Genomic DNA, 70,986 nt, shown 5'->3' on the forward strand with positions numbered 1-70,986 from the left:
CATCGATGTAAAGTGATACCACATTGTTGATTTAATTTGCAATTCTTTAGTTACTAATCAGAGCATTTCTTCGTATGCTTGTTAGAATTTGGGGCTTCTTGGGGGGCCTGGGGGCTCAGTCGGTTAAGTGTCAGACTTCGGCTCAGGTCATAATCTCATGGTTTGTGGGTTCGAGCCCCTCATCGGGTTCTGTGCTGACAGGTCGGAGCCTGGAGCCTGCTTGGAGTTCTCTCTCTCTCCCTCTCTCTCTGCCCCTCCCCCATTCTCACTCTCTCTCTCTGTCCTTTGACTATTTTTTGATTGGGATTCCCGGTTGTTATTGTTGGTGGTGTTAGTGTTGGTGTTTGTAGATTTACAGCTGATCATATATATCCTAGGCTATCAGTCCCTAATTAATTTTAAATGTTGTGCATTTCTGCCTTATGTCATTTGTCACCTTTGTCCGGGTTGTCCTTCATTGAACAGAAATCCTCAACGTGACATACTCAAAGTCCATCTTTCCCCACAGTTCATTCAAACCATAGCTTGTACTCTGGAGGTCTTGCATAGGAAGTCCTTCCATGGCCACAAGATAATCTCCTATAACTTCATTATGTTTCTGTTTTTCTTCCGCATTTAGGTCTTTGATGCATCTGCAGTTGGACTTTGCTGTACCACTAGTTGGGCATCTAATTTGTTCCTTCTCCCTGTAATGACCCAGTTTCCCCAACACCTAAATAATCCTTCCTTTCCCCACTGAAATACGGTGCCCCCTTTAGTGTTTATGAAGTTCCCACAGACACGTGCGTCTGTGTTTAAGCCCCCTCTTTGCTTCTTTGGTGCAGCATTCCAACTTTGTTCATGGGACAGTGGCTTTGCAGTATGTCAATATGTGATGGAATGGGATATCTCTCTTTGCTCCTTTTTTTCTCAGTTGATTTTGCTATTCACAGACCTTTATTCTACAAAATGAGTTCACCGAATCCTTCAAAAAAGCCCAACTGGAATTGAGATTGAGACTGAGTTGGATTTATGGATTAATTTGGAGAAGTTTGACATCTTTTAAGTATTATGTCACCCCATCAAAAGCATGAAATGGCTACTTGGGGGGGGGGTTTAAATCTTTTAACGATTAATTTTTTTTTCCCACAGAGGTCATGTGCTTTCTTTATAGGTTACTTTCAAGACACTTCATGGCTTTCTTGTTCTTGTATAGGATAAATTTTTTATTGCCATTATGTTTTCTGCTTATTGTTCACATAGAAAAATCTACTGACTTTTTTTTTAAGTTCTTTTGCATTCAGTAACCTTGCCGAGCTTTCTTATTGGTTCCAATAATTTATTGATTCTGGGTTGTTTGTTTGTTTTATGTGTCTATAACTTTCTTTCCTTGGACTGCTCTCATCTAATTTAGGGATCAAGATTACACTGATAATCTGATAAAACTAATTAAATGGTTTCTTTTGTTCTTCTCCTTCTTTTGAAATAACTTGTATAAGATGAGAGTTTTTCTCTGTCTTGAAAGCTTGATAGAATTCACTTGTAAAACCATCTGGGCCTCGACCTTTTTGTAACAAAGAGACCTAGATTACTATTTCAGTAACTTTAAAATGTATAGTGTTCGATTCAAGACCAATTACTTCTTCCTGAGTAAATGTTTGCTCTTTTATTCTTCCAAAGATTTGCCTTGGTTTTCAAATGTGTTACCTTTCAGCTTTTCCTAATACTTAAAAATCCTGTTGGCATTTTTCTCGTATCGGTAGGTGTTTTCCTCAGTTTTAATCTGTATTTGATTATTTGTATTGAGTTACCTATCGTAATCGAACTTTTTGAAGAAACAATCTTTTGTTTCATTAATTTTTTTTTTTCTGTTGCTATGGTTGTTTCCTCGACTTCACTGATTCTTGTCATTAAAGATTGACTCTAACGATGAGTCTCTGTAACACTTCTACCACCTTTTGGTTACACAAAGAATATTCAGTTTCCCAGCACTACGTTTTGACTATTGCAAGATATTATTTTTAGGCACTCTGAGTTTTCTCTTCTCAAAATAAATCATCCCCAGGAGTTCTTTCTTTTTTTTTTTTTAAATTTTTTTTTTTAACATTTATTTATTTTTGAGACAGAGAGAGACAGAGCATGAACGGGGGAGGGGCAGAGAGAGAGGCAGACACAGAATCGGAAGCAGGCTCCAGGCTCTGAGCCATCAGCCCAGAGCCCGACGCGGGGCTCGAACTCACGGACCGCGAGATCGTGACCCGAGCTGAAGTCGGACGCTTAACCGACTGAGCCCCCCAGGCGCCCCCCCAGGAGTTCTTTCAACTGCCCTCACGCGGGACTATCTCTGGTCCCCAGGCCTCTTTCCTCTGGGCTTTTCCAATCTGCCAGTGATTCTCGTAAATGGCAGGGCTCAGGATACAGGACACGTCTCCAAAAGTGGTGAAACGGAGCTGAGTGAGAAAAAACCACCTCTTTCCTTTTAAATGTTTTAGATTTAGTACTCCCACCCGAGTGGGCACTAACTCCATTAGCCAACACCTCACAGTAGGACTCACCTTGAACTCAGGGCTGACCCACACCCTGTCTCTGCATGCTAGTGACTGGTTGATTCTGACTCCTCTTCTGTTCTTGAGGAGTTGGAGGAACTGACTCATTTTAGGTGGGAGCTATTCTTTCCCCCCAACTGTTCAGTTCTCTTCATTCATAACCTCAACAAATATGTATGTAATAACTACGTACCAGACCGTGGAGATCCAGCAAGAGGACACGGCCCATCACCGCCCATTTCCCAGGGGAGTTTGCTGCTGGAATTTTTGAATGAACCCAAATCCATTCATTAATTCATCCATTTGGCAGACACAGAGTTAAACTCTACTGTTTACTGGGTGCTTCCTTCTTTCCCCTTTTGCCCATCACTTACCCTCATGCCCACCCCGCCGCCCCCAGCCGTGCGAGGAGTTGTAGAGGTGAGGGAGAGGGGATCGAGGCCAGGCCATTGGTGAGAACCTCCTTCCCTGACTGGAACCCAGAGCCACAGCCCAGCCCCAGGGTCTCCCAGCAAGATACCTCCCATTTCAGCCACGAGAGAGGACAGCCAGGATCCAAACTGGCCCTCCAGCCACATCAAAGGCACTGCTGGGCTCTGGGAAAGCAGAGAAATCCTGTCGGTTCCTCTTGGGAGAGAGAGTGCCTGAAATCTGAGATTTCTTCTCAGTGTGTCTGCCAGTCAGGCACCAGAGCTTGGGGCTGGAAGGGCCATCCCCCCATTTTACAAGGGTGGAGACTGAGGCCTCTGCCGGCCCGGCCACGGGCCCGGGGCAGGGGGCTTTGCTGGCATTCTACCACACCCCAAGTCAGTTTCATCATGGAGGTTGTGGTGGGGGCCAGGACCCAGGTGGGGTCGATGGGCCTCCTCCTTGGGCTCGGCAGCCCTGAGAAGCCAGAAAAGGGCTTCTGGAAAAGAGATCCCGGAAAGGGGCGTCACCCCAAGGGTGGGGAGGCTCGTCAGAAGGGGGAGAGGCTTATCACAAGAAGCTGCTGGGACCAGGCTCTGTGATGGCACAGGGGAGGTATGAAGAGGTGGTCAGGCTGGGCCAGAAACTAAGCTTCCCTTGGGTGGGCGATTGAATACCGAAGTGTAATACAGCGGGTTGCTTCCTGTCTAGGAGATAGTCTGCTTGGACCTGCTCCTTTCTGCTCACCTTCACAGCCCCCTTCTGGCCCAGGCCATCTGTGACTCTCCACGAGGTCCTCTTCTCGGGAGGTAGCCCACCATCCCTGCCAGCGAAGGGAACGGGGGCAGCCACACGGTCTGGGGGCTTATCAGATGTGCAGGATCTCAGGCCTCACCTCAGACCTCCTGAACCAGAATGTGTATCGTACCAAGATCCCGTGTGTGCATTTAAAATCTAGGGGCGCCTGGGTGGCTCAGTCGGTTGAGCGTCCGGCTTTGGCTCGGGTCGTGATCTCGTGGTTTGTGAGTTCGAGCCCCGCGTCGGGCTCTGTGCTGACAGCTCGGAGCCCGGAGCCTGCTTCGGATTCTGTGTCTCCCTCTCTCTCTCTCTCTGCACCTCCCCTGCTCATGCTCTGTCTCTCTGTCTCAAAAATAAATAAAACATTAAAAAATAAAATAAAATAAAATAAAATAAAATAAAATAAAATAAAATCTGGAAAGTTCTGCCATAGACTCTAAGTTCTGCCATAGACTGGCGTGTCCGTCTTAGCCACGGCACCGACATGGCAGTTTGAGAAGCACGTGTCTGGGAGCAACTTCCCCAGTGTGGCTCTGGGCCTGGCTTTTAAACCCTGCACCTCTGTTTTGTCGTCCATAAAATGGGGATGACGATAACAGTCCGTGCCTCAATAGAGCCATGTGGGGGGTTGAAGAGGTGGACACAGAGAGGGCTGGTCCATGGTTATCAGTATTTCCGGCCCACTTGGAGCATTTTCTACACCTTCCTGGTCCCCGAGGTCATAGGCTATGTTCTGGCTTTATTCAGGTGCCTGCCTTGCCTTTGGTGTTCATCGTTTCTCCTTATTTGTTGCCCAGATACCACAGTGATGTCATTGTGGGGGTGGGCGATACAATCGTGCGGAGGACTGCTCGGTGCCCCCCATCCCTTACAGCCACGCTCCTTTCCGTTAGTGTGTTAACTAATACTCTTCATTAGTCAACACATCCAGCCAGTATTTATTGAGCATCTACTATATGCCAGACTTCGCTTCAGGTGCTAGACTTAAGAGCAATGAAGAAAGACAGACAGAATCCCTGCCCCCTCCCCATCCTCATACACCTTATCATCTAATAAAGAGAGACAGATATGAAGGTAAGTAAACAAACACGCAGGGTAATTCAGTGTGGGTTCAGGGTCGCATGCTTCCCTTTTTTTTTTTTTTAATTTTTTGATGTTTATTTATTTTTAAGAGATAGAGCATGAGCAGGGGAGGGGCAGAGACAGAGGGAGACACAGAATCGGCAGGAGGCTCCAGGCTCTGAACTGTCAGCGCAGAGCCCGACGTGGGGCTTGAACTCACGACCTTGAGATCAAGAGCTGCACGCTCTACCGACTGAGCCAGCCAGGCGTCCCTGGCCTTTCTTTCTCAGTCAACTCCAGCCAGGAGGATGTCAGGCTGGATGTGGGCCAGCCATCACCACGAAGGGAGAACTTCTCAGAACATAGGAAGAACAGAGGCAAAAGCCCAGAGTCTGAGAGGCAGAGACCAAGTCCTAGAAAGACTGTAAAAGCCTCCCTCACCTGTCCCTTGACTTCTAAGTTTTCCACTGAAGACAATTTGTGCTGTTTTCCCGGTCCCTTCTCAGAGAGACGTGAGGTTCTCTCTGTTGTCACAGAAAAAAAAAATGGGGGCAGTACGTTGCAATATGGGAGACAAAGATAAGGAATTAACGCTCTCCCAGAGTAGCACTCAACCGGCGACACTCAGAAGCTGATGGGTCCATGCCCCGGCAGCCTCGCCTCTCGTGCGGGAGAGTCCTGAGTGCAGGTTCTTCCATGGCTCCCAGGGTCCCCTAGCGGGAGCCAGTTCCGATTCCTGCCGTGATAGCTGGCTTGCTAACACCGACCTCGATAGGCTTCCCTACAGGTGCTTCCTGGATCACCTCCCAGAGAAACAACACACTCTCTGTCCCTCACTTCGGGGTCTGCTTCCGAGGGAACCCTGCCTAAGACACCTCCCTCCGCCGATCGTAGGCGTCGAATGGGGGAATGCGTGGCATGGTGCTCGCGTCTAGGGGGCCCTCAATGGACGGCAGCTGATCTTCTTCACCTCTTTGCTTTTAAAGCACCTGCTACACTCCCTGCACCTTTTATCTTAAGGGACCAGGAGGAAAGCCAAGCAGCTTAGGCAGGTAAATATTTACGATAAAGTAAATATTTACGATAAAGCTTACTGATGTCAAAGATGTGTGGGTAACACACGGTTAACAATAAATACAATGGGAGTGCCTGGGTGGCTCGGTCGGTGGAGCGTCCAACTTCGGTTCAGGTCATGATCTCATGTTGCGGGAGTTCGAGCCCCGCGCTGGGCTCGCTCCTCTCAACGCTGAGCCCGCTTCGAATCCTCTGTCCCCATCTCTCTCTGTCCCTCCCTCGCGCGCTCTCTCTCTCAAAAATAAACACTAAAAAATAAAATAAAAAGTTAATATACTCTTCAACACTCTTTACTCTAGATTCCATATGACCAGGTGACTCGCAAAGAAAGCTTTCACTGTGGTGAGCTCCACTAGGCATAACCAACCAATGGTGGCAACTTAAGAATGAGGGTACTTCCCTCCCAGGAATGCTGGTTGAGGTTTTCTTTTTTTCTTTTTTTTCTTTTAACACTTTTTTTTTTTTTTTTTTTTGGAGAGACAGAGAGAGATAGCATGAGCAGGGGAGGGACAGAGAAAAAGGGAGACACAGAATCTGAAGCGGGCTCCAGGCTCAGAGCTGTCAGCCCAGAGCCCGACGTGGGGCTTGAACTCACAGACCATGAGATCATGACCTGAGCCAAAGTCAGACGCTCCATTGACTGAGCCACCCAGGAGCCCCTACACGATTTGATTTTTAATGGTGGCTCTGTTAAACGGACTGCTCGTAAAATTCCTGAAATTTAATTGGCTCTCAGGGGTCAGTGCAGGCGGGCTCCCGCACGGCACTGCCACCGGGCCTCCACGGAGAGCCTTCGGTTCCCGGGCCTCACCTATAAGGCCACCGGACGCTTTCCAGGCAAAGCCAGACGTGCTCCGGGTAGCTCTGAACTTGGAAGGCCCACCGTGGAGCCGAGTGGGGCTGGGTCTCTTCCCAGGGCAGGCGGGGCCCTCTCTCCTGCCGCCTCCGGCCAGAGCGCTCGGCTGTCAGGTGGCTGTCGAGGCTGTCCAGGTCGGGGGCAGCTACGACACCTGGGAGCCCCACACAAGCAGCTGCAGCAGACGCGCAGGCTTCTCCAAACCCGTATTCCTCCAGGGCGCAGCTGTCCGGGAGCGCGATCCTGCTTTTTGGATGGGAGGCCCGAGAAATTTACAATAAAAATCAAAAACAATTTTACATGGGGGGGGGGATCATTTCATGGGAGAGCCAAGGGCCCCAAAGTTTCTCTCTTCACAGGCTTAACTAGCAGGGCTATTATTTTTATGGCCCTCCGGAGAGATTCCTAGAGGGCTGCCTTAAAGTGACAGTCCTGGCCGCTGAGCCTGGCCGGGCCCTGGAGGGAGCCTCCTGAAAGTTCTGACATCCCAGGCCCCGAGTGCTGGCAGCCGGGGACGGAAAGACACATCTCACGGTCCATGAGGATAGGCACCTGCAGGACAGGGAGATCTGCTCCAACACAAAAGAGGCACCAACCCAGTTCCTTGTTCAACACGCAGGCAGCACGGGCGGTGTGTGATCCACTATTCCAAACACTTTACGGGCACGACGTTTAAACCTCGTGGGCCAGGTACCATGAAGCCCATTTTACAGATGAGTCCACGGAGGCCTCAGAAGGGTAAGGGATCGAATTTGAACTCGGGCAGTGGGGTTCTGGGGTCCACGCTCCTGGCTGCGGGGTCGCTCGCGAAGGCGGCCAAGAGGCAGAGTCGTTGGGCGCCTCCCTGTGGCTCAGTTAGGCTGGTGTGGGAGGCGTGAGCGTGGAGACGCGAGAGCGCGAGCGGGGACCACGCTTCACGTACGTACGCGCGCACACCCACATTGGCACGTATACGTGCGTGCAGCCATGTCTGTGTGCGCGTAACCGCGAGCACACGCGGGCGCACACTCGTGCGCACACACGCACAGCCACGTATGCGCGCACACGAGCTGTCTTTACTCCGAGGGCCGTGGCAGGTGCTTGGAACGGGAGAGCGTCAGCAGCCGATTTGTGCTTTGGAAGCTCGTTCTAGCCAGGGGGCCTGTGGGGAGGTCACTTCTCCGAGCCTCAACTTCCTCCTCCGGGAAACGAAGGACTCGTTTCTCCTGCGATGAACGTGAAAGTTCCTTGTAAGCCACAAACCTGACGGTACGTGAGCCATGTTTTCAGAAGCCCGCGTCCTTGTCGAGAGAGTAAATTGTGGAAGTTACACAACGTGGCTCTGCGCACCTTGTGTCCGCGTGAGGGTGGTGGTGATGTGTGCGTGCGCGCCTGTGGGTGTGTATCAGGAGTATGTGTAGCAAAGGAGGAAACAGGACGGGTAAGAAAAATGTGCGGGGTCACCCAGCAAGTTTACGACTGAGCTACGATCTGAATCCAGGCCTGTCTGACTGCGATCCTTGTGTTTCCTGCCTGATGCCTCAAGGCTCGGGAAACACCCAAAAGTCAAGGTTACAGAATATTTTTCCCCAGGCCGCTTGTCTCCTCTGACCATTTGACATCCCCATCCCAGCGGCAGCGCCAGCGGGCACTTCCAGGAGGCCTCGCGGGACAGCTCTACACGCCGTTAACCACAGGCGACCCTTGTCAACCCCAAAAGTATTGATGTGTATTCTTCATAGCCTGGCAAGCTGTAATGTGCCTTCGTCTGTCCCTCCCTCTTTCCTGACTTTCCTAGTCCTACGAGCGAGGCTGCACCGCCGTCCCCCCCGTAGGAGGAGCCTCTGGACATAGGAACAAGGGGGGGCGGGTTTGCGAGGCTTGCACATTGGATCAGACCTGGGCTCGACTGCGGGCCTCATCATTTCCTACCTGTCAAGTGGGCACAAAGGAACAATTGTTAACACTAGGTCACCTCTGAGACACACGGAGCCCCGTTCTGGATCAGAAGATGGGCACGATGAGTGCTGAGGAGGGGGCGAGCGTAGGCGAACAGCCCTCCGGGGCGGGAACGGTGTAGGTGGGAGAGTTGCGCAAAACGGAGCGATTGGCCTGTCTCTGGCCTCCCGAGAGAGGGTCCCAGCTGTTACGGAGAGCTGCCAGGGCCACAAAAGAGACCTCTGAGTCCACAGGTCCTGATGCGTGGAGGGCAACAGAGCATGGAGAGAACAGGGGCCACAGACGCAGGAAGGTCGCGGAGTTGCAAAGACACGGGCTTGAGTCCCGAGCTGTTAACCCGTTTCCCGAGCCGCCTCGCCACATTCACACCGCCTCTCTGAGCCCCGGTTCCCTCTTCCCTGAAGGGGAGATGATTACACCCACCTCTCAGCTCGCGTGGCGGTTGCAGGCTGTGTTAGGAAAAGGCCAGGCACCGAGCAGACGTTTGAGAAGGAGCAGCCCCCCAGGGGAGGCGGGTGGGGGGGGGGAGCGGGTTATTGTCGTTTGGACATTTCCCGTCACTGAGGCAGGGAACCCACACAGCAGGGCCTCGGGAAAACTCCAGACTGCCTGCGGGGAGGAAAAGCTTCCAGCACCTCCTTTCCAGCCGGCACTTGGGGCTTCACTTACCTCTCCGAAAATTAAATTAAACCCTAACAGTAGTACCATTGTGGCTTCTGCATCGCTGGCCTTGCCAGAGAATCGTCTTTAATATCCACCGCTGACAGGATGGAATTAGCTGCATTGTGTTTTTCTTTTTTTTTTTGTTTGGGTTTTTATTTCTCGCTGTAACTTTCATCCCCCCCCACCCCACCGCCCCCCCCCCCCCAGGGGTGTAAGCTGGTGTTTAATCGCATCCTGAGAGCACCGGGCAGCTCTTCAGTAGGACCGGGGGGGGGGGGGAGGCCTTGGCCCCCCAAGCCGACCAAGGTGAGTGCTCCGTGAGCGGAGGCAGAGGGAGTTTCTGTTGGTCTCCCCCGCATCCGAGTCGGCCAACACAGGTTCTCCAGGCACAAGAGAATCAGTGAAGAATTATGGTTAAGCCTCCTGGTCATTATCCTCATTAGAGGTAACCGGAGCCCGGCTGGCCCGAACGCAGCTCTAAACCCCACTAAGACGGGACACACTCGGGAAGAATACGCTGTGTGTAATTTAATAATCCTGGAAACAAGTCCGCATTCTTTTTTGTCTCTGGCCCAGAGGAGAGGTAATTCCCGACGCAGCCAGGGAAGCAGAACCGTGCAGACTCGAGAGAAAGGCCTAGATGGGGTGGACAAGAAGGACTTGGGATTTGGAAGCGGTGCCCTTTCTCCTAGGTGGAATCGCGACATCCCGTTCCTCCGTGCCCCCCCGGCAAGGCCTCCGCGAGCCCTTCAGAACCTTCCAGAACCTTCGCGTGCATCAGAGAACGCAGGCCCGGCCCGCGACACTTGTGTGGCAAGTGGGGAGGCGGCCGGCTCTCAGCCCCACTCTGCCTGCTTCAGAGAATGCCTGTGTAGATGGCCCCTGCCCCCATCGCCCCCTGACACACCGATGGCACCTCACGGTTCACAGAGCACTTTCGCATCCTTCCCCTTTCGGATTCTCCCACAGTCCCGTGGGCGAGGCCAAGGGGCGAGGCCTCGGGAAGAAACAACTCTGCAAACACCTTGACCTCAGACGTCCAGCCTCCAGAAGGTGAGGAAATCAACGTCTGCTGTTGAAGCCACCCATCTGTGGGATCTGTTATGGCAGCTCAAGCAGACGAATGAAGGCTGTGCTAGGCCTCCCTGCCTCCATGGAGTCTGCTCTGTTAAGCTGGCCTTCATTTCCTTTGTTGGCTCCCTGCCCCCCTTTCTGCCCTGGCCAGCACTTGACATCCCCCTCTTGGGACCGAGACCTGACCTGTGGGGGGCAGCAGTGGGTGGGGCACAACAGGCCCCCAAACCACGGTTACCCATTGAGGCACCTGTATGATAGAGCTTGAGGCTTCTTAAGCCAAGGGGATTTTTAGGGTGTCCTTTCTCACTAACTTGTGGCTTCATTCTCATTTATGCTGGGTCATCTGCATGTGTTCCAAGAGTGCTAGAAATCTCTACACCTTGGGGCGCCTGGGTGGCTCAGTCGGTTGAGCATCCAACTTCGTCTCGGGTCACGGTCTCGCAGTCTGTGAGTTCGAGCCCCGCGTCGGGGTCTGTGCTGACGGCTCGGAGCCTCGAGCCTGCTTCGGATTCTGTGTCTCCCTCTCTCTCTCTCTGCCCCTCCCCCGCTCATGCTCTGTCTCTTTCACTCTCAAAAATGAGTAAATGTTAAAAAAAATGTCTGAAACATTAAAAAAAAAAAAGAAATCTCTATACCTGGAAACATGACTTCTGGAAGAACTCTTGGTAAATTTCATTCTTAGCATCACATATAGGTATGTGGGGATAGTACGTACAAAAACACATGTGGATATGCTCCATGGTTGATTTTCTGGTACCAAGTTATCTGTTAAAAATTACATATTTTTGGGGGCGCCTGGATGGCTCCGTCGGTTAAGCGTCCGACTTCGGCTCAGGTCATGATCTCGAGGTTTGTGAGTTCGAGCCCCACACGGGGCTCTGTGCTGACAGCTCGGAGCCTGGAGCCTGCTTCAGATTCTGTGTCTCTCCATCTCTCGGCCCCTCCCCTGCTCATGCTCTGCGTCTCTCTGTCTCTCAATAATAAATAAACGTTAATTTAAAAAATTAAAAAAAAATTACATATTTTTGTATTCGTATTCATATTTCGTATTTTCACCATACGAATAAACTTCTATGTTAAAAAAATTATTTTTACTGTTTATTTATTTTTGAAAGAGAGAGAGACAGAGTACGAGCGGTAGAGAGAGAGGGAGACACAGAATCCGAAGCAGGCTCCAGGCTCTGACCTGTCAGCACAGAGACCGACGCGGGGCTCGAACCCACGAACCGTGAGACCATGGCCTGAGCCCAAGTTGAAGTCAGACGCCCAACCAACTGAGCCACCCAGGTGCCCCTAAACCTCTAGGTTTTATGTCCCAGCCTGTTTGCCCTCAGCATATGAAAGTACCAAAATAAAGACATGTTCCCCCCAGTTTTCTCTTCTAAAACTCCGTTGACACATCATTAAAAGAGGTGAAATTACTATGATATTCATCACGTTTTGACCTTGATATTTTCAGCGTTCTCCTTTAAGGTGTTTTGAAGCTTGCATGTTAGACCCTTGAAGGAGGCAGAAATCTTCGAGACCAACAAACTACTTTCCAGCAACCACTTTTCCTGCAGCTGCGTCTGCCTGTCCCCCCTGTCCACACAGGGTGTGTCAGTCCATAGACGTGAGCACAGAGTGAGGAGTATACAGCAGGTACTTAATAAAGGCTGGTACTTCTCCCCCCCCTCCCCGCCCCCCCCCCCCCAGGCTATGTCCAGCTTGTTGGCTCCTGGCCCACCTGGGCGAATCTACAGGAGTCACCAAGTGGCAGCCTGTCACGTGGAAGCAGGGGGTGGTCTTGACTCAATGCCCCTTGCCCCGCCCTCCAGCATCCCATTCGAACCTGGGAGGGTGGGCACTCTGGCCGGGAACGTCCATGAAGCCTCCTGGTGCAGAGGTGGCGGGGGCAGCTGTCCCAGCCTGAAGCCACAGCAAAACCCAAAGGGCTCTGGTCCAACTGGGGGTCAACCTGGGCCGGCCTCGGCTGCTCGTGACTTCACAGGGTGTGGTCACTGGGACCCCCAGCAAACAAGAACGCGGCCCACAGGCAGGGCAGGGCAGGGCAGGGAGAGTCCCGTCCAAGAGAAGTAGCCAGGGGCTCCCGTTGAGACATTTATGACTTGGGGCTGGGATGGCAGGGCCGAGGGGTGAGCGGGCACAGCCTAGAAGGGCAGGGAAGGCTTTGCAGAGGGGTCACATTTTCAAATGAACTTGGCGGCGGACGAGAGCCCGTAGGTAGGGAATCAGCCGTGCCCTTCACGCTGTTTCAGCATCTTGGTGCGTGCCCTTAACCTGACTCTCCACGCACTGACTCTGTGACCTTGGCTCCGTGACCTTGGCCGAGTCTCCCCGCTGAGAGAGGCAGGAAAAGCCAAGCGAGGTTCCTATCGGCTCCCGGGACCGCCGTGGCAACAGCGTGAGTGGGTTGGCTGGCCTTTGCGGAGGTCGCCGCGGGGGCAGGTCGTGCGGGGAACCAGCAGGATGGAGGACCACCCTCCCCAAAAGTGAAAGCAAGAACCGAGGAGAAAGTGGCTGTCCCTGGGGAGAAGCCCGCCTTCCCCAGCAGCCGGCCAGGAATGTGCTGACGGGGTCTGAACCCTGTCCCCAGCGGTGCCAGGGCCCTTTGGTCCCGTTCTTTAATAAAAAGAGCATAAAAAGAGCGTCTGTCTCGTAGACCAGAGCGCCCTTCCTTCCCGCGTGGGCCCTGGCCGTACCTGAGCTGGATAAACAACGCTCCGGCCTCAGACTATTGAATTAGGCCGCTCCTGGCGTTGCTGTCGTTGGCAGAGCAACTCCTCTGTGATTGTTATCAGCTATAATCAAATCTGGAGGGTGGCTGGAATGCTAATACCTTCCCCAGCAGCGTGTCCTTCGGCAGACACAGGCGAGCGACTCCCCCGTTCCTTGTCCGAGTCGCCCCGGCGGCTCCGATCCGTGGCATTGTCTCGACCGGGTGGTTCCGTAAACGTGTGCTGTCAGTGGGCCAGCTGGTCAAGCCAGGTCATGCTGTGTCCCAGGAGAGCCCCCTCCCCCCACCACGCCACTCCTAGGCTTTGTGTCTGATGGGGCAATGAGAAGGTGACAGTGATGGATCGGGGGGGGGCCCTGCCCCAGCCCTGCTAGGAGGGTGCACAGGTGAACCCAGGTGGGCTCGAAATGCGATCCCTTTGGGCCCCGATGGAATTCATTCATCTATTCGTTCGCTGAACAAAGGTGGGTTGCACCCTTCCCCATGGGGCACAGCCAAGGATAAGAGGAGGCTCCTGACCTGCCCGGTTCACAATCAGGGCCGGCTCTCCAACTGACGTGGCACAGACATTACTCCATATGTGTTACAGACACCAGGATGTGTGCAAGATGGAGGTCTGGGGAGCATTCCAGAGGACTTCCTGGAGGAAGCTCCATGAAAGAGGAATCCAGGGCAGGGTGGTGAGGGGTGGGTGTTGTGGCAAGACGCTCTACTCAAGGACCTTTGGGAATCCCAGCAGAAGGGTTTGAATTGTCACCAGATGCCTGGGACAAACAGAAGCCATACCCTCAACATGGGGTAGAAGAAAGGAGGGGGATCTCATGGTCCCCCGTGTTGAGGAGCGTGGCTCCCTCCTTGCCAGAAACGGGGACGTGGGGAGGAGGACTGGAGGGAAGGGTTTAGCCAGAGATGCAGCGGTAAGAGGCCGTGAGGCTGATCGCTAACCTGGCCGGAAGAGGTATACGTCTGCTCCTGACTTGGTGCGCTTGGCAAGGCCCTGACAAGGACGGTTGGGCTGGCCTCTGTTTCATGCCCGGCAGGGGCCCGGAGTCCTCCCCGGTGATTTCCTGGGCCCAGAGGCTCGGCCATGAAAGAGGCAGATTGTTGGGGGACCGCACACAGCCTGTGGGACACATCAACCCCCAGAAAGCTTATACTGCGGAGAGAGGACACAGGTGGATGGCAGGGAAACACAAAACCTAGGAAGGGAAGAGCACGTCCAAGTATGACCAGTGCATCTCCTGTCACTTGCTAGCTCGATGAGGCCACTGGAGAAGTGGTTAGGAGACAAGACCCTGGAGCCCAAATGCCCGTGACCAGGTCCCGGCCCTGCCACGTGCTCCTGGTCACATTGGGCAACGTGCTTAATGTCCTGGTGCTTTGGACTCCTCAGTCCTGCTCCATGAAATGGGGATTATCATGGGGCCCGACTCAGCGTTTGGCACATAGGTGCATGTACAAGTTCAATGGCTCACAATGGTGCCTGGTATACACCAAACTGCACAAAGGTGCCAGGTTGTTTGTTGCTGGTGCCCTGGGTTGAGAAGGAATCTGAGGTCCATTGGGCTCTATGGCTCTGGGACCAGGAGGAGTGGGGGATGCACTTTGTCTCGTCATCCCGAGTGACCGGCTGGCTCTGCTCTGAGTCTCCTTGTCACAGCTCTGACCCGCATCTCCTAAACCTCCTGGCCCTTCCTCTGCTCTCTTGACCTCGTTCATTCATTCTTTCCCTTGGCCGTTGGGGTGGCAGGATGGGGGCTGGACAAGGGTGGGAAGTGGGCTGGAGGGGAGGGACGAGGAGCCTCTGCCTGGAGTGTCCCTCCCACGTCTAAGAGGGGCACACACGCAAGTCAATTCCAAGAACACTGGCCTGGGAGTCTCTGCCCGCTCCACCTCACTGTGGGTCCATAGGCAAGTCTTGGGGCTCAGTTTGTCTCAAAGAAGAGACCTCAGCAATAAGACACACGTGGACGGTCTCTGGTTAGGGCTTGGGGTCTATGGCCCATCCATTCAGACTTGTCCTCCCTGAACCCTGAGGACCCTCCAGTCGGTCCCCTCTTGCCCGGGTGGACTGTCTCTGGTTAGGGCTTGGGGTCTATGGCCCATCCATTCAGACTCGTCCTCCCTGAACCCTGAGGACCCTCCAGTCGGTCCCCTCTTGCCCGGGGTTGGGGGGCAGGGAGGACAGCTCTGCAGTGTGGAAGGGTAAGGCCCAGGCTCGGGTACTTTGGATTCCAAAGCCAGAGTTACTACTGCGACCCTGAGACAACATTTAGCCTCTCAGAGCCTCGGCCTCTCCACCTCTCAGAGGGGGTAATGGTCAAGGGGGCAGGTACGCAGAAGTAGGGGCTCGAGTTGAGGCTGGAAGGAGAGGTAGAGACCTGTATCTCCTTGGACAAACCCTCCTGGGCAACCAGCCTGTGCTGTGAGAAGCCTCCAGTAGACCCCGGCTTCCTCTGCCTTGACCCCGTCTGCAGCCCCAAACCTTCTCCCAGCAGGGCCAGGCCAAACCTTATCTCTGGGAGGACTTTCTCTGCCCTTCTGAGTCCAGCTCCAGCCACACCTCCTCTGAGCAGGCTTCCTGACCACTCTAGCCAGGAGCCTGCCCATCACCTGCTCCTAGAACAGCCTTCTCCGTCTTCCTGGTGCAACCAACTCCCTTCCTCCATTCAAGACCAAGTTCAAAGCCCTGCAACTCAGGTTTCTTCTTGCCTTCACTCTTGGCAAGAGGAAGTGGACAGCACACAGTCAGTCATGGGCACTTTGCTGGCTCCAAACCCATGCGACCCCTGAGCTCGCGCAGCACAGCCGGCCCCCAGAAGGACAGCTAAGGAGCCAAACTCTTAATGTGCCTGGGGCAGCCTGGTTTCACGTTCATCCGTGTTGCTCCATTTTATCCCTCCAGTGTGACCTCGTGGGACACACATGGGACAAGGATGTTTAGGCTCACTTTTTAAATAAGGAGAAAAATCCAGGGCTGTTCACAGCGGCCCTGGGTCCCCGGCTCACCTCCAGTGCCTCAACTATAACATTTATCCTGAATGATGCAAGAGGCAGAACGGAAACGCTCCCTCCCAAGCACGAAGGAAGGAGGCAAAATGTCCCCCCTGGGTGGCTGTGCTCACAGTCTGTCCTCCTCCCCACTGGTAGGTCCACCGACGACCAGTTATCAGGCAGATGGCACCAGGTCACTCCGGGTGTGAGTGGCTGGGACGAGGCTAGAGGGAGCCCAGTCCAACTGATCCGCCTGACTGTTTGGATCGGAACTCCCGCTGGGACCAGGGGCTCAGCAGATTTGTGCCGCAGGGTGAGCCTTCCAAAGACCTGCTTTGATGAGGTGGAGGAATTTCTCACACCTTATCTCCCAAAATCCCCATCCAGCCCCAAGGCCGGCATTATTATTATCCCCAGTTTACAGATGAGCAAACTGAGGCTCAGGAGGTGCTAACAAGCTGCCTAGACCACGTGGGTCATAAGGCAGAAGCAGAAGTTAAGGTGGGACTTGGCCTTCCCGCTTTTCCCTCCGCTGCGCACCCCTCGAGAAGGCTCGTGTGACAAGCCCAGAAACTGCTACATAGACCCGGGTCCACCCCGCTCCCCAACCCTGTCCTGGATGGGATTCTAAAACGTCCAGGGCGTGGGGCACTTTCTACATTATTACAAAGACCTTTTGCAGGAAAGAAATGCTGTCCCCTCAAGCGGCGATGGTTTCTACCTCGGAATCTTTCTTGTCAACGCAAAGAATGCCATCCTACCTGGAGAAGAGACGCTTAAAAGCTTTGAACGTATCCACCGCGTCGCTAAAGTTCCAGGAGCCCTCAAGGCTGCCGACCCCAGACCACCAAGAAATACTGTATGCCAATTCGCCATAAATACATCACATGTCTATAATTATGTCCCTGGGTGGCGACTATGACATCACTTCAATACATCCTGGTTTTAAAAGTGACCTCCTGGGTCGCCTGGGTGTCTCAGTCGGTTAAGCGTCCGACTTCGACTCGGGTCATGATCTCACGGTTCGTGAGTTCAAGCCCCGCTTGGGATTTTCTCTCTCTCCCTCTCTCTCTCTCTCTCTCTCTCTGCCTCTCCCCTGTTCACACACACTCTCTCTCTATCTCAAAATAAATAAAAATAAAAAATAAAATGAAACTGGCTCTCCATTAAAAAAGAGAAAACAAGCGTTCCCGTGGACACCATTTACTCATTCATGAAACGCCTGTCGGGAGTCTCCCAGGTCCCAGCCATAGGTCTGGGGGCTGGGTGACAGTGGGGTACAGAGAGCGTTCCCACCTTCCTAAAAGGCATACGTGGGACGGTCAGCAGACAGCGGTCCATGTCGTATAATCAGAGCTGCATGCAGGAGACAGGGGGAGCGCCGTGATGAAGACAGAAAGGGGTTTGGGGTTCCCAAGAGTTCACCACTCTGAGGGTGGCCGGGAGGCCAAACCCTGAAAGGCCAGTGTGGACCCTCCCATCTCTCTCTCTGAGGTAGGTAGACAAAGGACTATTGATTCCCATTTTCCAGCAGAGAAAATCCAGGCTCAGAGAAGTCAAGTCACTTACCCAAAGTCACACAGCGAATGATCCCCAGAGCCGGGGCTCTGTGGACCCTAAGTCTGGGGCTTACGCCTTCTCCTCTCGGACCCTCACTGCCTCCCGTATCTCCCCCTGCAATTTATTCAGTGGAGTAAAAACCCAGAGTTCACGTGGAAAAGCTGAAAAGGGTGCCTCGAACGGAACAAGGTATTCTTTTTCCATTCCGAAAGGGTCCCCGCCCATTCTGCCGGTGAAACAAAACACATCTAGGGATGGTCTGATGGTCGCGTGATGAAACCTTGGCGTGGAGCACTGGCAAACCTCACGTCCCGTCAATACTTTTTTAGGAATGTCGTCACACCCAGAGCGTAAAAGCCACTGGCGATAAAAACCAGACTCGGCAGAGGGTGACGGGGGCGTACGCGCGTGTGTGAACGTGATCACGCGCGTGTGCACGCGTGCGGGCACCTCCACGCCTGCTGCTCGGCGCTTTCCTGCTCACGGTGACAGGGTCAGGGAAGAATTTTCTGTGACTAATTAGGTTTTAACTTGCCAGAGAGAAAGTGGACATTGGCAGCCTCTTGTATGAGTGAAACACAATTTGAACTACAGTGAACTTAATTTCCTTTGCACTGAAAGGAAAGAAAGATTAATGAAATATCCCCAAATCCATCCTGTTAGTTTTTATTAAATCAGCAAATGAAATTTAACCTCCAATTCTGTTAGAACGTCCTTTCCTGTAGATTGGGTTTCAACAAGCCTAAGTGAAATAGACACCCTCCCTCTAGAACAACATTTCGATATGAAAATTGCATTATTGCAGTCAACATCGGGTTACCTGAGGAACAGCCACTTGGAAAACGATTATTTCCACGGAGAACGCAGAGACACATACGTGGCCTCAGATCTGCAAGAGCCACAATGTTCTGGTTGTGGTGTTTCTGCAAGGCTGCCTCTCGCCTCTTTGCTCAATGCTAATAAAAAAAAAAATCCGTTGAATTTTATGTCACAGCAGCTGTGACATAAAACAGGGATGAGAAAGAGGAGGGGAGCGAGGACAGCCAGAAATGATCTGGTTTGCACCTCTCCTTTGCCTCTCCCCCAGCGCCTCTCAATGCTTCAACATGGCAACATCTACCCATTATCCGGATGTGCAAACTGAGGTCTTAGGGAGGCAAAGTATATTCATTAAGGACACAGATTTGCCGCTCAAACTCACTCAACTAACCTGCGATTGTTTCCTGGTTTTCGGGGCGGGACGTGTAGACGGTGGAACAACTCAGGGGTTAGGGGCGCCAAACCCCCATGGAGCGGAAAACGCGAGTGTAACTTCTGACTCCCCCGGATTAAACTACGAATAGCCTACTCTTGTCTGGAAGTCTTACCGATAGCACCAACAGTCCATCAACACGTACTGTGTATGTTTATATTCCGTATTCCGACAGCAATACCTAACCGGTCCGGGGGTTTTTTGTCGTTTCTTGGCTACGCGGTTCATCTGCTTTTTTCAGATTGTCGCAGATCTCCAAACACGTTTCTGACGCGCTTACTGAAAAACAAACGTGCAAGTCAGTAAGGGTCAGCTGTGTGTTCTTTTATTCATTTCCTGGACAAATAGAGACAAGCTAGGCATCACCCTGGGCTAGCGATCTGATGATCTCGGAAATTCCAAGCTTCCAAGCAGATGACAAGACTTATGACTTCGGTGCGGTCCTTGGCCATTCAAGACTTCTGTCACTGGACCCTCCTGGCCCCATGAGAGGGGATACTTAATGCCGCTTCTTAGGGTTCCAGAGAGGGGAAGTCACTGGTCCGGGGTCACGGACAGTGGGAGGCAGGGCTGGAACTAGGTGCCTAGGCTTCAGCCTCCGGGCCCAGGGCGAACCTCTTAACTGCAGTGTATCCAAAGGTGGCCATCAATCATGTCTGTATTCTTCTGTCCTTGTGGATCCTGTGCTGGGGGAGGGGAGAACACTTAGGATCACTTCAATGGGGTTTTCAAGTGAGTTACACAGAAAAGCCTAGACTCTTCTCAGTTTTCTGCAGTCGTCGGATTGAAGGAAAAGTATAAAATTGGAAGCGGTGTTTGAGGGAGGCTTGGGAACGATCTCTTTATTTCTGCAGGAGAGAGAGAGACAGCCTAGTCGTGTGTCTCCATGGGCCTGGGGGGCAGCACCTTCCTGAAGGATGGGAGAACCTACCAGACTTAGAGCTCGGCTCAGGAAAAGCTTCCATCGGCCAGAGCTGTCCTCGGATGGTGTGCCTGCTTTAGGGACAGATGAGACGCTTGTCGCTAGAGAACTGGAGGCCAGCTGACCACTTGCGGGGAGGGGAGTGGTTGCGATGCGGATGTGGCTGGTGCCTCCGTCATTCTGGGACTCTGCCTTGGGACGCTTCATGTCCACAGCTGTTCGGGATCCAGCCCAGCCACCCCAAGGACGAGGCACAGAGCAGCATGGAATGCATTCAGGAGACGTGCCAACCGGGAGAGAATTTCTTCTCTGGCCTGCCCCCTGTGGTGGAGCGCGGGGCACTGCCACTGACCGCCTGTGGGCAAGTGACAGACACCTGTGAGCCACCTGTGAGCCTCGGTTATCTCATCCGGGAAATGGGGACGATGCTAGACCTTTTGTCACCAGGTTGGGGTTAAATGAGAGAGTGAGTGCGTGGACAGAGCCCAGCACCCAGCACTGTTACCGGCCAGTTCTTAAGACCTCTCCTTCCTTCGGGGCATGAACATTCATGCAAAACTCTTAGCTTAGAAACCTGAACGTGAACGCCTCCCCCGAGGGCCTCCAGAGAGCTCCTCTCAGGGGGAGGGCGCACATCCGAGCTGAAATTCAGGTGGGCCCCTGGGTTTCCCAATGCCCACATTTTGGGCTCTATCACAGCTCCATTAGCTGCATAAAATACCCTAAGTGATAGCCAAGAGGGAGGCCCCTTTGCCAAGGTTCCCCCCCTGCCCGTCCTCTGGAACTGATTACTCGGAGCCTTTCAGAAACGCAGAAATAAAACGATGCCAGGGCGGACGGACAAGCTGGGGACCAGCTCGTGTTTCTAATCCAGCGCCCCCCGCCTCCATCCCCCCACCCTGGAACAAAGTCTTCTCCAGTTTTTAGTAAACTTAACTTGACAATCGTCAAAGGGAATCAAACAGCGCAGAAACGAAGCCTTTAAAAGATGTCAGAAGAAGTCAGAATCGGTAGAAATCTACTACGCTTTCCACCCAGCCACCCCCCCTCTCCTGAATTAGTATTTAAATCTTTCAGGAACAGGCTCCAGGGGCTGGGCTATTTAACCCGCTGGCAAGAATGCACTTAGGAAGGGCACTCGTGTTTATTTTGGGTATTACCTCCTCACCTCCTTAACGTAATCCCCAGACTTAATCTCGGGTTGTTGGGACGATACCAATTAGCAGCACCGGGCTGTCCCCCTCCCCGCCCCAAATCCCCAAATTGGAGGAGGGAATCCCCTGGAAGGTAGCTAATTAGCAAAGGGTACTGCTCTGTTCTCTACAGGCCCAGGGGTGGGAGCTGGCCCAGACCACCAACAGACCGAGGGGCTCTTTGCACACCCCTTGCTTTATCAGAAGGGCCACCGCCAGCTAAGTGGATCCCTCCACCCCCTGCTTATTAGCTACTGCAGCCGGGGGCTTCTCTCCACACAATGCTTCTTTGGCTCGAGGATTTAGCCCAGAATAGGCCAGAGATGCACCCCAGGCACCTGGGCCCAGCTGGCCGGGTGGGGCGCGCCCCCTGCGACCTGATTCCTGGGCCCAAGTCCCCGAAATTCGTATTTGTTGCTAATCCCCCGTGTGTGCCAAGCCCTGGGCCGGACGATTTTACAAACGCTTCTTTATTGAAGTCCACACACAGAGGCCCTTCCCACGTTCCTGCAGCTCCAGCCCCACCACCCCATTTCTGCTTGGGGGCCCTGAGCTCTCCTCTGCGGGCCCCGCCCCCCATGGGGGGGAGGCATTGAAGGCCAAGGCGGGGAAACGCACGTGTGTCACAGGTGTGGGTCTGCGCCTGAAGACCCTTCCCTTCCCTCCAGAGCCCCTGCCTTCCTGGGCGGCTCCGCGATGGGGGCTCCTCGTGGCCCAGAGCAGCGGATGGGGGGCCTGGATATGCACCGGGACCGCTGGGGCAGGCCTGCCAGCCCCGTACCCAGGAATGCCAACGCCTCCCCTTTTCACCAGGAACCTTGGGGACACAGTTCTAGCGCCCTTTCCTTTCTAGCAACCGAAGAGAACGTCTCTAGCATATTTGGGTCAGGGAATCTCCTCTCCGACCACCAGACTTAGGGATTGGTCTGTTGGAAACCAGCATGATGAGCTGGAAAAGCTGGAGGTCAGAGGTGGGGCCGACGTTTCTACCTGAGCCTGGCCAGGTGACACGGGTGGGTCACCTGACGCCTCCAGCCGCTGTCCCCTCCTCCGTAAGGCTAAAGAGTAGCCTGCTTTCTGGGGACAGAGTAGGGTAGGTGGGGTGCCGGCATAGTCACAGCATATGGGTGGGACGCAGTGAAGGAGCTTCCTTTTCACTCCTGTGAGTTGAGGTCACCGAACATTCTGGAAAGGTTTTAACCAGGAAGGCGAAGTTTTCTTGCGCTGAAGGAGACACAGGGCACCTTCCAAACAGCTTTGTGGCCTTGTGAAAAATGGCCAGGCCCAATGTTCCCCGGCCGTAAACATTTTAACGTTAAATGTTCCCAGAACCCCACGCGAAGATGTGAGTCTGGGGACCTATCTCAAGCCTGCCCTGTGACCTCAGGGTGGGTTCCGACCTCTGCTCCTCTGTTCTAACAGGTGAAAGCCCTGGGCTAACGCCATCCACTTCGGGGTAGCCAGAGGAGGTAGGGACCCCCCGGCAGATGATGAGCATTGGTACCGCACATGTGAGGGAACGAGGGTCCGGCGTCCTGCATCATAGACCCGACCCTGCTGCTGAACCACCCGCTGGCCGCAGTCATGTCCTGTCTGGGCCTCCCCATTCTCAGGTCCCGATGAGGGTATTGGACAGATGGGCCCGTTCTGAGATTCTGTCTTGCAGGTGACCGGCCCGTGGCCCGGAGATCCCTGGGCCGGTCCTCCGTAGACAAGCATTCTTGAGTTAGGCGAGTGATTCTCGTGGTCTCAAGCGGGCCTCTCTGTATGGCGAGAACACGCTCACAAGGGAACGTCTTTACAAAGCAGATTCCAGCGGTGGCTTCTGGGCCGGTGACCAGGGCCTCCAGGAGCCCCCCAGAGCAGCTCGTCTCATGCTATGACCGTGCATGTCAGTTCAGCCCCCTTATCTCCCTGCACGAAATGACCGGTTTCATGGGACACACTCGGAAACTCCCGTGCAGGAAGGTAGCACGGAACAGTGTGGAAAGGTAGGGCCTTGCAGTCACACGGTCAGTTCCAATGGCTTGTTGTGTGCGACCTTGGGTCAGACCCCGAGCTCCTCAAGCCTCGGCTGTCTCATCTGTGTGCTGGGGATAATGGCACCTACTGGTTGGCTGTTGGGAGGGCAGAAGGAGCACAGAGAGCCGTACCCACAGAGAGTAGAAGAATGGGGCTCCATCATTGAACTTCCTCCTGTAACCTGCCACCAGCTCCTTCTGGCCGCCCTGATACCCTCAACAGAGCCATTTGACCTTGGGCACACGGGAGACCCGTGCTGGCCTCCTCTTTCCTCCATTCCCTCTTCCATTCACGAGTGTGAGACCCTAGGGATGGAGAGACGAGGAATCCTCACTTCCTGCTTGCTAATGCTCATCATCTAGAAGACAGAGGCGCGTGAGCAATGATACGAAGGTGCAGAGGCAACGGACACACATACAAGGGCCCATGAGCCCCCAGGGCCCCCCAAGCTTGCAGTGGAGGGGGTGGATGCCATGATCCCAAGAAACTTTTCTACCTGCCCGAGACAGAGGAGTGGCCAAGAGGAATTCTCTGAGTCCTGTGCTTTGGGGTCCTTGCCTAAATTAATTCGTCCCGCTCGTGTGCAGATGGCCCCAACTTCCCATGGGGCTCTGTCTCCTGAGCGCACCTGGCCAGGATCCCACACCATAGGTGACGCTATAATCCCTAAATGATGCCCCGACCACATCCATCGCCCTTACAGCTGTTCTCCTCTGCTGCCTTCCAATCATAGTGCCTTCAGCTAATATTTGGTGAGGATGCACAGGAGACCCCCTCCCGACAGGATTCTGAACCTACAGATCCCCAAGGAAGGCACTCTTAAAGGTAGACACCACTTTTGACCTTCCTGGCTGCCTTGTGGCTCCCTCCAACCTACACACACACACACACACACACACACACCCTTCCTCTGTTCGCAGGTTTTCTTTCGCACGTCAGCGTGGGATTTCACAGAAACACGGGAATTATGGAAGAACAGGCTAAGATTGGCCACTGACTTCTGGGCATTCCTGGCGAGCCACTGGGTCTCAGAAAGACCTCAGGGCCTGAAGATGTTTGCCAGGGAGGCGATGAGCCAGCCCCCAGGGGCTCATATGATCCCTCCCCTCCCTCCTCTGCAGCGAAATATGGGGGGGGGTGGAGGGACTTATATGAAGAGATGTGGTATTTTGTGAAATACAAGAAGAAAAATGCTCTAAACCCCATAATCATAAACACAGCATATGGAAAAGGGAAAGAGCTAGTTTTGAGTAAGAAGTGTCTTTACTCCGAGTCCCTCCCCTTTCTGGTCAATATTAGATACATAATCAGAGAAATGCTTAAGTTTCACCCGAGGCCTGCTGGAGTTGGGAGCTTGGTTTTTTTTAAAGAAATTCCCTAGCATGCATTTATTGCAAGAAGGACTTGCTTTCTCAAATGCTTTCACCTGTCAGAAGCCCTCTGTCAGAAACTTAACAGATCGCTCTGTTTTCTCGTTTCTGCAAAGCAGAGAGGGAGGGAGGCCACGTCAAGTGTCTACTGTGTGCTGGGCACAGATGCAGACAGCTGGCACCTTCTGCCAGCCTCGCTGCACGTCTCCGAGGGCAACGGGCCCCCCCACGGGCTCGCAGGCTCAGAAAGGCCAGGAGCCTCGACGGGGAGCACCAATTAGGGGATGGCAGAGCCAGGACTCTATGTAACCCCAAAGCCCAGTGTGCCCCACCCCCAGCACAGAGCTCCCCGTTTGAGCAGGTTCCCTGTAACAATGCAGAGAAATTCGGGGTGTGTGGGTGGCTCGGTCGGTTAAGCATCTGACTCTTGATTTCAGCTCAGGTCGTGATCTCACCGCTTGTGAGATTGAGCCCCGTGTCTGGCTCCATGCCGACCGTGTGGAGCCCGCCTGCTATTCTCTCTCCCTCCCTCCCTCCCTCCCTCCCTCCCTCTCTCTCTCTCTCTGAGATTCCCCTGTTTGCAGACTCTGTTTCTCTCTCAAAATAAATAAATAAAAAAATTGCAGAGAAATTGGAGTAGAGGAATATTTTCCTCCCAGACAACCAGGTCATGCTTCCGATTTCCTTCATGCTTCTGTATTTATTCCTCTCCTGGAAATGGCCACGTGAGCTGTGTGCTCAGTCTCTTTCCTATTTGATACGTCTCTTCCCCTCCTCCTTACTGCCTTTTTTCCTTTCTCAATTATTATATTGAGATCGCATATGTATCATCAACATGCACACATCTATCAACTTGCGATGACTCTGTGCATATACATCCATAGAATCACCAGTCAGTACCTTCCCCCAGCAAACCAGGTAAGGACCTGATCTTTAACACCAGAAATTCATTCCACTGGTCTTGAGTTTCGCTGTCACATGCATCACTGGTTTTTCCTTTTCCTTGCTGTATAGTATTCCACGGGAGGACAACACTGCTCATTATTCATCCATTCTACCGGTAACGGATGGTTGGTTGTTTCCATTCTTTAGCTGATGTATATGATGTTCCTTTGAGCATTCCTGTTCTTGTCTTTTGATGGATGTAAACACTCAGTTCACTTGGGTATATAACCAAGAGTAGAATTTCTGGGTCATGATGCTTCTCTTGATTATCACTATTTTTTTTAGTTTTTTAAATGCTTATTTATTTTTGAGACAGAGAGAGATAGAGCATGAGCCGGGGAGGGGCAGAGAGAGAGGGAGACACAGAATCCGAAGCAGGCTCCAGGCTCCGAGCTGTCAGCACAGAGCCCGACACGGGGCTCGAACCCATGAACCCCAAGACCATGATCTGAGCCGAAGTTGGACGCTTAACCAACTGAGCCATGCAGGCGCCCCTGGTTATTACTATTTTTATTTCAGCAGTGATAGACATCACTGCAAACGGTTAAATAAAGAAAAGGCTAAACCCCACCTCCTCTGGTGCCATCCCCCCAGGGTATATTCTAACACATGCTCATCCAAATTACAGGGACACGCACAGAGCATTCTGAATTTTTCTTTCACTTCTTCCTATTTTCTTTTTTTCAGCCGAAGATCATTCTATAACTTATCTGTTTAAACTTGGCGTATCTTAGCCATTCTCCCAACTAACACATATGAATCTACTTGTTCTGTTTAGTGGCTGAAATAAAATCCCAACATACGAATGCGAAATTACTCAACTGGTATTCTCTCTTCAACGAGGTGATTTCCAGTGTTCCTAGACCCACGATGCAAATTTTGAGACGTGTCATTGGGTACCGCTGTTCTTATGTCCCTTGTAAAGCAGATTCCCTGCGTTGTCATTTCTTGGATCGAAGGATATGGATGCCTTCCAAATTGAACATACCCAAGTCAGACACAAAAGGACAAATATGACAAGGTTCCACCTATATGAGGGACATAGAATAGTCAAATTTGTAGAGACAGGAAGCACCAGAGGTTCCCAGGGGCTGGGGGGAGGGGGAGATGGGGAGTTTGTGATGAATGGGTGGGGACCCAACCTCCGCTGGGGAAGAAGAGGAAACATTCTGGAGGCAGGTGGTGTTGATGGCCTCACAACAATGTACACTCACTCAACACCCGAACCGGATGCTTAAAAAGGGTTACAATGAGAGGCACCTGGGTGGCTCAGTCGGTTAAGCATCCAACTGTTGGTTTCGGCTCAGGTCATGATCTTGCAGTCCTTGAGTTTGAGCCCTGCTTGGGATTCTCTCTCTCCCTCTCTCTCTCTCTCTCTCTGCCCCTCCTCCCCCATGCTCTGAAGCCACAAGGATCACCCGCTTGGGGACGTACCTGCTGTTGGCTTCCTCCCCTACCCTCTTGCTTCCCTCCTGCCTTCACTGTGCTTTCTGGGATCACCTCCCGAGTGACCACAACACTCACACGCTGGTCCCGGGGATCGGCCGCCGCAGGACCCGACCCAAGACACCAGCTATCTGTTGAATGGCTGCCATGAACCTGGTGGGGGAGACAAAGGTGGGTTGGCACACGGCACGGCCAGGTGCATAAACAAAGCCCCATGGGGTGCAAACTCGCGGCAGCGAGTCTCAACAGAAAAAGTCCAGAGAACGGCACCATGCCTAAGGCGGCCCGCATCTGGACATCCCGGGAGATGTCTGTGCGGGACCGTGGATCCGAGAGGGACGAAGGAGGGAGGCGGCGGGCGTACCTGTCAGGGGGACTGGCCCATGGAAGCTGGAATCTGCAAGCCCTGTGCAGGGTCGGAATGCCCTGGCTCCCGTTATGGGTCTGTGACTCCCCCCGTCCTGCAGTAGCTGGGAAGGCTGGGGCAAATCCTCAGATGGGGGGAGGCTTTGTGCACCCCACCCCCCAGAAAACAGGGCCAGAAGCGCCAGGAGGACCGTGTGAGTCAGCGTGCGTGGGTAGGATTTCCCAAACGAGGTGCGGATGGTAGTTCTTTGGGGATGTGTTTCCTCAAGAGGGTGGGCATCTGTGCCTGGGGGCTTAAAAGACAGTCACCCCCACCGTCCCCCAACACACACACAGCTCAGCGCTGTTAGAAGCACTGAGCTTCTTGAAATAGGAAGGATGGGGAACGGCTGCCGTGCCAGGGGCCATGATGTGGAAACCAAAGGTAACGATGTGTTTTTAGCGACCTTCCGGCACAGCCGGGGTGCTCTCTGGCACCACAGAAAAAGGATTCTTACCGATTCCGTTCTCCTCGTGTTTATTAACTGACTAATCAGTTATTAACCGATCCGTGAGCCGCTCCCGTTCCGGCTGGGGGTGTGGCTGTGTACACAACCAGGCGACTCCGAGCAAGCCATTTCACCTGTGCCAAGAGACCTCGGTTGGCTCATCTGTGAAATGGGGAGAACGCCACTAACCCTAAACAGATGTTCACATGATTCATCACGCTAGTACAACTGAAAGAACCTGTCAGGCCCTTGCCTGGGAGCCTGAGAAATACGGATTGTGGCCGAGAGCAGCCCGCTCTGCCCTCACGATCACCCCAGGCACGTGAAACGGAGAGCTTCTGCACCAAACACCCAGTGTGGCCTACAAAACGCAAGGCGTCCAAATTGCAGGGAGGGGCCACGTTTTATTTGCCCACTCATTAGCTAACGGGTATCTGTGTTGTCTCCAAGTTTGGGTGATGACGAAGGATGCCGCCATGAACACCTTTGTCCTTGTCTGCGGTGGATCTGTGTGCACATTTCCGCGTGGGGGGGGGCACTAGGAGAGGAAATGTGGGGACGCGAAGCATGTGGATGCAGAACTTGAACAGCAAAAAACCTCACGGTTTTCCAAATCAAGCGGTGCCCGTTGTCACCCCCACCAGCAGCGTAGGAGCCCTCGTAAGCTCTGTGTCCTGGCCGACCCTTAGTATTGTCAGTGTCGCCTTGGAACCGTTCTGGTGGGGGCGTGGTGGACTCGCGTGGTGGCTCGATTTTGCGTCTCCCCCGTCACCGACTCAGTAGTACGTCTTTTCACATATTGGCCGTCTGGGTGTCTTTCTTCAGGAAATAACCTGTTCCAACCACTTGCCTGTTTCCCTACGGGAGTGTCGGTCACTGGTTTATGGATTTGTAAGAGTTCTTTATATATTCTGGCTACTGATCCCGGGTCAATGATATGTACTGGAAATATACTTCCCCACCCCGTGAGGGGATCTCAGAGAGATTAATTGACCAGGACACGAAGAGAGTCATTCTTTTCCAAGAACAGATGGTAAGGGTCCATTGGGTCTGTCTGCGTGCCCTGCTGGCACTACGCAACCTTTATTTTTAACTGTTTAAAAAGCGTCTATTTATTGTGAGAGACGGAGAGGGAGCACGTGCGTGCGTGTGAGCGGGAGAGTGGCAGAGAGAGAGAGAGAGTGAGAGAGAATCCCAAGCAAGCTCCCTGCTGTCGGCACAGAGCCCGACACGGGACTCTGTCTCACACACCATGAGATCATGACCTGAACCAACATCAAGAGTCGGACACTTAACCGGCTGAGCCGCCCTGGCCCCCGAGCGCCACTAAACCTTGAGATTTAAGACATCTTTGGAAAAACACAGAGCACCGCACCCGCGATTGTGAACCACGGATGGGTAAGATATTTACCTATTGCTAATTAGAAATAGAACGCGGGGATAAGGCTCATATCCTTACAAAATATTCTACTTAGTTGAGATACACCTCCTAGAGATATTCTTGAGGAACTCTCTATTTACTGAACTGCGTTCTGAACATCGAACAAGGCTCTTGGTGAATCCCTAAGGCCCTGTTCTCACAGTGTGGCCCTCGGACCCGCTGCTGCATCGCCTGGGGACATGTTAGAAATGCAGATTCTCAGGTCCCACTTCAGACCTTCGGAATCAGAACCCTGGGGGTGGGGGGGGTGCCCAGCCATCTGTGGTCTCACAAGCCCTCCAGGTGACTCCGGTGCGTGGCTAATACTCACGGCCACACAGCTCGCCGGTTGGCGGAGCTAGGGTCGCGGCCTGTGCCTCTCTGACTCCAGGTCTATGATGGCCCCACGTGTTGCTCCTGAAATCAGCTGTGAGCAGCACTGAAGTCCCGACATAATCTTCCCAAAGGAAAGTCCCTGTTGGAACCTCGACCTCTGCCCTCAACCAGATGCCTTGGATGGAGAACTGGGAGTTCGGCAGACGTTAAATTATAGAATGTCGGGGCGAGCAGACCCCTCAGCATCCAAACACACCAAACATTAGGTCTACCGTGTGCCGGGCACTGCCACACATCATGGGGGCCACACACGCCACCAGTCCCGGCCCCCGCCCTAAAGCAGTTCGCAAGGCACTTGGATCCAGAAAGCTGAACAGAGCTTTGAACACCACCGAGGGGTTTGCAAGAAGGACGGGAAGAAGAGGGAGGGAACGGGTCCTGCCTGGAACGCTCCGGGCTGGCTTTCTGCAGAAGCTGTGTTCAGGAGGGCACTGAGGGATGGGCAGGCAGGACTTCGGCAGGCTGCTAAGACACACAGGGCAGGGCAGGAAGAGGAAGTCAGGACACAGAGGCAGGGGTGGGGAGTGGAGCAGAGGAAGAGGGGTGGAGCGAGGGGTCAGCATCAGACTGGCGAAAGAGCTGGGGCAGGAGGAGGGCGTGGTCCGCCTCACGGGCACAGAGGGCTTCTGGGAACATTCCTTTCCACTCCTCCCCCCTCCATTTGCCCTACCAGTCCCTGGAGCGGATGGGATGCCCTGTGCAGGCACAGACAGAAAGGTGAGGTGGTAATAGTCCACGGCCAGAGTCAGGAACAAAATATTTCCCAGCCGGGATGGTGTGGGCCCTTAGGAACCAGAGCAGACATTGGCCGCCATACAAGGCCTGCACAGATGTGCTAGTGCGAAACGACCGGTCACCGGCCCTGGTTTACACTGGAAGGAGCACCGGCTTTGAACACCAAAATGATTCCCCAGGACCTTAGTACTCATTCCCCCAAGGCCATTAATCTAGAAGAGTCCAGCTGTCTTAGAAATTTCCACTCGGTCTCGAGTGGACCACACCCACGTCAACGCGGTTTTGGAAGCGGGGGGGGGGGTGCTCCCTGCCTGGGTACTGCTTGGGAAAGCGCCCGAAGTTTGGGGGGGGGGGGCATACCTGTCTCTACCTGCAACAGCATCACCTTTAAGGAGCTGGGAGCAAACCAGACCAGGGGCCACCTGACGACAAGCATGAAACATGTTTGGGGGCCAGTCTTTGTTAGTGTTTGAGAATCCATCCAAGGTTTTTAATTAAAGCTAAGAGGATCTTGAAGAAGCCTGTGGTTTTCCAGTCTGTGTGACGGTGAGATTAGTTCTGGATGATTGATGGGTGGTGGGCGGCGGGTCTGAGGCCTCACTCAGAAGACTGTCTTTGAGAGCCCAAGTTACGGTACTTGGTTCCAAGGAGGATTAAGCCCATTGGGCTTAATCTTTGCGGTTTCCTTTGCTGTGAAAGCCCGAAGTCACCAATTCCAAATCTTTTTACGTTTTTGTCCTAGAACTCAGGTGTCCTGACCTGCAATCCAGCAGTCTTTTCATTCCCCCCTCGGGCTTCCTTTTATTTATCGTTTAAGAAAATGGCCAATGGTGATGACCGTTGGAATGGCCGTCATTTGCTAACATTTCTGACCCGGTCTCACTCTGTCCTCCCTTCCTAGCTCCGAAAAGGGGCTGAATTCCTGTGGTTCTATCAGATTGGCCTGGTAGCAGTACGTGATTTAAGAGAGAGCTCAATTTTAGAAAACTCGGTGTAGAGAACTTAAGAAATGGGAATTCAGAAAACGGAACCCTTGAGGGTTGAGAGAGGACAGTTCATCACAAGATACAAGGATTCTCTGCTTCAACAGAGCTCCTGTCTGGTCTGGCGGGCCTGTGCTGCTGCCCTAGGGTCCGGTCACCCAAAGCACGTACTTGGCACTCACGGTGTGTTGAGCATTGGACGAGGAGTTAGGAACAGCGAAACGATGACAATACGGTGTGAAATGAGCTGGGATGGGAACGAGGCCACCCAAGAGCTGGGAACAGAACAGTGAACCGGCTACTGCTTTGGGACACCCTAATTATCCCCCTTCTTCGTTCTAGAAGCCTTGTGTTCCGAGAGCCTAGACCTTACCATTGCTGTTTTGCATGAGAATTGGCTGGGGAGAGGCATCTCAAGAGCAGCGGTCAACACGTTTCCCTCTGGTCTCCTAGTCCTTAGCTCAGTGACCCGTACACAGTAGGCGCTCAATAGGTGTCTGGTGAACCAATAAATCAATGCATGAGTGAGGTGAGGAAAGCAGACAAAGAAACTAGAGTCTAAGACCTCTGCCAGTCGGATCTCGGAGGAGACAATTACATCATGAGCCTGTTGGAAAACAGAATTCGATTTCTTAAAAATTCAAATTACACGGTACATTTTCAGGCCTCGAGTGTCGCACAATTGGAAATGCTGGTGCTTGTCAGGTGGAGGGTGGCGACGGTGACGATTAGTCTCGTTGTGGCCGTGGGGACAGGAAAGCAGGATGCAGGGCCACTCGTAAAATGATTGGGGGGTTTGCGGATTCCACCAGGGGTCTGTTGGGGAAGAACTCTGGATTTCTTTGCTCCCCTGGAGGATGGAGGCTCAGTAGCCTGGGATGTGGCTCAGTAGCAATTGAAGGTGGCATCTGAAACCCCATTGGGGTTTCGCTTTTACTCTGAGGTTTGAAAATCTTAGCACGCGCTCATTGGTTTCCAGTGCCCTTCCAGGGTAACCTCCCCAATCCCATGCTGTTCCTCAGCGGGGTGGCCAGCCATCTCGATTTGTCCGGGACTTGACCTGGTTTCAGCACCGGGAGTCCCATGTCTTGTGAAGATCCCCGATTCTGGCAAACAGAGATATGGTCATGTGAGTCTCTAGAGCCTGTTAGCAGACCCAGACGGACCCGGGTTCAGCCCCTGGTACGTCTACTCCTTGGCACGTGACCTTGGGTGATGAGCTTTGCCCTTCTAAACTTCTGCTTCTTTATCTCTAAAGCAGGGAGACTGAGTCTTGTTTCAGGGTAAAGGTGAAGATTCGGATGTACGACACGTAGCACAGTGCGTGGCCCCCACGCGGCAGTCCGTAAATCGTAGTTGCTGCCGTTGTTGCTGTCGTATTCGAAACGCCTCACCTTGCAGAGGAAGTCCGGAAGGAACCCCAACAGATTGAGGCCTTCCAGCCGGGCACAGTGGCAAAGCCAGGACTCAAAGCAATACCCCGACTCCCAATCCAGTGCTCTTCCTTAAACCAAACTTATAGAAGCATGGACTGCCCCCCACCCCAAGAGGCTCCCAAGTCTCACAGGCCACACTCCACAGCACACACACGCAGTTGTCCCGCATTCAGTGCAAAAGCCATTGCCACGGTTGGAGTTCTCTGGTCACCGGAAACGGAAACAGACACCGGCTCCCCCAGAAGCAAGGGAGTTTATGGAGGCACCAGGAGCCCCCGGGGACCACATGGAAAGCCGCGGAGCCAGCTTGAGACAGATGAGTCACATGGGTCAGGCAATCCCCGAGAGCCCTGCCGGCTGCTGGGGCACCCCGGACAGCATTTGCACCAAGGTGTCGCCCTGAGAAGGAGGGCGTCGCAGACGGTTTTCCATCTTTGAGCCCTCCCCTCCCAAGGGCCCGGCGTCCAGGAGAGAGAGCCCAGCTGGCCCAGCTGGCAGGGGAGGGCAGGGAGAGGAAGGATGAGACAAAAGAGCCTTCGGAAGTCATCTGCTTCCGCGGCGGGAGGGCCCAGTGAGCCACGAAGGCTGCATTCCACAGAGGTGCCCCAAAAGGAAGCCAGGGCCCCCTTAGGAGGGGAAATGGGTGCGAGGTGGGTGGCCCCCTCCACTACGACCGTCCACTCCAGCCACAAGCTCAGGCAAGGTTGCTCTGCCACTCGGTGTAGAACCACTTTGCGATGGACCCGCATCCCCCCTCTCTCTCTTCCTTCTTCCCCTTCGCATCCGGCCCGAGCTCAGTGCCATTTCCAGAAGGGAGCTGCCCGCCCACGGGATGGAAGGTGTTCGTGTTGAAAAGTCCCGTGCCCTGCCTTCTCTCTCCAGCGTGCCACTTGCCCACCCCAGAGCCCGCTTGCCCTTGCTCTGCCCGCCTGACTTCACTTCCCATGAAACCAGGACCCCTTGCAAAGGGAGCCCAGCTGGGGCTGGACGGAAATCCCACAGCCGGCTGGCTATAACCTTGGAGTCCGCGTGAAACCCACGTCAAAAGTGCTCCTTGGAACAAAGTCACTGCAATTTTGGTAAAACCACTGCAATGAAACAGTAGTAAACATCCCAGAAACGCTCAGGGCGAGCCGGGCCCAGAAGCCCGTTTTCTCCCAACTGGGTCCGTTTTTCACTTTCTCCTTTTCCAAAAGGGTCCGGGTAATGACTTGCTGAAAACCTGGAATCGCCCACAGTGTTTTCAAGTCCAGCCTGTCTTGTCTTCAAGGTTTTTTTTTTTTTTTTTTTTTTTTTTTTTTTTTACCTTCGATTTAACTTGCTGGGCGCCTCTGGAGTCTGGTATTAATAATAAATATTATTGCCATGCATCCTTATTTTTCCCTTAATTTAATTAGAGAAAATGTAATAGCCCTTATGAAAACAATATACGAGTTTTCAAACCTAATTAACATGATACAAAGTGAGCAGGTCACTACAATTGTTGTTTTCTCTGGAAAGCTTCCACGCAAATAGATAAAAACAAAACTGCATTTAATTCCATAGCCTGGGCTAACAGGCAAATCCGAGATGACGACGGGCTCCCGCCCTAGGGCTCTGTCTGCCTGGTAATGAATACTTTCCTTTTGTCACGATTCAAGGGAGGGCGAGAGCGATACGCGAACCCCGTCAAATATTCTGAGGGGAAATCAAGTCAGCCGTGACCGGGGGTCCGGCCTTCGACCCTTCACGATCCTTACGCCGAAAAGCAGCCCAGATGTAAGCGAGCCCGCTCTCCTGCGTGGCCTCTATGATCCGCACGGAGCACCCCTCCTTTGTTCCTGGGGCGCCAAGCATCCTTCATCCTGCTCCAGGATTCCCTGGGCTTTGGGGTCTGGCCGATCCCCAGGAGGCGCCCCCCGCTCCCGCTCAGAGCCTGACTCTCTGGGGTTTTCTCCAAGGCTGAACAGGAGGCACGCGGTTCCTCCCTCGGTGGGGAGGAGAGCACTCTTAAATGTCTGGTCTGGTCTGGCGGGAACCCCGCCACCGTCAGCCTCCCCAAGGTGCACCCTGGACTCACTTCTCGGGATACCCCTCTTCTTTCCTTTCAGCGGCACGCACCGAGAACGCATCCCATTTTCCTCTCCTGGGTTCGAATCCAGGCTCCCCCACAGGGAGAGCTGGGGGAAGGTGTCACCTGTGAGAGGTCCGTGAGCCTGGTCCGCGAACTGGAGTGGGGAGTATCTCCCGCCTGGTTTCGGGGACGGCTTAATGCACCTGCCAATGGCTCATGGCGTTGGAGGTGCTGTGCGAACCTCGCTTCCATTTCTCTTCTCGAGAGCTGACAGTTTCAGCTCACTTTATCCGAAGTCGGAACGTGGAGCGGGACACGGCTCGCTCACCCCAATCGTCTCCTCGTTTGCAGTCCCAGAAAGCAGCAGCCCACGGGCCCTTTGGCTCGCCCCAGCTTTTGGGTTCGCGTGTCTAGAGAAGTAGCCGGATCTTTGCATGCAGGCGGTGACAGGTGAGGGAGCTGGAGGTCCAGAGGGAGAGTAGGACATGGGAAGTAGGGTCCAGCCCCAGGGGCAGAGGCTTCAGGACCCGGGGAAGAAGGAGGGCTCCCAGCACACATACTGCATTCTCGGTTCTGGTCAGTTCTCCTTAGCGACCCAGAACATCAGACCAATACGGAGAGTCAGCGGAACCCACCTCCAAGGACAGCGTCGCTCCGCAGGGATGGTGCCATCGGCCAAGATATGAGGGTCACAAGCGGCCAACGTGAGGATCTGTCCCGAGCCCGCTGGTTCCAGACACGACTCTCCTTCCCTTCCTCAGGCAGACGATGGCACGTTTAACTATAAGATGCCAAACTGGGAGAGATCTTTGTTTGCACTCAAATGTGATCATATTGTCATGGCAGTTATTATGTAAATGGTAATTGTAATGGACCCACAAAAAATAAGACAAGAGGGGGAGAGGTAGGCTCCAGAAGACAAGAACTGACAAAAAAATATTGGGTAGATAATAGTAACTGACTTAGCAGAGCGATGCCTATGGGAAGGAAGGAGTGGGGGATTCCAAAATCAAGCAGATTCAGGAACCAGACCCCTAAAGACTCAGGAGCTGGCGGCTGCAGATACCTCAAAGAATTAGGAGCAAGGTGTGTTTTAAAACAAGGTTGTTTCCGGAAACCACGTAAAGAGCTTCCCTTTCCGCACCCTGCTCTGCCACGGGGCGCCTACCCCACATGCTAGCAGAAGGCGTTAATCTCTGAAGAAACCCAACGAGGGAGGGTGAGAAGCCCAGGACACCAGACACTGCTGAGGGTGGGGTGGGTGCCATATTGAAAACAGGGGCCATATTGAAAAGAGTTGGCATTCAAAATGGTGGGACCCCTACCCTCCTCCATCTAGGCTCCCAGGATGCGGGCAGCATTTTCCACAAGCATGAGGTGGTAGCAGACTTCTCTGGAGAAACTGACTAGTCTGGGAAAAAAATAACCCCAGCTACTCAACAGCCATAATTCTGTAGAGAGCACCCCCCCCCCCGCAACAAGGCCCACCCCTGCCTCCAAAGCTCCCCATCCCCCCCTTTTTTAGAACAATCTAAAACACGAACAGACAGACAAGAATCACCAGACCTTTGAGGAAAGCACTAAAACCAGCAAACAGAACAAAGGAACACATCGGGGATAGAGACTTCAAAAACACCAATATCCTCGGAGAGATAAGAGAAAATAGCATATCCAAGAACAGGATGTCATTTATAGAGCTCTTAGAAACTCAAACCCACTTCAAATGAAAATCCAGTCAAGGTTTGGAAGATATAATTGAGGTAACATTCTGGAAAATACGACAGCAAGACAGGGAGCAAACGAGAAGCTCGTGCAGGAGGTCCGATATCGAATTAGGAGAATTTCCAGAGGATGAGAGAGTTGAGAAAAGAACACTTTTTAAGGATCAAGGAATGTAATTAAGGTCAGCAGATTACAATCAAATGAGTTTCTGGATCGAAATGTCCCACGGAAGACCCAGCTCGCCGTAGGAATCAAAGGTGTTTGCCAAGGCACATCATAAAGAAATTTTAGAAAGCCAGGGACACAGGGATCTCAAGTGCTTCCAGGAGATGGGAAGGGCAGGTCACCCGCACAGAATCATCAATCACAGAGGCACTGAATTTATCAGTAATCGGAAGGTAAAATATGATGGGGGGCGGTGGGCGCCCGGGAGGCTCAATCGGTTCAGCGTCGACTCGGTTTCTGCTCAGGTTGCTATCTTGCACTTTTGCGAGTTCAGGCCCCGCATCAGGCTCTGCGTCGGCAGCCCAGAGCCTGCTTGGGATTCTCTGTCTCCTCTCTCTCTGCCCCTCTCCCACTCGCACTGTCTCTGTCGAGATAGATAAGTAAACTTAGGGAAAAAAAAAAGATGATGGAACAATGGAACAATCTCTGCAACATTCCCAATCGAACATGATCGAGTGGGGGACTCGATCTCACGAACCATGAGATCACGACCTGAGCCGAAATCAAGAGTTGGACGCTTAACCACCTGAGCCACCCAGGTGCCCCTGAAATAGTTTAGCACAGGACTAAGGAAACTTTTAGGGTGACAGCCAGGCGGCAGATCACGAGAACCAGAAAAGCTAGAGCAGAGGGTGGAAACTGATTAATTACCCAAAGTATTTGACTGCCGCCCTTTTGGAGAGCGCAGTCAGTGGCAGACAAAGAGTGAACACAGTAAATGAGAACACCACAGCAGGTTAGAAGATGTGAGGAGAGGAGCCCGCAGGACAGGGTCAGGGAGGTGGGGAAAGGCTGGAAGACGGACCAGTCTGCAGTATTAAGTAGGAAACAGGGATGGGGAGCCCGGGTGGCTCAGTTAGTTAAGCGTCCGACTCTTGATCTGGCCCAGGTCATGATCTCACGGTTCATGAGTCTGGACCCTGCCTGCTTGAGATTCTCTCTCTGCCCCTCCCCTGCTCATGCTTGCTCGCTCTCTCTCTCTCTCTCTCTCTCAGAATAAATAAATAAATAAATGGGAAATGGGGAGCCACTGAAGGTTATTGAGCAGAGGAAGGACCTGATCTGATGCAAGGCTGCAGAAGGACCAGTTAGGGGCTGTCGCAGCCATCTGCTAAGAGACGATGGGGACGGGCCGAGGTGGCAGCAGCGAAGGAGGAAAGAAAGGGTTGGGTTTGGGATATATTTTGAAAGAACGAATGCACAAAACCAGCCATACGAGATTCGATTTGACGGCAGATTTTCTTGGGAAATCCGAAGAGAAGGGAGCTCAGTTTAGAATTTTGGTTCGGGGATAGACAAGGTGTGCCTTGACGCTCAGTTTCTGTTTCCCAAAAGCCTCCAAATGTGCAAGTTTGTCCAATCCAGTCTGTCTGGTCCAACTTCTTTTGAGGACTTGGGACCCCAGGAGGGGAGAGGCACCAGAGGGGCCCAGAATCCGTACCCCCCATTCCTCTCCTGCCACTTCCTGCCCACATCTCCTGTGGGGCCACTTGCGGCTCTGAAGCCGGGGGTCCTTCCAGGCCCCCTTTGCCCCCACAGAGCCCAGTCAGGGGAAGAGGCCCAGGTGGCAGGACCTCGGTCCCTGCGTGAGCATGGCGTCTGGAGGTGGACAAACACGCAGAACGCCAAATGAGAGAAGGAGGGGATCTACCGGTTCCCCAGGGGCTCAGGCTGTGCTGAGCTCAGCACCAGACATCAGGCACCTGGCCTACACCATCCCCTTGAATCTGAGCACCGATCCCATTTTCAGGCTCAAGAAATCCAGGCTGACAGCGAGGAAGCGACGTGTCTGAGGTCACCTATCCACAAGTAGAAAGGGCTGAGCTGCACTAAGCCCTGAGGCGGCTGGTGCCCTCTGGGTGAGGTGGGGTGAGGCCCTCCAGGGCTCGACCCCAACCTGCCCCCGAGTCGGTCGAATTGTCAGGAATCTAGCCGAAAACAGAACCTTGGGCCGTGCAGTTTCCAGAAAAAAAGCGAGCGGTGGGCAAGAATCGCCGTGGGCTCCTGAGAGCCACCTGTCACTCAGGCCTGCTGGTGCCTCATCTTGTCCTCCCCAGGCTTCAAAACAGGGGGTCCTGGGAGGCGAGGCAAACTTTCAGAGCCCTCCAGAGGGAGGGGCTCGTCCTGCTGTCTCTGTTTCTCCAGCACGTTCCCTTTGCTTTGGGACACCCCCCCCCATCCCCCCACCGCCCCCCCCCCCCTGGCTCGCCAGCGCTCCCCCCACCCCCGCCCTGGCACGCAGGCGGTGCGCATTTACGCAAACACCGCGGACAGCTTCTGCCCAGAGGCTCATATGGGCGGCAGCTGGGACTCCCAGGTTCCTTTCTAGAGGAACCGAAAAGGAGCAAGAATCATGTTCTGCTTCCTCTGGTGGCCTGGAGTGGATAATGGGGGGGGGGGGGGGAAACAGCACATCCGAGTTGAAGTTCTCTTTTCAAGATAAAACACGGAAGCTTTGGAGCCGCCCGGGGCCAGAGTTGGAGGCGGAGCCCCCGTCTGCTTTCCTACGGGGGACCTACGCGGGATATTCGTTTAAACTCTTGGAAGTTCAGATTCCTCACTTCTAAAAGGGGGCGCCTTTGGGGCGCCCGGGTGGCTCAGCCGGTTGGGGCTCCCGACTTCGGCTCAGGTCATGATCTCGCGGTTCGTGAGTTCGAGCTCCGAATCAGGCTTGCGGCTGTCGGCAACGGAGCCTGCTTTGAAGCCTCTGCACCCCCCCCATCTCTCCCTGCCCCTCTCCTGCTCACGCTCTCTGTCTCTCAAAAATAAATAAACCTTTAAAAAAAAAAAGGGGGAGGGACCCTTTCGGGGCGGCACTAGTGCGTGTCAGGTCGCCAGCACGGTGCCTGGCACCTGGAAGGTCACCGTTGCGGCTGGGAATTAGCATTTCACCACCGAAAGGACAAGGGTCTTCTAATTCCTTGCCACTGGAGACCCAAATTTTCTGCATGTTTTGCAACGGCGAAATATATTTCAATCAACGTGTGTTTTATTTTATTGAATCTGCCCTGTCATCCCAGGAATTAGGCGCCATCAGTTTTGTTTGAAAGAGGAGCAAACGCCGGCACAGGGTGGTCGACGGTCACACAAGAAGAGGGCAGGGCTGGAAACTTCAGACTCCCAAGCACAGGGCTGGCCTCCTAGGAGAACTGCCCGGTGCGTGTCAGGGGAAGCTTCCCTGCACATCCCGGGGGGAGGACGGTAACGATGAGTTGGGGAGGGGGCGGCGGGGCAGGCAACGGCGACAGCCCCAGTTGACGGAGCAGCCAGCGTGCGCTAAGCCCATCCGCCCATTTCCTCATTTCGGTGCGCCCGGGCCGCCCGTTCGGCGGGTAACAAGGGCAGGGGTAACCTCAGGACCTCAGGACGACTCAGGACGACCTCAGGTAACCTCAGGACGACTGCTCTCTAGCAGCGTCACCCATGGTGATCTGTTTCACCTCCCTGTGCATCGGTTCCCCGACCCGGAAAATGGGCTAACAGTTGTACCTACCCCTGGGGCTTGGGAGGAGTACAAGAGATAACGATGCACGGAAAGTGCTCGAGCCGTGCCTGTCAGGTGGTGAGTGCTCAGCGCTCACTAGCATTGTCTCCGTGATCCGCCCGAGGTCACCCGGCTTATCAGTAGGGACTTGCCAAATAAATAAATAATAAACCTCACAAGCCATGACTGAGCTGTAGCCAGGGGTACGAGATACAAGGGGGAATCCTTTCTAGAGGCATTCCCTCGCCACTCCAACTGGGAGGGACTGTCTGCCCCCCAAATTCCTGTGTTGAAGTCCTCAGCCCCCATGTGACTGTGTTTGGAAGTAGGGTTTAAAATATTTGTTTATTCGTTTTTTTGAGAGATAGAGAGAGACAGAGCACAAGCAGGGGAGGGGCAGAGAGAGGGACACACAGAATCCCAAGCAGGCTCCAGGCTCTGAGCAGTCAGCATAGAGCCCGACGTGGGGCTCGAACTCACAGACCACGAGATCATGACCTGAGCTGAAGTCGGACACTCAACCGACTGAACCACCCAGGCGCCCCTGGAAGTAGGGTTTTAGAAGGTAATGAAGGTTGAATGAAGTCATAAGCACAGGGCCCTACTTGGATTTGCCTGGTGGCCTTATTAGAAGAGAAAAAGAGATCTGTCTCTCCCTCCTCCTCCACCCCAAGGCACGCAAAGAAGAAGCCACAGGTGGACACAGGGCGAGCCCAGCCACCTCTCCAAACCAGGATGCAAGCTGTCACCAGAAACTGGATTTGCCGGCCGCCTGATCTCAGACTTCCAGCCTCCAGAGCTGGGAGGAAATACATTTCTGCAGTTTAAGCCTCCCGGTCTGTGGCACTTTGTTATGGCAGCCTGAGCCCACTAAGACCCCAACATAATTGGGTTCCGGGAGCAAAGCAGATAGTGGACGGGTGGCAGTCACGTCGACTGCTCAGAACCATGCAGTTAACCCAAGAGCGCTGAGACCGAGGAGGCCCGTCTCCAAGGGCTGGTGTGGAGATCCGCTCAAGACAAAAATGTTGACCAAAAGGGCAAGTTGCAAAGATGAGTCGTGAAGGATGGGCACCTTACGAAAAACAAACACACGCACGAACACAAAACAATGTTCGACACTCCTACGGGATTTTATCTACCTACGAAATATATTCAGACAGATCGGGGAAAATCAGACTCGTCAAATTCCTTCCTTGAGTTCCCCCCGAGGAAGAGAACAGGATTGTGGGCGCCGGGGGTGGGGGGGGATCAGAAGGACTTTCGCTTTACCTGCAATTAAAAAAATTTCTTTATACTGAAAATATATGCATGCAGTGCGTTCCTGGAGGACTAAAAAGTAGCAACATTTACAAAGAGGAAAACCAGGAGAAGAAACGTCTTTCCCGAGGTGATCCATGCCTCCCTCATGCACATAAAAGCTGCCGGCATAATTTTCTAATGCCCCTTCACCCCACACCCCGTTACATCTCCTAAATGAAAGACTTTTTGAAAAAGAGGAAGGCTTGTAAAAAGAGGGTGAGGAGGTGGTGAAATCCATCCGAGGAAGAGAGCAGAGGAAGGTTCCGGCAAACAAGAGCTAGAGATAAGGACGGGAAACGTGATCAAAGACCGGAACGCAATAGGCAACACTGTTTGATGCGCGTGCTCTCCCCGACTTTTCCGGGCAGCCTCGTGGGGACTCGGCCTGGCTTGCAGGGAGGCGGTCCCCCCAGTACCCTGGCAGGCCTCCCGCACCGGCCCCCTCCACCCCCGACAGCTCCTTCCAAAGAGCAGGTCTGACATAACTCGGTTCTTCCTACCAGACGCAGGATGTAGAGGGTCCGCCTTCTCTGGGGTCACCCACGCTCCCTGCCCTGCGGGGCATGTGCTGTTGGAGCCCATGGGAGCCCACGGCAACCTGCTCACTGCTTCACCACCCCCTACCCGGGTCACTGAGTGCCCTCGTGTCCCTGGAAGGCCATCCCCCCCACCCCCCCACCTCTTGGTGGGTCCAGTACCAAAGAGCATGGACCCAAGTGCCTCACCTCCCGAGGGGAGTATGTGACCCGGTCAGAGTTCTTGGGGCCTGCGGGTCGCTGTCCAAAGGCTGGGGCACCGACGAGAGCATCTCTTCAAAGGGCGTTTAAAAGCCTTGGGTTTTAAACCGAAGTCCTTTTGAAGGCAATTGGGAAAACCCAGACCGCATCATCCATAGCCTCCTTTCTGCAAGAAGGGCAGGACGGTGGTTTTTGTTGAAGGCCAGAGGGGAATGGTACGAGACCGAGCAAAGAGATATTTTGTTGATGTTGCTGCTCATTTCCTATTAATTCGCTTTTGTAAATTGAAGAGGGGGGATGCATGTGGGAGAAGAAAGGTGAGCCGCACAAAAGGGTTGTCACCGGAACTGCCTCCTTTCCACCAGTTTTTGTGTTTCCATGCACACACACACACACACACACGCACACACACACATCTGTTTTTTCATACATTTGGAAGTAGATCATACTTACCACTTAGCATTCTGTTTGTTTTTCAAATTGACAATATATAAAGAAACTACCGGGGCATCCCAGTGGCTCAGTCGGTTAAGCCTCTGACTTCGGCTCAGGTCATGATCTCGTGGTTCCTGGGTTTGAGCCCCGCATCGGGCTCTGTGCTGACAGATCAGAGCCTGGAGCCTGCTTCGGATTCTGTGTCTCCCTCTCCCTCTGCCCCTCCCCTGCTCACGCTCTGTCTCTGTCTCTCTCTCAAAAAAAGAGTAAGCGTTAAAGAACAATTTAAAAAAAAGAAAAAGAAAAGAAACTATGGATGAAAAGGCCTCCCACCCCTAAGTCTTCCCAGCACCCAGCCAGACTTTGGTCTCCTTCATGACCCGGAGTGCTGAGTTGTCGCAGAAGGCAGCCTAAAATTGTTCACGTTAAACAACTTTGTTTTAATTATTTATTTATTTGAGAGAGAGAGAGAGAGAGAGAGAGAGAGCGAGGGCAGGGTAAGGACAAAGAGGGAGAGACAGAGAATACTAAGCAGGCCCCACGCTGTGAGTGTTGAGTCGGCACAGAGCCTGATGGGGGGCTCGAACCCACGAACTGTGAGGTCATGACCTGAGCAGAGATCAAGAGTCAACCGCTTCACCAACTGAGCCCCCCGGGTCACATTTTAGCAACAGGTCACATATAATACTGCAGTGCAGTCTGGGGGAAGATTCTCCTAACCAAATAACATTAATATTTCTGTAGAAAATGTTTTGAATAATTTTTGATTATTAGAGCTTCAACCTCAGAAACGCATATCAGCGATTGTGGACCTCAATAAAAACCTACCGCAAAGAGAGAAACATTGGATCCAATAAAGAAAGGAGTGGGGGGATGCCTGGGTGGCTCAGTCAGTTAAGCGTCCGACTTCAGCTCAGGTCACGATCTCACAGTCCGTGGGTTCGAGCCCCGCATCGGGCTCTTTGCTGACAGCTCAGAGCCTGGAGCCTGCTTCCGATTCTGTGTCTCCCTCTCTCTCTGCCCCTCCCCCGTTCATGCTCTGTCTCTCTCTCTGTCTCAAAAATAAATAAACGTTAAAAAAAAAATTAAAAAAAAAAAAGAAAGGAGTGGGATTCAAGAAGCAATGTCAAGGAACAAAATTAGCAAATGTGTTGCTAAATCTATATAAACATTGTATAAAATGAAAAAAATGGTTTCGGGGAATTTTTTTGTTTATTTTCGAGAGAAAGAGAGAGCATGAGCCAGGGAGCAGCAGAGGGACAGAGGGGGACAGAAGATCCGAAGGGGGCTCTGTGCTGACAACAGAGAGCCCGACGTGAGGCTCAAACTTACAAACCGTGAGATCATGACCTGAGCCAAAGTTGGACGCACAACAGTCTGAGCCACCTAGGCGGCCGTAGGTGAGTTTTAAACACAAGAAGGAAGAAAGATACTGGACAAAAAAATAAAGAGATGAAAACTGAGCAGTGAGAGATCAGAGTTCAAACATTCTCACATCATTATATTGTCCTGAAGGATTTTTTTTTTTTTTTTAAGTGGGCTTCACCCCCATTGCAGAGCCCGGCACAGGGCTTGAACTCATGACCCCGAGATCAGCACCTGAGCTGAGATCAAGAGTGAGACAACGTAACTGACTGAGCCACCCAGGCGCCCCGAGAGAAGTATTTTTTAATTTAGACGTTAAGCACGTCAGTTGAAACACGTGAGGTCAGACCCAAAGATGAACAAAAGGAATAACTTGCAAATAATTAAAAGGGGCAAAGAAACTAACGAAGGCTTGACCCCACTTGCAAAGCAGGAAAAGAGACCCGGGAGAAGCAGTGGGAACCACAGGAAGTAGAGAACACAGGCCCAGGTGGCAGAAGTCAGCTCACACACAGGCAGCAAATGTAAATGCATCAAACTCATCTGCTAAAAGACTGAGATTTTCCCGAGTGAATTTAGTAAGATGGAATTCTACGATGTTGAAGAGACCTGTCGAAAACACGAGGTCCCAGAAACGCTGAAAGATAGAGAGAGAGGGACGCAAGACAAAGAACCACTGAGCAAAAGAAACCTGTGTTGCAATGTATCGCATAAACCAGTCTTGAAGATGTTGTTTAACGATGTCTCCGTTGATAGGAAAAGCCCAATCAGCTATAGGAAGGGTCTAAATTTATAAAGGAGACAAATGCCCATGTATTAGTCCCAGCCTTCGCCCTGCAAGGGAAATTGTCTGCTTAATGTACCTGCACTGGCCTCTAGACTCTAAGCTCCTGGGAGGAAACAAGTTGTGTCTTATTACCAGCCACTCAATTCCCAGCTCTTCGTCCAGGCCTGACTTAGAGGCTTCTTAATAAATGTTTATTGAATAAACCAGTGGTTCTCCAGCCTGGCCGCACATCAGAATCTTCTGGGAGTTTTTAAAAATACTGAGGCCTGGGCCCCACCCCAGACCAATTAAAAGGAACTCTCTAGGGGTGGGGCCTCAATATGGTCTATTTTTTAAAAGCTCCCCAGGTGATTCTGATGTTTGGCCAGGGCTGAGAACTGCTGGAATAAATAAATGACTGAAGGACCAAATGAATGAGCGTCTCTTTGATTTACAAAAGAATTCATTGCAGGATTCCTTTTAAAAGCACGCTCCCATGGTGCATTGCCAATGTAATTCGATTTTAAGAAATTTGATTTACACCCAATATTGCGGGGACAATCTATTTTGTAAAGCAAGGAACATCTGTATTATCTATCAATTTTTTTTTTTTTTTTATGGATTTGGGAATATTCTGTTTCTCCATTTAGAAGTGAACTGGAGACTTGAACAAAAACTGTATCATTTCCTGTACTCTGAAAACTGCTTTCTCCCACTCTGGCATTTAGGGACCATTTCCCGGCAATATTAAGCATGTGATTGCCTAACGAGTCATTTAAAACGGTTTTGAGAAGTATAAAAACATCATTGTCTGGGCGTCCTGCTCCCGATGTTGCGGGAGCGAGGGAGGAAGCATCGAGGGCATGTCAGGGTCCTTCCTCCCGGGAGCCGGTGCTGTGTCAGACCCTGGGAGCAGAAAGCGAGGTGGAGGCCAACAGGTAGGCAGGAGGAGGGCAGGTGAGCAAATTGGTGTCCGGGTGTCAGGTGAGGCGGGCAGCTGTGGCACCTTCCCCAGGTGGCGTCCACCGTAGCTGGGCAGCAAGAGGACGAGTCTCAGAGAGGCCGGAAGGAGGAAACGTCTCAGAAAGGAGAGAGCCTTGGGCCCCCGTCTTCCCAGAGGGGGAGGATTGCTCCCGAGGTAAAGTCGCGGGGAGAATGTTCTGGCAGAGGGAACGTGTGAACAGCAGCGGCGGCAGATGAAGCGATGTTGTTGGAATACTTCCTGCGGCTTTCCTTCCATGGCTTGAGAGCCCCTCGTGGCCACTGTACTCCCAGGGCCCACGCCAGCTGGCCACACCGGGCATTTGCTGCCCCTTCCTGTTGACCTCTGCTGTCCTAATTGCTGCCTTCGTGTCCTAGGGCAGCCGTAACAAAGTGCCACAAATGGGTATTTATTCTCTCACAGCTCCGGAGGCCAAAAGTCTGAACTCAAGATGTTGGCAGGGCCATAGACCCTCGGAAACCTGAAGGAGAATCTTTCTGTCCTGCCCCTTCCTAGCTTTTGGTGTTGCTGGTGATCTTTGGTGTTCCCTGGCTTGCAGATTATCTACTCTGCCCCAACCCTCCCTCTTCCCATGGTTTTCCCTCTGTGCACCTGTGTCCCAGTTCAGCCCCCCACCTTTTTTTTTTTTTAATGGTAGAACACCTGGAAATTCATGGACTTGCAAACACCTGTTTTTATTTTTTAATGTTTATTTTGAGAGAGAGAGAGAGAGAGAGAGAGAGAGGGAGCACATAAGCAGGGGAGAGGCAGAGGGAGAGAGAGAATCCCAAGCAGGCTCCCTGCTGTCAGTATAGAGCCCGATGCAGGGACTCGAACTCACAAACCATGAGATCAAGACCTGGCTGAGATCAAGAGTCAGATGCTTAACCAACTGAGCCACCCAGGCGCCCCCAATTTTCCCCTTCTTATAAGGACACAGTCATGTTGAATTATGGCCCACCCTAATGACCTCATCGTGACTTGATCTCCTCGGTAAAGACTCTATCGCCACGAGGATAGCCAAGACATGGAAACAACCTAAGTGTCCATCATCGGACGAACGGACGAGGGAGATGTGGTATATACGTACACAATGGGATATGATTCGGCCATAGGAAAGAAGGAAATCCTGCCATCTGCAACAACATAGATGGAACCTAAGGGCCTTATACTAAGTAAAACATGTCGGAGTAAAAGAACTCAGACAAATGTCGTATGATCTCACTTACACGCAGAATCTAAAAACAAACAGCCAACCAACAAAAACACACTAAACTTACAGGTTAAAGAGAACAGATGTGTGGTTACCAGACGCAGGGATGGGAGGTGGGGGAACCGGGTGAAGGTGATCAAAAAGTAGAAACTTCCAGCCACACGATCAAGTTCTGGGGATATAATGTGCAACACAGTGACTCTGGTTAACCGTCCTGCATTGCGCATTTGCAAGCTGCGAAGAGAGTAGATATTTAAAGCTCTCAGGGGCACCCGGGGGGCTCAGGCTATTAAGAGTCTGACGTCAGCTCAGGTCATGGTCTCACAGTTTAGGAGTTCGAGCCCTGCATCTTACAGCACAGAGCCCGCTTCGGATCCTCTGTCCTCCTCCGCCCCTCCCCCACTTGCCCTCCCTCTCTTGAAAAAAAAAAATGAAAAAGAAACATTAAAAAAATAAAGCATAAATAAAGTTCCCATCACAAGAAAAAATGTGCAACTCTATGTGGTGACGGATGGTAACGAAACTTATTGGAGTAATAACTTCACGACAGACACATCTATGGAGCCATTACGTTGGATCATCCACAACGAATACAATGTTATATGTCAATTATAACTTGACAGAAGAAAACCCTCACCTTATCTCCAAATAAAGGCACATGCTGAGGGACTGGGCGTCAGGACTGTAACAGATCTTTTACGGGGAACACAATTCAACCCACGACAATTGTCAAGGTTGAAGGACGGCCCCTTCTTATCCTTTCTTTCCTTTTCCCTAAGTTTCCCATCCTGCCTCTAAGCACTTAGAATTTCTCCTCCTTTTCCCCCAAGTCTTGAGTCTTTTGCATCATCCCCCCCCTCCTCCCTGCCCAGCCCGCGTGATCCCCTCTGGCCACCCTGGAGAGTTTGCGGGATTCATCCCTGGTTTCCCTGGAATACCGCCAAGCTTTTCCTCTGTCCTCCACCACCCCCGCCCCCACCTTGTCCCTACAGCCCAGTGGTCACAGCACACCTGTCAGTGCTTTTCTCTGCCGTCCTCAGGGCAGCCCCCTAGCCATCTGCTCCAAGTACCGTCCTTTGATGCTGAGCCTTGCTGGCCCCACCTCTGGGACCATCTCACTGGGCCTCCAAATCCTCAATTTCCCCCCTGCTGTCAAAAATAGCATCTTAGAGGTAACCCCGCAGCCTCCTACAACCTCTTGTCTTCTCCTTTCTCTCCGAGATAATCCAGGCAAAGTCCCGTCTTAACTTGTCCGACTGGATCTCGGCTCCCCGTTCAACCATCTCCTGGAACATTCTTGAGTGTCTGCGGCCAAAGCTGTATTTCTTCGCTGCTTCCCTTTTCCTTCTCCCCTCTTATCTTGGCTGGCTCCCTGCCCTCTTCCTTTGTTCCTCTGTCTGTTATTCCCTGTTCTTCGGCTCCTGGAGATTCCCCCCCAACCCCCGAGGCTCAGAAGGGCAGTGCTCCCTCTCGAACTTGGCTCATCCCACCCAGTGTTTGCTCCGTCACTTCCGGTCATCTCGTGACAGGTGTCACCTGGCGCAGATGGGGCCTGGGCTGTGGTCCCCGGAAGCCCCGGGAGGCGAATCCTGCAAGGTCAGTCGGGCAGAGCCAAATTTACTGATGGAGAGAGCTTGGCTGTGGCATCAGACAGGCCAGGACTTGGAACCTCACTATCACTTCTGCTGTGTGACATTGGGTAAATCCCTTAACCCACTTATGGGTTGACTTCCTCGTGTGTGCAGAGGGAGGCAGAGTAGCGACTACCTCGTGGGGGTGAGAGATCAATTAGGTTCCAGCAGGAAACAGGCGGTGGTTTTGAAATAAGATAATTCTAGGATTATTCAAGGAGCGTTTACATACAAAGGACCTATGTGCAAAGTGATGGGTTGCAGCCAGCTGTAACTACCCCAGGCCCTAAGCAATAGGGGCAGTGGGCTGGGGGTATTGGGGGGCACTTACTAGAACCCAGAAGGACAGAGTCCTAGAGAGTCAGACACCTTGAGAGAGGAGTAGCTGCGGTCTAGGATCAGACTCAGCTCTGCAGGGCAGGGGCTGGGGAACACAGGCCCTGCTCTCTTCTTCCTCCCGCCCCCCTGCCTCCTACCGATGCCTCCCACCGGTTGAACCACAGGAAGCCCAAGGCCAGGGGGCCCTGCCCACAGGGTCCACGGGGGTCAGCCTCCCCAGCAGCCAGGGCATTTGGAGGAGGATTTGGATGAATCAGCAGAATTCCGTATAAATCAAGTAAGATGAAGTATGTAAGACCAGCACCTGGCACATACCAAGAATTCAATAAAGGGGTTGGCAATTTTTCCTCTCCCATTATTATTATTACTATTATTTAGAGAAAGTAAAGCACAGTCTTTCCTGACTTTTCTCTCACCAGGTCTCAATCTCCAGCAGGGGGAAACTACCAGAAACAACGTCCTCTTTGGACTGTTGGGGAGGGCTGGCCCACACCAGCCCAGGTCGGCGAGCCTCCCGAGCCTTCCATCCCGGCCTTAGCTGATTGGACCAAGGGTGGGCGCCTCATTCTCGTGGGCAAAGCTGATTGGGCCACGGGCAGATGCCTCACCCTGGTGGGCAAAGCTGAGTGGGCCAGGGGCGGGCACTTAGGCAGGCGCCGGCTAGTGATTGGCCAACCTCATCCGCTCTCTGAGGGTTTGCAGGTAAGCTGCTCGAAGGAGGCCTTGGTGGGTAGGTCCGGGAGCGGGAGGAGCGGTGCTGGTGGGGAGCCGGGTCACCACGAAGGTGGTGGAGTAGAGAAGGGCCAGCAGATGTCCACCTCTCGAAAGGCCAGAGGTGGCACTGGAGACGCAGAGCCACTGCTCTATTCCAAACATTGCACTTCTCCGGCTCCTTCTGGGGCTGGTGGGGCAGCGCAGAGCGTTTCCTGCCCCCTCGCTCTCCGCCTCCTCTTACAATAATCCCCCTCTTAGCCGAGCTTGTCCCTGTCTGCCGCGACAAGAATTGCCAGACTCTTCTCAGACACCTTGTCAAAATCGGCATGCGTGGCGGGCAAGCGCGAGGTGCTGGCCACAGCCCATTTGCAGCTCCTGAGTGCTAAAGGTTTATGATGTATAAGCCCCCCTCTCTGGCTTGTCAAAGCAAGAGGGGAGAGGCATGAGGCCCTCGAAATATTCGAAGATCTCTCTTGATTATGCAGTTACTTAGTTTGTTATTTTTATAGTCAAAAGCGCCCACTAATATGTTAAAGGAATTTATTCAAAATAAATATTGGACAGATATTTAAGCTACACTGAGCGGTGGGGGAGTAAAAGAGCAAAGCAACCAGCTTGCATCGTTTCCGGCTCAAGCATACGCGTTCACCCTCACCAGACAATGTTGCGTACCTTTTTGTCATTGATTGCTATTGTTTTCGTCTCCAGAATCAAAATATTTTACTCTCTGACACATCTGTTGGGCATTTGATGGATGTTTTCTCCTTTGTCTTTTTCATGGAAAGCCAGTAAGGTGGAGTCTGGTCTGGTCTTTTTTTTTTTTTCAGATGAGAAAGCCAACGCCCCACAGGACCAGTAGGTGCATTGCCGAGATCTCAGGAGGTTAGAGGCACAGAAAAGACCAGAACCGGGGTCCAGAACTCCCGATCTGCTGTTCCTGCCAGCATCCCACACCATCCTCTTTATCTGAAGGCCACATACCCTCATGGAACCTGGGCATTGCGAGCCTGCTCAGGCTTCCAGAACTGCTGGGAGGCCACCACCTCCCGGAAGCCCCTCTGGATGGTCTCAGCAACAGGGCCACCAACAAACTCAGATAGATCTGGGTTTGCACTGTGCTTCCTCCACACCTACGTTGGTGTAGCATCCTTTCAGCAGCGCCCCGTGTCTTTGTGCCTTTATCCTTGGGCTCCAAGACCTCCAAGGTCAAGATCCTGGTAGATCGCCTTCATGTTTCCTGTAGCGCCCGACTCCGAGCCGACATGCACGGAATGGATGAATGAAGGCATAAGTGATTGGAAGAAGGAAAAGAACAGCATTCGATTGGAAAGTGGGCAGGCCACTTCTTATCGAACGCAGCGATGGTCTGAGAGATGAGATAGGGTGGAGGTTAAAAGCCAGAATGGCAGGGACCCGGCTTCCCACTCACAAGCAATGTGACCTTAGGCAATCTCCTTCGTCTCCTATGCTCAGTTCACCCGTCTGCAAATGAGGATAATGATGACTGAGTCTCCCCGTTGCATTGTTGTAAGAATTAAATGAGAGAAGGCGAGTAAAGCATTAATACAATTCCCGGCACATCGTAAATGCTCAAGAAACACTTGCTATTAAACGGACATTATTTTGGAAATTGAAAATCACACCTGCCATAAACTTTCTGTTTCTTCTCTGTGAAAACGGGGACTCATCTTCTATATTTTCTCTTTGTCCTGTGAAACACGGGCAGCGATTACTTTTAACCCGTCTTCTCTCGATCTTTCTTAAAGCGTTATCCACCTTCCAGCTCAAATTCAAAATCTTTTTCTACCTCCAACAAAGTAAGTGGGTGTCAGCCTTCCTACCGGGACCTCTGCATCTTGGTTACGGCTGAGGCTAGGGTGAATGAGCGAGGTACTCAGCTCAGGCACAAAATTTAAGGAGGATCTGAAAAACTCAATAATGAAGGGAAATATTTTTTATTGCGTTAAACATCCGTAACATAAACTTTACCAGCTTACCCATTTTGAAGTCTGCAACTCAGTGACATTAAGTACATTCACAAGGTAGGACGGCCATGGAATGCCGTCCATTTCCATGAAACATAACAGTAAGCAATACCCATTGCACAATAAACTCCCAAGACGGAACGTTTTAATGCAATATTTTTAAAATCAAAATTAATGCAAAAAAAAATCCATGATGAAGAAAATACCAACATTTTAAGTAAAGGCAGGACTAGAAAACTGAAGTGAATTAAACATTCTTTTTTTTTAAAATTTTTTTAATGTTTTTATTTATTTTTGAGACAGAGAGACAGAGCATGAGCAGGGGAGGGGCAGAGAGAGAGGGAGGCACAGAATCGGAAGCAGGCCCTAGGCTCTGAGCCCTCAGCACAGAACCCAACGCAGGGCTCGAACTCACAGACTGTGAGATCATGACCTGAGCTGAAATCGGACACTTAACCGACTGAGCCACCCAGGCGCCCCTTAAACATTCTTTAAAGATGTCACTTGGTAGAGGCAATTGCCAAGCATGGGCGATTCTCTCCATTGCAAATGAGATTAGCAAAAAGTAGATTTTTGAAAAGATTCTTGGGAAGTGTGCTTCCATTAAAGGCAGAGGAGTAAAATTATAATAAATTCTTCTTGGGATAATATTAAAATGTTCCAATTTAAAATAATCTTGTGAGTTTTCACACGACTGCTTTTCAATTTTTCAGTAATGATTTCAACTACTTTTAAGGTTCTGGGGGAAAAAAAATAACAATTGAAAAGTAAGTAAAAAAGTGTATATTGGGGCACACATTTTTTTTTCTTCTACCTTGGGCTCTGATAATTGCTCAGCACAGCTGTATTACTGATCCTATAAATGTAAAATTTTGATATTTTGCTCATGGAATTTTGGCATTAATTTTGATTTAAAAAGTCTATATTACAGCATTATTTATGTGGATTACTGAATTTTGTGGGCCCTTAATTTTTGTTCTTGAGGGAGGGCCTCATTCTCTTCAGCCTAATTCTGGCCCTGCCCCAGGAGCTGCCAAGAAACTTGGACATGACCTCCCTCCAAAGAGAGGTGAATGTCCACTTGGGGAGATGGGCTTTACACACCCACCCCTCCAGAAGTGCATAGAAGGAGAAGGCAGGTCCGGTCACCGTGCCCCTCTTCTCATCTACAAATGGCTTTATGCTTCGCAGGACTGCGTGCAAAACAAAAATGCAGGACTCTAGTTCAAAAAGGAAGAATTTCAAGATGGCAGCAGCAGACCCTTAAATCAAGTGCAGGGTCCTTCAGAGCCTGGGGCCCTTGACGCTGGCTCTGCTCTCACCACTGCCAAAGGTGGTCCTGTCCGGCCCCCTCAGACCTTTTCTTGCCTCACAGTTGGGTTTGCCTTTCTATCTCTATCAGCCGCCCCATCTCTGCAGCTCAGCGCTGCAGGTGTGGCTTCTGTCTGACCAGACCTCCCCACACCCCTGCAAGACATCCGGCCTGCAGCTCCTCTGAACAAAGCGGGATGCTGAGCAGAGAGTGGGTGTCTGTGCCTTCCCCTCCAGATAAAAAACATCTTGAGAGTAGGACTATTTTGTTCTATGGTCATTTGTTCATTCATTCATTCATCCATCCATCCATCCATCTGTGTTTTCTTCCATCCATCCATCTGTGCCTCCATATGTCCATCCGTCTGTCCGCCCATTCATTCATCCATTCATCCATCTATCCATCCATCCATCCATCCATCCATCCATCCATTATCTATCCATCTATCCATCCATCCATCTATCCATCCATCCATCCATCCATCCACCCATTATCTATCCATCCATCCATCTATCCATCCATCCATCCATCCACCCATTATCTATCTACCCATCCATCCATCCATCCATCTATCCATCCATCCATTATCTATCCATCTATCCATCCATCTATCCATCCATCTATCCATCATCCATCCATCCATCTATCCATCATCCATCCATTATCCATCCATCCATCCATCCATCCATTATCTATCCATCCATCCATCCTTCCGTCCGTCCATCCATCCGTCCATCCATCTATCCATCCATCCATCCACCTATCCATCCATCCATCCATCCATCCATCCATCCATCCATCATCCATTCATCCATTCATTCATTTGTTGAGCATGTATTGAGTCCCTGTGTGCCAGGCACTGGACTGGGCATTCAGGATCGAGATAAGAACATCAAGAACAATACCAGAGTCCTGTCTCCGAGGACTCATGAGGACCTAGGTAAGTAGAGAGATAATTACAGCGAGGGGACTTCACAGGACTGGCAGCACAGAGCAGTGGGAACATGGCTGTTAGCAGTGAGGGGTAACTCCTCCCTCCTCTCTATTCTAGCTGTGTGACCTCTGTGGCCTGTGACCTTGCAGGGGAAGGAAGCAGGGAGTTCTCTTCTCTCTAACCAGGAAGGGGTGCAAGGAGGCCTGTCTCCAAAGCCAGATGTGTAGCTCCTCCCCCAGCCAGCCCTGAGACCTTGCACAAGTCAGGTCACCTTCAGGGCCTCGATTTCCTCCCCTGCGAGTGGAAAGCTATTTTCATTCACACCTCCCAGGCTCCTACAAAGCAAATAAGCTAAGTGCTTATAAAGTCCATATGCATGTGAGGGGTGGTCTTACGAGGTGATCATACCGTATATCTGGGGCCCCAGAGTTATTTCTGTGCAGCTGTGTGGCTGTTTAATAGTCATTCAGCAAACATTTGCCGAGAACCACCGTGTGCCACACCCTGAGACATCTGTGGCATCTTCAAGCTTATTCAGCATTTTCATACATCTTTTTTTTTTTAATGTTTATTTTTGAAAGACAGAGAGAGACAGAGACAGAGACAGGTCGTGAGCCGGGGAGGGGCAGAGAGAGGGAGACACAGAATCCGAAGCAGGCTCCGGGCTCCGGGCTGTCAGCACAGAGCCCGACGCGGGGCTCGAACCCACGGACCGCGAGACCATGACCTGAGCCAAAGTCAGATGCTTAACTGACTGAGCCACCCAGGTGCCCACATACATCCTTTTTTTGTTTGTTTTTAGTCTTCCAGGGGAAGCAGATAGTTATTACCAATTCCATTTTCGCAAATGAGGAAACCGAGGCTCAGTTACGTTGAACCCAAAGTCACTTGTCTAACTGAGGGCCCTCTGAGACTTGAACACATCTCTGACTCTGCACCCAGTTGTCCTTTGAATACTGAGGACCCTTTAGGATCTACCAGGTGTGCCCCCCCCCCCCACCGCCGCCCGGTCTGGCCCTGGGAAGGGGTTCCAGGAAGGGCTTTCCATCAGCCACTTCCAGCCTGGTACCCGCCCCCCCAACCCAGCCCCAGACTCGGCCGTTACCTCTGACCCTGTGCCCCGTACTCACTCTAGCTGCACCGCCATGATGTCTCGCAGGAAGAGCCTTGAAGCAGGGAGGCCCAGTCTCTAGTCCCAGCTGCACTTGGCTGGACCTTGACCTTGACCTCCCCGTGCTCCTCTGCACAATGGGAAACAGGTCCCAGGGCCTGGGCTAGGAGGCATATGCAGGGGGACATGTGAAAGGGTAGGCACGGAGGTTTCTTTTATTCGAAACAACAGAAGCATCGTCCACCCTGAAATCCACTGAGAGCGAGCAGGCGGCATTGTCATTTCTCAGTGCTGCTGCCCCGGGGGGCCCTCGGGAGCACGCCTCGGCCTCCGCCTGTAAGAGCAACCACCACTGCAGTCCCCTCCAGAGTCACCCCCAGCAGTCAGGCCCCCATTTACAAGCACTTTTGAACTCTCGGTGCGTTCCCAGCTCCGTGCTGGGCCCAGTAGAGGACCAAAGGGAAGGCCCGCTCTCTGCTCCCGAGAGCTTGCAGCCTGCTAGGGAAGGCAGCGCCACGCAGATACCGTTGGGGAACAAGCCCTGGCCCTCTGCGTCAGCCCTGTGAACTGCCCACGGACTTGATCCCACCCAGCTCGGGGGTGCATGGCATGTGGGCACTGTGCATTCCGGGAAGGCTTCCTGGAGGAGGAGGTTTGTTGAGAGGCAATAGGGGTTCTTCATTCTTCCTCCTGGAGACACTGATGCGTCAGGGAGGAACATTCTCTGTAGAGGGTCCCCTGGCACCGTTTCCTTCTTCTCTCCCTCTCAGGCGTAGTCCCTGCACCCAAGCCTCCACTGGCTTTCTCGCCAGGAAAGGGGGGTAATGTTACGACTAACCTCAGGGGATGGGGCCAAGGCAATCACGAAATAATGGAAATGAAATAAATTGCTCTGTAAACTATCAAGTGTCCCGCAGATGTCAGTTGCTGTTATCTCCACCCCCAGGTCCGGCTTCACTTCCTTGCACAAAACTCTCCGTCCTGGGCACCCACCTGGGCGTGGCCCCTGAGAAGCCGGGTCTGAGCCCAGGTCTCTGTGCCCCTTCTGTTCACACCGTCCTGAGTTCTGTCCCCTCTGCCGTCCTTCTCGACCCTTCCAACAGGGCTGCCGTAAAGGCTCTTGAGGTTACCTCTTTTGTACGGTGAAACATACACGACATAAAACTGACCACGTTAACCATTTTTAAGCCTACAGCTCAGTAGCATTTAGTACCTTGCACGGTTGTGCCATCACCACCCATTGAATTCCAGAACTCTTTCCGTCTCCTAAAACGGAAACCCCGGCCAGTGAGACCCTAGCTCCCCTAGCCCCTCCCCCCACCTCCCCGGCACCCGCCATCCTGCTCGCTGTCGCTATGAATTGGACTACTCGAAGGACCCCATATAAGCGGAATCAGGTAGCATTTGCTTTTTGGAACTAGCCGCTTTGGCTTAGCATATACGTCCTCGAGGGTCATCCACGTTGGAGCTCACTGCAGATTTCTGTTCCTCTTTGAAGCTGAACAACGTTCCATTGTACGCACGTGCCATATCTCCTTCATCCATTTATCCCATCCGTGGACAGTCGCGTTGTTTCCACCTTTTAGATGTTGTGAATAATGTCGCTTTCTTTTTTTAACGTTTATTTATTTTTGAGACAGAGAGAGACAGAGCATGAATGGGGGAGGGTCAGAGAGAGGGAGACACAGAATCTGAAACAGGCTCCAGGCTCCGAGCTGTCAGCACAGAGCCCGACGCGGGGCTCGAACTCACGGACCGCGAGATCATGACCTGAGCCGAAGTCGGCCACTCAACTGATCGAGCCACCCAGGCGCCCCGTGAATAATGTCGCTTTAAACGTGGGTGTGCAAATATCTGAAGTCCCTGCCTTCCCTTCTTTTGGACATGTGCATATACCCAGGGGTGGAATTGCCAGATCCTAGGGTAATTCTATGTTTAATTTTTTTTAGGAACCGCCAGTGGCTGTACCTCTTTGCGCTGTTCAGTGTTACATTTGACCAGCTTCCTTCAGCCTGTGCACCGAGCGTCGGGTCTGCGGCCAGCGTAACCTATGTTAGGAGCCCAGATACAAGGTAGCATTTGAAAATAGGAAAAACCAGGTTGAAGAACGACCGGGGACTTTCGGAAAGCAGAGGAGAAGCCATCAGGAGGTGTTCGAGGAAATAACTCTGAGCACAGCTCCCTGCCAAAGTGCAGAACTTGCTGCCTTCCTGAGCCTTCAAGTGTACTTGTAATCATGGATAATTTTATTACTTCTTACCAGATGCCTGGTAAACCCCTCAATATAGAAAGCAGTGATTTTTTCTTTTGCCAAAGGGCTTGGGAAATACCTCTTCTGAAACTGTGAATACCAGAGATACCAGGCAGAGGCCAAAGCACCCATGCAAACCTGTCTAGCTTTCCCAGTAAAGACCGTTATAGGAACAGAGGATTTTTTTACATGCTCATAAAATGATTATACTTGTTCCGAGAATTTCCTGGTTTGAGCATGACTGTTACAGACCTATTTCATAAGTTGATTTATTTGTTTAACGGTATCTGCAGGGAACTGTGTTTTAATTCCAGTTGGCTTTTTTGTTTTGTTTTGTTTTGTTTTCCTTTCCCGCCCATATCACATCTGAAAAACCTCTTTCCGGCACAGCTCATTTGCAAGTGGCTAGGATCGTAACAGACTCTTGGTGCTCCAAAATTCTGTTGGTGTTTTCAGCTGCTGACATTCGAGTTTGAGCTTTTCCTTGCCTTGAATATTCATTGGCCATTTCTGTTGTTGCATTTACCAAAATAAAACCGACTTCAGCTCGTTCCTCTCCGGGAAAGGGCTGGTGAGCAGTTTTCTGACAGTTGTATATTAAATGCAGGTGGCTTCATGAATGCACTTTCTGTCTGGCTCAATACATTAACCATAACCCACAGTTTCTTCCAAAGGAACTGGAATGAATTAAATTGTTTAATAAAACCTTACTTACCTGGATAAACTCATTTCTATTTTGCATTTAGATTCCCTAATGCATCTTTCCAGATTGTTATTTGTAAAGTAAAAAGCTAGACGTGTTTACTTAGAAAGCCAAACATCAGACCCTAATCCTGGTTCCTGTCCAAGTTCTTTGCAACATCTTTTTTTTTTTTTTTTCACATTTCCTACCGTGTTATGAACCATCGCTTATTTCATTTAGCGTGAATTGATCACTCCCACCCCAGATCCAAATTAAGAATCGGGCACTGAATTCACACCTCTGCACGTGTTTTTTTTCTATCACACCCCTGAAACCTATACTGTTTGGGACGGAAAGGAAGTCAAAGGTGCAATTTGGAAATTGATTTTCAAGCAGGGCCCTGTGCAAGAAGGCCTCGCCTGGCTTCTGGTTGACGCTCTCCGGGATTATCAAGGGCCCATTCAAGAAGCTGCATATAGGAATGCTGCTGTACCCCCTGCGGAATCATTCTAGAAGACTGGATCTTTCAGAAGAGCCAACATGCTAAACCCAGCTTGGAGTTTCGTTCTCGGAGGATGCCAGATCTGAAGAATCAGTCATCTTTCCTCCAACCCTTGCCAAAAGCAGTTTCTGGCACATTATATACCTTTCAGTGAGGACTTGCTGAACTGATTAAGTGAACAAGTGAATAATGAGGATGATTTACTTCGCTTTATTTCCCTATTTGCCTTTTTCCTGTAAATCTGGTGCCAAACTTTATGCTCAGATACAATGAACTATATTAGCCCGGATATTAGATATAATTGCTTTTCCTCTTTCTTGTTAAACATTTAAGAATTCTATTTAAACAATTTTATTATATTCTTTTCATATACATATATATATATATATATATATATATATAGAAAGAGAGAGAGAGAGGGAGAAAGGGAGGGAGAGGAGAGCAGGGGAGAGGGGCAGAGGGAGAGAGAGAATCCCAAGCAGGCTCCCATGCTCAGCGAGAAGCCTGTCACGGGGCTCGATCCCACGATCCCGGGATCATGACCTGAGCCGAAATCAAGAGTCGGATGAGCCGCGAGGCACCCCTGTAACTGTCTTGATATAAAGTACTAAAGATAATGTCTTTCTGTCTGAGCTGACATCCACTGAGTTCTTTCAGATGTTACCTGATGTAATCTGCTCACCATCCCCAGGTGCCAGGAGTCCGTGTTCTATTTAATAGAGGAGGACACCCAAGTATTTTTGTCCTTGGTCTTTGGAGGGTGGGGAGAGTAGCAGCTAACGTTTTTATAGTGCTTGCTATATGCTACGTGCCATGCTAATCGTTTGATGTAATCCTCAAAAAAGAATTTCACGAGGTAGCTACTCTGGTCTCCATTTTGTGGATTAAGAAACTGAGACTTCGGGGGCGCCTGGGGTGGCTCCGTGGGTTGAGCGTCTGACTTCAGCTCGGGTCATGATCTCGCTGGGTTTGTGAGTTCGAGCCCCGCGTCGGGCTCTGTGCTGACAGCTCTGAGCCTGGAGCCTGTTTCAGATTCTGTGTCTCCCTCTCTCTCTGACCCTCCTCTGTCCATGCTCTGTCTCTGTCTCAAAAATAAATAAACGTTAAAAAAAAAAAAAAAAAAATGGAGAGTCAGACAGGCACCTGGGTAGCTCAGTCAGTTAAGCAAGCGTTCAACTTCGGCTCAGGTCATGATCTCACGGTTTGTGAGTTCGAGCCCTGCGTCCTGCTCTGTGCTGACAGCTCGGAGCCTGGAGCCTGCTTCGGATCCTGTGTCTCCCTCTCTCTCTGCCCCTCCCCACTTGCGCTCGCTCTATCTCTCTCTCTCTCAAAAATAAACAAACATTTAAAAAATATAATAAAAACAAGAAACAGACTTGGCGGTTAAGTAATTCACTGCAGGGCACACAGCTGGAAAGTGGCAGACAGGGGATTTGAACCCAGACTCCCACCTCCCAAGCCAGCGCACCCAATACGATTCGGGGGGGCCATGCGACAACATCGATGTAGTAATATTTTCGTTCAGATGCAAGTGACTTGTTTCCCTTAACGGCAGTGACCCGGCTGCTTACGGACCACGGACCCGGCTTAGGATACTCGAGGTGGATATCGGTGCAGAGATAAATGGCCTCTAGAGCAGGCGTGGCTGGGACAAGAGAGAGGGGCTCAGGCTGCGCGAACTCACTTTTGCCGTGGGTTTCAGGGACCACTCGGTGGAGAGGAAGGGTGCTGGCTAGACCCGAGGGAGCCGGCGGGGGCCCGGCCCCAACCTGACGCCGTCCGCACCTCGCAGCTCTGACCCCAGGCGAACCCCTCCCTCTTTGGGGGACAGCATCTCCCACCGATGAGACGAAGGCATCAGACTCTGCGTTGTTGGCTCCCGGGCGGTTCAGCGAACCTTCTCGTCCCTCCGCCTGGCCATTTGCAGGCGAGCGGGCTCTGAACGCCCTCCCGCCCGCCGGCCCGCTGCACAGGAGTCCTTGCTTCGCGTCGACCCGCTGGAGAAACTCGACAGGGACGTCGGAGAGGAGGCGCTTGAGGTTTATCAAGTTTTCAAGATTACACCTCCATAAACCCCTTTACAAGGCCGCGCGGCCCCGGCCTGCGGAGCCTCCCCGCGCATCGCCCGCCGCCTCCGGCAGGCGCCACGGGGGCTTCGGGGAGCCGGGCAGCCCCCCGCCACCCACCCACCGATCAGGCCCACCATGTCACCGTCGGGAGGAGGGGCCGAAAGCTCCGCGCTGGTCACCTTATAATCAAATTTTCACTGCGCTCTCTGACAGGTTTTTAAGTCACTTAAGGGATCTATTTATATGTGAAAGCATCAGCATCGTGCAGTAAATCCAACCACAAGCCGGTCCCGTGTTTTATTAAGTTTAAGTTCAGTGAGAGTGCAAAGCAAACGAGGGTCCTGTGTCTGTCCGTTACATCTGATTTGCGGTTCCCATAAAAAGGCCCACATGCCGCCGTCTCAGATGTGTTTTGGATTGAAAATAGGATTAATGTGCTAAAGTGTGATTGGAATGGTTAAGCGCGATTAATTGGAACAGACTGCTGCTGCCAAGGGAGCCCCTCGGAGGCTGGCCCCGCTCCAGGTTACGGAGCGAACAAAGCCGGCCAACTGTCCGACTGGTTCCGCGTCCCGCCTCGCGCGGCCGCCCCTCGCGCTTTCTCATCGCCAGCCTGTCTCAGGGCAGATTAAATGCAGCTGAGAATGTCGGGCTCGCTCGGCGGCCGGTGTCCTCCGGGAATAGGCAGGAACCGGGGCCAGGCCCGGCCGGGCCGCGGCGGTGCAGGCCGAGGGCCGCCGTGCACCGGGGGCGGCGGGCCAGGTGGCTGGGCCGGGGGTGGGAGTCATTTGGGTTGTTGGGGTTTTTTGTTGTTGTTGTTGTTGTTGTTTCTAAATGATCTGTTAAACCCCTGAACTTTAATCAAGCTGCCACCACACTGACGGCTCTGATTTACTCTGGGAGCAGGCGTGGGTGGAGGCCCCGGGCCCAGGCCGGAAGCCCTAGCCGGCGTCCAGCCCGCCATTGCGGCCGCCGGGCCTGCTCGGGCCCTGTGAGGCCTGGGCCACCTGCTCTGGGCACCCCCCGGCCCCCAGCTCCGGGCACCTCCGGCCCCCTGCTCCAGGCGCCCATGGTCCCCAGACCCCCTTTGGCCCTGGCCACCAGGCTGCACAAGAGTTTCCTCCCACCTCTGCCCCAAACACACATCGAGACTTGAAAGCTGAGTTAGCCAGGCTTCCTTCCATCCCCCACCCGAGGCAGCCTGCGTGTGGGACTCCCCCCTTGGATGGGCCCTCCCAGCTGCGGCTGCTTGTCCCCTCCCGTTAAAGTCAAGGGGTGAAATGCAGCCTCCCGGGCTCCAGCTGCTCCCAGGTCAACGGGCAGACCTTCTGCGGAAGAGGCCCACTGGGGGGACTCTCCGTGAAAGTCCACTCAGGATAAAAATGTTATGAGAGGGGCGTTTCTCATACCCTGGAAGCTTGGAAGAGATTCTTTTCAAAGAGTGAGGAGGAGAACTGATGATAGGCCGTAAAATTTAAAAAAGCATATTGCCCCTTTAAAAGGGTCATCTGGCTATGAAAGGAATACGTGTCCTGGAAGGGACCAGTGGCCCCCAGGCCGGGTCTGGCTCTGAAGCAGGGAACCAGGCCATTGCGGAGCGTGTTAGCGAACTTTACTACGGTAAGTTATGTATTATTTGTCTCCAGGGTTGGCCAAGTAAGGGTGTGTGGGGGTGTGTGAGAGAGAGAGGCAGAGACAGAGACAGAGACAGAGACAGAGAGACTGCGTGTGTGAGGGTCAGTGTCAGTGGTTTGTGTGTATCTGGGTACGTGTAAATGGGTGTGTTTGTATCCATGTGTATTTGTGTGTGTGTGGGGGGGGGTATGAACCAGAAGCAAGGAGCAGGCCTTCTAGAAAGCTCAGCACCTCCAGACGTCAGCCTGGACCTGCTTACCCTGTCCTGCGGAGGGTCGAGTACGTAGGCTCAACCCTTGGGAGCCTTGGGAGGTCTGAGTGATGTGGCCACAGGACTTGCGGTCTAGACTGGAACCCTCAAGAGTAATGTGACACAGCGTGACCAGACCATGTGAGCGGTCACCGGAGTTGGAGGACCCAGCATGCAAGTCAAGGCTCCTGTAGCTCATCTAGGCCACAGGTGAGGAGGCTGGACCCAAGGGAGGGGGCCTGTCACGTCCCAGACAACAACACAGTGAGCCAGCAAGGCTGGATCTGGGCGGCAGTCCTATCTGACATTCTGCTGGGGGTGGTATTTCGAGGGGTCCTCTGTGGTCTGCGTCCCGTTCCCTTCCTGCTTCCATTTTATTCTCCTCCTGGAACCCTCTGCCCTTTGACGCCTCCCTTGCTCCCACGCTTATGGCCTTTGCCCCATCCGCCCGGCACAGCACCCTCCTCAAGGCGGGGTCCCTCAGGCACATTGTGAACACTTCTCCGCCTGCCTGCGTCTCCAGGGTGCGCGTCCCCGAGTCACGTCAGGTTTGTCACGTGTCTCCACCAGCCCTACCTGTCGCTTTTCCATCAGCCTGTTCCGGGTGGGGCGAAGGGGTGAGAGTTAGAGCTCGGGGTCAGCCAACGTGGGTCCCAGTGGCTCTGCAGCTCCCTGGCTGTGTGACGGGGGGCTGGGGGGGGGGGTAGCGCGTGACTGATCATTTATGATCCTCCATTTTCTCATCTGTAAAATGGGGGCCATATTCTCTCCAAGTGGAGACCTGTGCTTTCCATAGAAACGCGGGCGCATCTTAAGTCAAGGTACACATTGGGCATTTTTTCTTTCCCTGAAATGCTGTTCGTAAAGCAACGCTGTGTCTTCCAGTTAATGGCGTGTCGAAACGGAGAAACTTCAGAAATACCCCTCACGTGGCGACTAGAAGTTTCTCCCCCTCTCCGCCCCTCAACCCCACAGCCTTCATGAAGAGCATCCAGGACCATCTGGCCAGACCCTCCCTGGGGGCGGGGGGTGGGGGGGGACGGGCTCAGTTATGCACCCACTCGTTTGTTTTTCTGGAAAAAAAGGCATGCATCCTGGAGGTGCGGGTCTGGGGGGGCTTGAGCCCCCTAGCAGAGGGCACCAGGAAAACCAAGTGTGTATGGGGTTTACAGACAGGAATGTTTCCACGGCACTGTGGGGCCCACAGCAGACCCCGGAGCAGCGACAGGCTGCTTGAAGGGAGAACATTCGGGCCAGGATTTCTGCTCAGCCCATAGCAGGGCCTTCCCCTGAGCAGGGATTGGGGTGTCCCTGGGGCTTTCCTGTCACCCCTACCCCAGGGGAGGGAGGGCTCCTCTCCACAGCACAGGGCCTGGAAGGAGGTGACACGGTGTCTGGTTTTAAGCCCCGTCCCCTGCGCCCGGCAGGTCACTTTTCACCTCAGTGGCATCTCTGTTCTCCTCGCCTGAAAAAGGTGCGAAATTAACGGCCCCCTCCAGCTCAGAAAGCTCTGGAGAGACACCACATCTCACTGTCTCCTCTGGCCGGGGCCACATCCTATGGTAAAGGAGCGTCTTAGTTTGAGTACCCCCGAGTCTGAGCCTTGAATAAAGAGCTTGGGAGCTGGGAGCTGGTGAATGATCTAGGAAGTGGTCCCAGGAGGCAGGACGGAGAGGAGGTGAGGAAGGAAGGAGAGCCTAAGAGGCGCCACACGGCTCTGGTAATTGCCGTGGGCAACTCGGACTCCGTTCTGCCGGGGGCCGCCGAGGAACTGTATAGAACGTACCAGAGGGAACGTTCCCTCAGAGGGAACATGTGCCCAGCGACTTCATCCCCCTTGGGCGAGGATCCTCTGCGGTGTCAACCTTCTGCTCTTTGAAGCCATCTCTGCTTGTTGACTGAGCAAGCTCCTTTGGCTTTCTAGAAGGTTCTGTGGCAGCAAACTGAGAGACAGACAGCGCTTGTGTAGGAAGCCTCACAGGGCAGGATCTGTTTACCACAGCTGCCGTTAGGTGGGGGTGGGGGACGCTGAGGTGACACAGTGCAGGGCACCACCAGCATCTACCACAGGTGGGCGTTATATACCACCTTCCTCAGTGCCCACCGCTGCTTCCCGTTCTGGGCCGCGTCATGACCAGTGTGACAAAAACTCAAAAACTATCTCTCAAAAGCTTCATCTCTCAAAAACGATTAAAATTCTTTTTTACAACCGCATCCGTATAAAGATAAACTGGACCAGATTCGTTAGTATATTGGGATTCTTTTGATTAAAAAAAAAATACAATGAGAACATCCGCATGGGCCTCTCAGTGTGGGCCTTGGGGGTGGCGCCTACTTGGCCTGTTCCCACTGCTTGTAGAATAAGGCCCCATGTCCTGCCAGGTTCTTGGCCCTGCTGTCCCCTTCCTCCCCCAGGCCTGGCCTCCTTCTGCTTGGGAGCTGTCCCAAGGCTTTCAGGATGATGGAATAGAGCTGTCTCAGGCCTCAGCTTTTAAATGTCACCTCCTCTCAGACGCCCCCCTCAAGACTCTCTCTCACACCAGCCTCTTGTCCGCCCAGCACTCATCACCCTTACAACAATAGGTGACTGAATGGGCCTGCTGTTGAACGCCCATCACCCTGTCCAGACGATAAGCTCCCTGAGAGTCAGGACTGGGTCTGGGGGACCTGTCGCTCCATCACCAGGGCTCGACCAGGCTGCTGGGGTGAGCTGTGCGAAAAGCCCCTTCAGGAAGGTAGAGTTGGGAGGCCCAGAGGCAGGGAGTGCCTCCAGCAGGCACCCCTCCGCTGTCTGCCCTGTTTGGAGACCGCTTCGCCTGAGAGGGCTCCCTCACCCAGCTCTCCCCACCTTCCAGAGCAATCTGCCCCCAATGGCCGAACAACCCTGAAGGTGAGGACTCGGCCACTCACCCCACTGGGGACAGACTCTGACGGGCCATCGGTGCTTCAGAACTCTCTCTGAGGAGGACCACGGCCTCTATGGGATTGTATCACACTCCCCACCCGCCATTCGTACAGGTGCTGACCCCCCAGGGCCTCCCCATCCAACTTCCTGCCTCCAATCTCCCCTCAAAACCCACCAGCAGGGGCGCCCCCTCTGGGCTGCGGCCATAGAGTAATCCGGACAGCACGAGCGAGTTGGAACTATAAGAACCACAGGAATTTATTCAGAGCCTACTGACATTTCTTGTTTTACATCCAGCGAAGAGATTTTTAAGGCCTTGTCCTGAAAGCCCCCTCAGGGACTCAGGCGGGGGGACAGGGAGGGGGCGACTTCTGAATACGTAAGGGCACGGCCTCTGCCCCTCCACGTCTGTCCAGGTACCTCTGCTTTATTCCACTGCATGCATCCAATTCCATTTGAAGAAAAGTTTCTGCCATTAAAAAAAAAGAAAAATTTAAAAACCGCTGACTTAAGGGTTACAGGAACGCTAATGAGCAGGGTGGCAGCCGGGACCCATCCGATGCCCAGCCAGGTGGGCCACAGCCTCGCTCCCCCACGAGGCCGGACGCACGTCTCACCTCCTTCTGTAATTCAGGACACTGAGGCACAGAGAAGTTAGGTCGGTGTCCAAGGTCACGGCTGGGAGCTTTTTCAACCAGGATCTCCCCTGCCGTTTTATGGAATTCAGTCCCAGGAGCCGAGAGAGGCAAGATCTGGCCCGATACAACTGTCTTGCATCCATTTAGAGGAAAGCACCCAGCGTTGTGTGTATTTATTTATTTATTGAAATTCAAAAGCCCAGCACACTTCCCTCTGTCCTCTGCTTTTGTCTTCCTTTCCTGGGGCGTGGGGGGGGGGGGTGGGGAGGCAGAGGGAGCGGGGAGAAAAGGGTCAATGAATTAAAAAAAAAAAAAAAAAGTATCCCAACCACCCTGCGATAGTTCAAACCCCTCATTTCACAGGTGGCCAGACTGAGGAGGTGATCTGCCCACGGGCCTGCAAAATCCAGTGGTTTCCAGGGCCCTGTCCGCTCTGCCAGGCTGCTTCCCTGACTTTCAGAAGCCTCCCGGGGAAGACAAGGACTTGGTCCCTGGCTGCCCGCCCACTAAAGGCCAAATCAAGTCTGGGGGAAAAGTCTGACCTCGGTGCACTGCCCAGGGGCCCTGGGATCCGAGGAGGTGGGGCCTGGTGACAGTTGCCAAAGTTCATCTCATCCAGTTTCATAATGTGGTTTATTTAGCATTAAACTAAGGTCCTGGGACCTCATCAAGAAAAGAGGGCAAAGTTTCCCGGGCTCCCTGGGGAGAGATGCTTTGGCTGCGTTTGGCCTACCTTTTCCCCAGGGATCCAGGTGCAGCCGAGACAATGTTGAGGGTTCTGCCGGGCGGCCTCGCTCAGCTCCTCGACACCCCGGCCGCGCTGGACCCTCCCGGGGTCCCTTGGGTTCTCGGTCCTGCTTTGGCCTGGAGCTCCAAGCTGAGTGGACGTGCCAGGGGGGCGGGCCTGGGGGGGTCCCCAGACGGCAGGTTTACCCTCAGCCTCCTTCCCGGGGCACGTATCTGGAGCAAAGACGAGGGAGCCTCGTCCAGAAAGCGTGGGGGGTCGTTGGTTTAGAAAAAATAGGCAGGAGACTCATCTACCGAAGGATTATTGCCACCTCGTTTTGATTGACACGTCTCTTTTCCTGTACCCGCCCCCACGGGCAGGGTTACAGCTGCTCTCACATTCTTGAACAACGAGAGGGAGACATTTATCTTTGGACAGAATCGTGTTTGTTGGGGACAGTCCTGTGAGGGGAGCGCGATTAGTGGGACGTTAGCCAGCTTTCTGGTCAACCTCTGTCTCATGCCGGAGTGTGTGAGCCCGAGGTTTGACTAGCCTTTGCCGCCTCTTCTTGGGCAGAGGCATGATTGCCGCTGATCTGTCCCCATTGCTGCAAATGTCACGTAACTTACGTATTTTGTTTGTATGTATCGTAGGTACTTCTGTGTTTTATATCTATTCATCGTGTGTTTTAATTTCAGATAAAGACAACTCCCTCCCTCTCACTACTCTTGCAGGAGTCTCTTGGATGTTTTTGCTTCACTACTTTTCCATGTGAACCTTTGATTCGGCTCACCTAGGGGGAGAGGGAATCTTGTAGGTAGTTTTTACTGGGAGTGCACTAAATTCGGAGATTAACTTGGAAAAAGCCCCAACTTCGGGAAGTCCCAACGTCTCATCCAAGACATAGGATGCCTTTATATATACTAAAGTGACAATGTCTTCTTTTGGGTCCCCCGGGAGGACCTGAAAGTTTTCTTTCCTTTTTTTTTTTTTTTTTTTAAACAAAGATCTTGCCCATTCCGTGTCTATTTGCCTCCTTCATTCCTGTTTTCCCGCATTCTGTTCTGTCTGTATTTCTGGGAAAATATAAGGAGTCTGAGTGTTCGGGTCTGTCAGGTCATAGCGGGAGGGGAGCACTGGGTGACAGAGAGAGGCACTGTCCCGTTCCCGTGGCCCCTTTGTGTCTGGCACCTTCCATCCCCTTCCCACATATGCCATACATGATGCCCATACCCGGCCTCGTTCTTGTGGCTCCCAGGTCCCCAGATGGCCCACGCAGCCTTTCCTCCCTTGTTCTAAAGGTCTTCCTGGGCACGTCTGATCCTTCCAGCCAGGAGACCTCGCAGGCCACTCAGGGTTTCTGCCTACCCACAGAAATTGCCGCTTGCTTGATGAGTTGGAGGGAAGCGGGGACACAGGTAAATACAATGTAAATGAGCATTTTGCAACATCACCGGCCTCACATATTTTCCCCTGTCTCTCCCTAAACGGAAGCCTGCCTGACCCTCGGTGTCCCCACTCCTTTCCCCCTTCAAGCACGGCTCCAGGTCAATCCTAGGTTTTTCCTGCATAGATCAAGAGGCCGGAGCTAAGCACGCCCCCCACCCCACCCCACCCCGAGGTGCGTCCCTAGGCTCTGCAAGGTCAAGGTCCCAAGAGCATTGGGATCCCACAGTGGAGGGAGCAGAGGTATCCGTAGCCTCCGGGGACAATTCAGTGTCCACCATTAGGAGCCAGACTCCGAGGTGAGCTCACAAGGTCATCATGACGAACAACTCCAGGGGGCACTGTTGTCACGGATCACACCGTAAATGGTGCCTCCTAGGGGCGTGCAGCAACCCAGTCCCTAATGATTTAATAAACAAGGAAATAGCGGTTCACTCTGACAACTACTGAGCCTCATAATCTCTATTTTTTCTTAAAGTTTATCTTGAAAGAGAGAGTGTACGAGCAGGGGAGGGGCAGAGAGACGGGGGGAGAGAGAGTCCTAAGCAGGCTCCGCACTGTCTTTGCAGAGCCCGTTGCGGGGCTTGAACTCCCGCATCATGAGATCATGACCTGAGCCGAAGTCAGGAGTCAGATGCTCAACTGACCTAACTACCCAGGTGCCCCCTCTTCTTCTCCTTTTCCCAAGAATACGAGAGCTCTCTGAGAGCTACCATTTTCTCTCCAAGGCTTGGCAAACTTTGGTTCCCTCTGAACTTTCTCCTCTCCACGTAGCTCCCGTGACAGAGCCCAGGGCCAGGGCTGAGGGTGCGCTCAGGGAGACCCAAGTGTTACTCCATATGAAGACCCCAGGCAACTTTCTACATTAATTCTATCTTCTGGTCTGTAAGGCACCCGATTATATGCAGATTTATAAGAATTCTTTCCACATTCGCACTCACAAAGTACCATTAAACGGTCCAAGCTGGAAAATAATACACCATTCCTAACTCTGTTAAGCCACCCCAATCTGGCTTGAGTTAAAACGCGTTTCTTCTTGCCCTGTCGGTGGGAATGCAAGCTGGTGCAGCCGCTCTGCAAAGCAGTGTGGAGGTTCCTCAGAAAATTAAAAAGAGAATCACCCTACGACCCAGCAATAACACTGGTAGGAATTTATCCAAAGGATCCAGGGGTGCTGATTCGTAGGGGCACTTGTACCCCAATGTTCACAGCAGCACTTTCAACAGTGGCCAAATGATGGAAGGAGCCCAAATGTCCATCAACTGATGAATGGAGAAAGAAGATGTGGTTTGTATATACAATGGAATACTACTCAACGATGAAAAAGAATGAAGTCTGGCCATTTGCACAACGTGGATGGAACTGGAAGGTACTGTGCCAAGGGAAATGAGTCGGGCACAGAAAGACAGGTACATGTTTTCACTCATATGTGGAATTTGAGAAACTTAACCGAAGACCGTGGGGGAAGGGAAGGGGAAAAAAACAGGTACGAACAGAGAGGGAGGGAGGCAAACCATAAAGAGACTCTTAAATACAGAGAACAATCTGAGGGTGGATAGGGGGGTGGGGGAGAGGGGAAAATGGGTGATGGGCATGGAGGAGGGCACCTGTTGGGATGAGCCCCGGGTTGTCATATGTCAGCGATGAACCATGGAAATCTCCCCCGAAGCCAAGAGCACACTGTATACACTGTATGTTAGCCAACTTGACAATAAATTATATATTTTTTAAAAAATGTGTTTCTTCTAGTAATTCCCGTCTTCTGCAAATAGTACACAGGAGGGGGGTTATCCTTTATCTGAGCAAAAGCGGTCTTAGGATTTCAGCCCAAGGCTCCACCATCCAACAGAAGGAGCGGACAGGGCTCGTGGAGGGGAAGAGGCAGGAGGACAGAGGAGAGGAGGGGACCGTGGTCCTTCAGCTGGCTTCCGGGGAGGCCCGCACGCTGTCCGTCTCCTGGCGTCAATCTGCTGGGTGTTCCCGCACAGCCGCGAGTCCGGGAGGTGCACGGGGCTTCAGGTCTCGGGAAAACGGAGAGCTGAGCTAGTCTGCACCCACCTGGGGGGCCCAGGTGCCGCGCCCACGGTCCCAGAACTGGATCGTAGCGACGGCCGGGAGGGACCCACATCTCTTCGCCCACGGCGGTCTCCCTACCAGCACACCCACATGTCCTCCTCGACGCAAAATACACCTTGACCTGGTTTGGGTCGGATGGCATTGTTCAGACAAACCCTTTGTGGGATGTTAAGACACTGCTGAATATCGGTCTTTTTTTTTTTTTCTTTTTTAACGTTTATTTGATTTACTTTGAGAAAGAGAGAGAGAGCGCACGCGTGTGCACAAGAGTGGGAGAGGGGCAGAGAGAAAGAGGGAGAGAGAGAACCCCAAGCAGGGTCCGTGCTGACAGTGCAGAGCCCCACGCGGGGCTGGAACTCACAAACCGTGAGATCGCGGCCTGAGCCGAAATCAAGAGTCAGACGCTCGACCGACCGAGCCACCCAGGTGACCCTCCTTTTCTTTTTAATTCCAAGTCAGTTAACATAGAGTGTAACAATGGTTTCAGGAATAGAATCTCGTGAGTCATGTACATGTAACACCCAGTGCTCATCCAGCAAGTGCCCTCCTTCATGCCCACCACCCATTTAGCCCATCCCCCCCCACCTTCCTTCCAGCAACCCTCGGTTTGTTCTCTGTACTTAAGAGTCTCTTACGGTTTGCCTGCCTCTCTGTTTTTATCTTATTTTTCCTTCCCCTCCCCTATGGTCATCTGTTTTGTTCCTTAAATTCCACATGTGAGTGAAATCGTGTATTTGTCTTTGCTCTGACTTATTTCGCTTAGCGTATTAGCTTCTGGTTCCATCCACATTGTTGCAAATGGCAAGATTTCATTGTTTTTCATCGCTGA

General features: G+C 52.5%; 1 long non-coding RNA gene across 2 annotated transcripts; it reads right to left on the bottom strand.

The window, feature by feature from the left end:
* Positions 1 to 19,172: 19,172 nt before the first annotated feature.
* LOC122239304 lies at positions 19,173 to 49,416 on the bottom strand. Of its 2 annotated transcripts, none has more exons than XR_006218268.1 (5): positions 49,337 to 49,416; positions 27,706 to 27,830; positions 26,921 to 26,995; positions 26,219 to 26,424; positions 19,173 to 19,625 (listed from the first exon to the last, which is right to left on the bottom strand). It is a non-coding gene; the product is annotated as an uncharacterized LOC122239304 (long non-coding RNA). The 2 variants fall into 2 exon arrangements; XR_006218267.1 differs by having other exon boundaries at positions 19,173 to 19,630.
* Positions 49,417 to 70,986: the final 21,570 nt, after the last annotated feature.

The sequence above is a fragment of the Panthera tigris genome, chromosome B3, assembly GCF_018350195.1.
Source record: "Panthera tigris isolate Pti1 chromosome B3, P.tigris_Pti1_mat1.1, whole genome shotgun sequence".
Taxonomy (NCBI): Eukaryota; Metazoa; Chordata; class Mammalia; order Carnivora; family Felidae; genus Panthera; species Panthera tigris.